This window comes from Panthera onca, chromosome B3 (genome assembly GCF_046562875.1).
Source record: "Panthera onca isolate mPanOnc1 chromosome B3, mPanOnc1 haplotype 2, whole genome shotgun sequence".
NCBI lineage: Eukaryota > Metazoa > Chordata > Mammalia > Carnivora > Felidae > Panthera > Panthera onca.
This window is the reverse complement of record NC_138344.1, coordinates 134,175,156-134,229,873: the sequence shown is the minus strand read 5'-3', so window position 1 is coordinate 134,229,873 and position 54,718 is coordinate 134,175,156. Positions and strand designations below refer to the sequence as shown.

The following is a 54,718-nucleotide window of genomic DNA, read 5'->3' as shown; positions in this document are numbered from 1 at the left end:
TGGAACAAAGGGGGCTAAATAATAGAAAAGGGGCTTGAGCTGGGGCAGATAATGGTGAAGGGACCAGGAAGATCAGGGTTAGTTTCACAAGGTTTGTGCGTATAGACTTCCTTTATCCTCTACTCCCTGGTGATAAGAATGTTTCTTGCCTCCCAGTATAGGGAAGACATCTTTCACTCGGGAGTTTCATCTTCCACTTTCAGGAAGAAAAAGGAGGGTCAGAGTGATCTTCTTGTATCTGCTGTTGTTCAAGTGCCTTTAACTTAAAAGAACCCTTATGTCAAAGTGGCATATTTTGGCCTACCACCCTTCAGGTCAAATAAAGTTGGGAACTACAGGATGATACAAAGCAAAACACAGTTCTTAAGCGTGTTAAGTGCCCGTGACTCTCAAGGAGGGTAATTATACTGTGTCTGTTCCCCAGATTAATTTGATCTTGGGATCTAGCCCCCCCTCCACCTGCACTCCAGCATCTGTAGGGCCTGGAGATGAGCAGAACCCACTTACCCCCTTTGGGACAGACTGCTCCTTGGGAAGAAAAGGCTGACCTTTACTTCAATTCGTACTTCCTCAGCCTTTCAAAAGCTGAGCCATTCATCAACAGGTAATCTAGGAATCCACTCAACAACTTTCCAGGAACGGGGCTGAGACTCCCACCGTGGGAGGCATAAAAGAAAAGGGCGAGCCCACTCCTTGCCAGGGTGCGAGAGTGGATTCTAGCATAATATGGGGGCCCGGGCACTGTAGTAGACACCTTCCGACAGGCCTATTGCTAGCAAGGTGGTGGTAGATGTGAAGCCACAACAGTGAAGAGAAGCGGGCTGATCCTTAAAGAATTTAAAATTAGGGTGTAAAGTCAGGTGACGCTACAAGGCAGCTAAGAAAAGCTTCTTCCGTTTCCAAGGGTGCAGCCACACCTCTGGCAAGAAAGCCTGTTCCTCCGTCCCCTCTACACAAAAGTTCAGGTCCCAAACGTTCCCTCTGTCCCTTGGTTAGTTTTTATCTCCCTTCTGACCCTTCCAGGCACTCCGAAGACCTCTCCGGAGGGGCCCAGGGCGGCGGCTGGGAGAGGCGGGGAGGGAGGGGCCGAGCGCGCAGGCCCGCGCGCTCAGGTACCGGCCGGGCGGCCCCGCCCCGCCCCTCGGCGCGCACCTCCCGAGGGGCGGGGCGGACTTGGAGGGACCGGGGGCGGGGTCTCGGGGCGCGGCCGCACGAGGTGACCCCGGGCCCGGCTCCCGCGGGAGGCCACGGCGGAGCGCCCGCTGGCTGCAGGAGGTAACCGGCCTCGGCCGCGCGGCGCCGTCTCAGCGCGGCGTGGAGCTGGGGGGCGCCCGGGAGCGGCGCGTGGAGACCCCGCGCGGGGCGGCCGGGCGGCACGTCTCGGGCGGGGAGGGGGCCTTGGGCTCAGGTGCGCCGTGGGGCCCCTCCCGGGCGCGCAGCGTGGCGCGGGCCTCGAGCGGCCGCGGTCGGGGGCCTCCGGGGGTGGGGGGCGCGGTGTGAGAGCGGCCCCTGCCCCAGCCGCCCGGGGCTTGCGGATGTGTACGGTTTTTCGTCTCCTTTCACTCTTTAGAAACGTCGCCTTGCTTGGGGGCTGGGGACGCGGGGGGGGGGGTGGTGGGGGGGGGCGGTTTCCCGAGTCTCTCAGTGACACCTGCTCTCCGGAGCCCTCGGGGAGGTCTGAGGTCCCCGGACAGCCGAGCTCACCGTGGCCTGGGCGGGGAGGGGGCTCAGTAACTCGGGGGTGGGGGGCGAGGCCAGGCCCCTGCCCTACCCGGGTCCGCTCACTGGGACGCCCGGACGGGAGGGACTGGGCCGCCCGGACGGGAGGGAAGGGACCCCAGCCCGCACCCTGCACCCCGCACCCCGCTCTCTGCCCGGTACAGGTGGCCTCTGGGCAAAGAGGGAAGCGAACTTCCTTTGCCTGGAGAGTCCGGTAAGAACACATTAGCGGAGTGTCTTTAATCTGTGATGTTTCTGAAACTTGTAGAAGCAGAGAAGGGGTATTAAAATGTCACTTCCCTATGGTTTTTGCAAAACAGGAATTATACACCCAGCTTGATTTTAGATTTGGCTTCTGTCTCTTACAGTTTTTTTTTTTTTTTTTCTTCTTCTTCTTTGCTGTGGTTTCCTTTAAATAAAGGAAAGTAGGATGACTGATTTGTGGGGTATATTGCACACAGGTAGGCGTCCAGGGATAGGCAAGATAGTTGCCAAGCCAAAAACACCGATTCCTTTAGAATACTAAAAAATACAGCATGTAAAAGGATTGCGTTGGTTTTTAGAATATTATTAATTTTCTCACTCCAGGTAGGCATGTAGTAGAATTTTGTCTTCTGATTAATACTGCAAAAAGTAGCCTGGAAAATACGAAGAGTTAACAACACCGTCTATTTACTAATTTGATATTTTGGTACGTAACTTCATTGTGGTGAAAACTGCTTCTTCTGGAAGGACATGTTGATATTGCTTGCCTTTGAGAGCTGGGATTGGAGGAGATTTGCCTTTTATCTCTTGTGTTTTGTACTTTTTGTTACTATGAGTTACCTTCATAACTGGAGGAAAGTCTTTATAAAAATTTGTGTTTCTTTAAACCCTTCAAGAAAAATATTTCAAAAGTATCTCTTGTATTTTATGGCTCCCCTTGAATTATAGTTGTATTCACGCATAAAGCTAACAGACTGAGATTAATTCAGGCTGAGAGAAAAGCAGTGAGATTCTTGGAGACCATCTGGCACACCTGTCTGGTATTGGGATTTTCCGAAGTCAGGATAAGAGTTGTAAATGTTGGAAGCATCATGGATTTGTGTAGTTAGTCCCGTGAGAGTGGAAGAAATCTTCCAGTAAGAACAAGAAAAGAAGACCAAGCACGGGAAACCAACATTGAAGTGCCGTATAGAGACAGCCATGGAGAGTGAGGAGGAGAATTCAGGAGAGAAGGAGGAAAATCTAGCAGATAATGGTGCTTAGAAGGCGGGAGAGGAAAGAGTTTTAATCAGGAGGGAAATCTATCTCAGTCAAATGAGTCAGAAGGATCTGGAAGATAGGCGCTGATTAAATGTCTCTTGGCTTTGGTAGTTAGGATAGGAGGAGGTCATTGACCTCAGCAAACACAATATAAGTAAAATGATAACGATAGAAGCCAAATATGAATGAATTTGAGGAGTAAATAGAGAATGAAGAAATAAAGATAAGGAGTGTAGAGTCCTTATTTTGAGAGACAAAGATTAGAAGTTACAGGTGGTAGAGGGGAGTTTATGGTCCGTTTGGAAAGAATATAAGGACAGTCGAATACCTTTATGTTAAAGTGCATCTCACAGCATTGTTCCCCTCTCGTGGTTAAGTAGCAGAAGCTGAGAGCAAATAGCTGAGCAGACTGAATAGAACTATTGTAAGAAAGATTTTCATCGTCCCTCATTCAAATTATCGCGATCTTAGTGGTATTTTGGTCTCTTGGGGTCTGGTGTTATCCGTATTAAAGTCACACTTTCACAAACTGTGTTGGATTGTATTTCACCTGAGTTCCAGTACTGTGAGACTCCCAGCTTGCATTTAAGTCATGTGATTCCTCTTTAGATATTTCAATGATTCTTCTAAATCTCTTATGTGGAAATCAGACGTCTTTACTAAATCGGAATTCATGAGGCGTGCACCAAGGGCTTTGCTTCAGTTATTACCATGCATTCAAGGGAAAAGGCCCTTAACGTGAAAATTTCTTTACAATGAGTGTCACTTCGGTCATCATTGAAGTTTAATTTTTTTCGTTGCCGTTCAGACAAGTAGTTTTATGTATATTTACCTGGGGAATATGCAAATAATCGCCACAGTGGAAAAGGCCAATAACCAAATGTTGCAAAGGATATGGAGCACCTGGAACGCTCATTCTCTGCTGATGGAAGTGTCAATTGGTAAAGCATTTTGGGAAACCTGTCAGTGTCAAGTAAAGTGTGACATATGCATAAAGTGTGTTCAAACCTGACAAAATCCTAAAAATGCAAAGTAGCCTAAAGTAACAGACAACAGAGGGTGGGTGCAAAGGAAAAGGACTGGAAAGGGGTGTGAGGAAACTTTTGGGAATGGTGAGTGTGTTCATTTTCTTTTTTTTTTTTTTGTTTATTTATTTTGAGAGAGAGAATGGAGATGGGGGTGGAGGGAAGGGCAGAAAGAGAGAATCCCAAGCAGGCCCCGCACAGGGCTCGATCTCATGAACAGTGAGATCATGACCTGAGCCGAAATCAAGAGTTGGGCGCTTAACCGACTGAGCCACCCAGGCACCCCTTCATTTTCTTGGTTGTGAAGATGCTTTCACCAGTGTATACATATGTTTGACTCATGTAATTATACATTTTAAATATGTATAGGGATGCCTGGCTGGCTCAGTCGGTTGAGCGTCCGACTTCGGCTCAGGTCATGATCTCACGGTCTGTGAGTTTGAGCCCCGCGTGGGGCTCTGTGCTGACAGCTCAGAACCTGGAGCCTGTTTCGGATTCTGTGTCTCCCTCTCTCTCTGCCCCTCCCCCTCTCGTGCCCTGTCTCTCTCTGTCAAAAGTAAATAAACATAATAAAAAAAACCCTTTTTAAATGTGTATAATTTACTGTAAGTACCTCAATAAAGCTGTAAACAAATAAATAAAAATAGTGGAAGATGGGGTGCCTGGGTGGTTCAGTAGGTTAAGCATCCAACTTCGGCTCAGATCATGATCTCGCGGTTTGTGGGTTGGAGCCCCGCATCCGGCTCTGTGCTGACATCTCGGAGCCTGGAGCCTGCTTCAGATTCTGTCTGTCTGTCTCTTTCTGCCCCTCCCCTGCTTGTGCTCTGTGTCTCTCTCAAAAATAAATAAACATTAAAAAAATTTTTTTTAAATAGTGGAAAAAGATATGCTAAATATATTTTTTCTTTTAAATACTGTAGTTATCTCAGGGTGATGGGATTATTGATAATTTTTATTTTCTTCATATAGTTTTCTGTAATTTTCATGTTTTCAACCACAGCCATGCATTTACTTAATTTTTAAATGAGAAATTATTTCATATGTACAAAATAGTACTTTTCACACAGCTATAGATTTAGAGAATACAAATAAAATAAATGCCCCTGTACTCATATCATGCTTTAGAAATAATACTTATTGGGGCACCTGGCTGGCTCAGTCGGTTGGGTGTCTGACTCTGGCTCAGGTCATGATCTCACAGTCCATGAGTTCGAGCCCCACGTCAGGCTCTGTGCTGACAGCTCAGAGCCTGGACCCTGCTTTGGATTCTCTGTCTCCCCTCTCTCTGCCCCTTCCCCACTCACACTCTGTCTCTGTCTCTGTCTCTGTCTCTGTCTCTGTCTCTCAAAAATAAACATGAAAAAAAATTTTAAAGAAACAATACTTATGAATATTTTCAAAGCCCTGACTGTGTCTCTCTCTTTCCATGCTGCTACTTTTTTTTGGTATATTATATTTATGAGATTCATTGATGTTGCTATGTTACAGTTCATTTACTTTTTATTGCTCTATATCATTACATTGTATGACTTGACTGCTGTTTATCCGTTTTCCTGTTAATGGATGTTTAGGGATATTTTCCATTTTCTTTTTTTTTTTTTTTAATTTAATTTTCACTCTTTGCCGCTAAGCGCTGTTTTGTTATGGCCATTCTAACGCATGTCTCTTTGCCCAGAAGTAGAGTTGTGGATCTTCAGTTTTGCTAGAACATACTGAATTTTTTTTTTCCTTGACAGAGAATGTGAGCGTGAGTGGGGGAGGGGCAGAGAGAGAGAGAGGGAGAGAGAGAGGGACTCCCAAGCAGGCTCTACTCTGGCAGTGTGGTCTATCTGCACTGCCAGACCCGGGCATCTGTCTCACAAATGGTGAGTTCATGACCTGAGCGGAAACCAAGAGTCAGACGTTTAACCGACTGAGCCACCCAGGTGCCCCCATACTGAATTGTTCTGCAAAGTGGTTATACCAGTTTATACTTCCACAGGCAGTGTGTTCAATGTTCACCTTGTTCCCTTCCTCAACATTTGAGACGTTTGTACAACAACATTTGTAATGATCTGAATTGTTTCTTTTCGACAATCTGGTAGGTGAGAAATGGTCCTCCATTGAACGTTGAATTTACATTTCCTTAATTACTGATGATGTCAGATGTTCCACAATTCTGTTATGTCTGTTTATGTCTTTTGCCTATTTTTTTGACTTAAAAAAATCTCCTTCTAGAAGTTGCATTTATTTATGGTACTGAGTCTTATTGGTTATGCATGTGGGAAATATCTTCTCCCCAGCAAGTGGCTTGTCTTTTACTTTATATGGTTTTTGATAGATGTATTCTATAGTTTAGAGTACTTGAGTGTTTCAGACTTTGTCTTTATGGTGTATGCTTTTGGCATCTTTTTGTTTTTAAGCTTTGGCTTTTTTTTTTTAATGTTTATTTGTTTATTTTGAGAGAGAAAGTGTGTGTGCGCCTGTGAGTGGGAGAGGGGCAGAGAGACAGTGAGCGAGCGAGCGAGAGAGAATATCCCAGGCAGGCTCTACACTCAGTGCAAAGCCCCAAGCAGGGCTCAATCTCACGACTTTGAGATCATGACCTGAGCCGAAATCCAGAGTCAGACACTTAACCAACTGAGTCACCCAGGTGCCCCTTGGCATCTTGCTTAACACATTTTTCTCTTCCTTGAGGTTAGAAAGATGTAGTCTTATATTTTCTTCTGAAAGCTTTAAAATAGTGTTGCCTTTTGTATTTACGTCTTTAATCCATATGTGATTGATATTTGTGTCATGTGAAGTGGGGGTCCAGTTTCATTTATTTTCCAGACGGCTAATCAGTTTTTCCTAGCATCATTTATTGAACATTCTGGTTTTCCTCCTACGGATCTATACGCATCATATGCCAAGTTTCCATATATGTGTGCGTATGTTTTTGGACTAATCTTTCTTTGGTCTCTTTGTGTATTCTTGCTGCAATCATATTTACTTTAATTGTGTAAAGAGCCTTGATACCTAAGAGAAGGAGTCACCTACTTACAATTCTTTTAAAACTAGACTCCCCCTCAAATTAATTTTTTTCTAAAGTAAACTTTCATTGGAATATATTTTAAATCTTAAATATCTACTGTAATCAGCTGAAGTCACAAGGAATACTGAAGCTACTTTAATGTAGACTATATCAGGCTTTTTGTTTTTGCAGATCCTGTCCTAACTCATTAGAGTTCATTCTAACTTGAAAAGTAAATAGAGAATTTTCATTTTGGGAATATAGTTAAGATTTGGAAAAACTTTCACACTGAAAATAGCTAAGAATGCTGCAGTGCAATTTTTAAAAAAGGTACTTATGAATTAATATGCCAAAATCAAAGAGAAAGCTGAAAATCAGAGACTAAAGGAGCCCTTAATTCTTATTTGCTCTGAGTGCATTTGCTAAACTGGGGAGACTTGATTAGGTTTGATTAAGAATTCAGTGGATTTGCAGGACAGGAGGCGTAGTTAGAAGTCAGCCTAGGGCTCGTTCAAGGTAAGCTAACAAGAGAGTCTCTGCCTCTAGTTCTGGAAATCCCAAAGGTCTGTGGCTTCAAGGACTAAAACTCACTCTACCTCTTTTAGGGAACCACAAGGAAAGTTGCCTTGACGCCAAGTGAAACAGGAGAAGAAAACGTGTCCTTGGAAAGTTGTAACCATGGACGGTGGTAGAGAGGTGGTTCACATCACCTTGGTGGTCCCCAAAAAATTCCAAGATGTAATTTTTTTAATATCTTATTTTTCTTTAGATACAGTTCACATACCATAAAATTCACCCTTTTGAAGTGTACAGTTCAGTGGTTTTTCATATATTCACAAAGTTGTGCAACCATCATCACTAATTCTAGACCATTTTTTCCCCCGGAAAGAAACCTGTACTCATTAGCAGTCACTTCTCATTTCCCCGTTTTCCCCCAATCTCTGGAAATCACTAATGTGCTTTCTATTTCTATGGATTTGCTTATTCTGGGAATTTCATGTAAATGAAATTATACGATACGTGGCCTTTTGTGTCTTGCCTTTTTCACTTAGCATGTTTTCAAGGTTTATCTGTTTGGTAACATGAATCTGTACTTGATTCGTTTTATTTTTTTTTATTATTTATTTATTTATTTATTTATTAAAAAAATTTTTTTTAACATTTATTTATTTTTGAGACAGAGAGAGACAGAGCATGAACAGGGGAGGGTCAGAGAGAGGGAGACACAGAATCTGAAACAAGCTTCAGGCTCTGAGCTGTCAGCACAGAGCCTGACGTGGGGCTTGAACTCACGGACCGCGAGATCATGACCTGAGCCGAAGTCGGCCGCTTAACCGACTGAGCCACCCAGGCGCCCCAGTACTTGATTCGTTTTAATGGCTGAATAAGATTCTACCATATTTTGTTTTAGTATTTCTGTTTGTTAGTTGATGGACATTTGGGTTGTATCTGCTTTTTGGCTATTATGAATAATGCTGCCGTGAGCATTTGTGTACAATTTTTGTATGGAAATATAGTTTTCATTCTCATAGCTGTTACCTACGGAGTGGAATTCTTGGGTCATATGGTAATTCCATGGAGGAACTCCCGAACCATTTCCCAAAGCAGCCGCACCAGTTTTTATTCTCCCCAATAATCTTTGAGGGTTCCGGTTTCTCTAGATCTTTGTCAACACTTGTTTTTGTCTGTCTTTTTGGTTATAGCCGTCCTCAATGTATGTGGATTGGTATCTCGTGGCTTTGATTTGCATTTCCCATTACTGCTGATGTTAAGCACCTTTTCATGTTGTTTATTGGTCATTTATCTGTCGTATTTCTTTAGAGAGTCTATTCACATCCTTTGCCCATTTTTAAATTGGGTTATATGTCAATGTGAATTTAAAATAATATGGTAAACAAATGCAGATATTCTCTGTGGCAGTGTATTTTTATCTTTGTCTCTAAAAAGTTCTGCGAATAAAGTTTCAAAGTCACTGAATAATTTGTCAAAGATAACCAAGTGCACAGGAAATAAGACAGCCTGAACAAGAGTCAGCAGAAACAACAGATGATAAGAAGTAAACTTACAAAAGCTTACATATTGGAATTACTACTTATGGACTATTAAAACAACTAGGATGGGCTCAGGGCACCTGGGTGGCTCAATCAGTTAAGCATCCGACTCCTGATTTTTCACTCAGGTCATGATCTCAGTCATGGGATCGAGCCCCGCGTCAGGCTTATGCTGGTAGCACGGAGCCTGCTTGGGATTCTTTCTCTCCTCCCTCTGCCCCTCTCTCTCAAAAAACAAACAAACAAAACTATGATAGGCTATATTTAATGAAGTAAAATACAAGTCCTTTCTTTTTTCCAGCTGCTTTTGAAATTTCCTCTTTATCACTGGCTTTGAGCCATGTTATTGTGATGTGTCTTGGCATAGTTTTCTTCATACTTCCTATGCTTAGTGTTTGTTGAGGTTCTTAGATCTGTGGTTGGTAATTATCAAATGTGAAAATTGTTAGTATTTCTTCAAATATTTTTTCTGCCTCCCCCCATCTCCTTCATGGATTTCAATTACACGTTTATTAGGCTGCTGGAAATTATCTCATGGGTCATAGATGTTCTTTTTATTTTGTCTTTGTTCTTTTTTCTCTTTGTTTCATTTTGGGTAGTTTCTCTACCTGTGCCTTTAAGTTCTTTAGTCTTTTCTTTTGCAATATCTAATCTGCTATTAATCTCATCCAGTGTATCTTCTACCTCAGATACTATAATTTTCATTTTTAGAAGTTGCATCTTTTTTGTATCTATCATGTGACTTCTTAACTTTTTGAACATACAGTGTCAGAAATGTTTTAAAGTCTAATTGTCCATGTATTTCTGTGTGGTTCCAGTTGGTTGATTTTTCTCAATGGTTTTTTTTTTTTTTTTCCTTTTTGCATGTTTGGTCATTTTTTTATTGGATGCCAGATATTGTGAATTTTACCTTGTGTGCTGGATAGTTTTAGATTTTTAGAAGTATTTTTTGCTTTGGGACATATTTGTTTGTTTATCTTGAAAGAGAGAGAGAACCAGTGGGGGTAGGACAGGGAGAGAGGGTGACAGAGGATCTGAAGCGGGCTCTGTGCTGACAGCAGATGCAGGGCTCGAACTCATGAACCATGAGATCATGACCTGAGCCAAAGTCCTCAGGTGTTTAGCCAGCTGAGCCACCCAGGTACCCCAGGACATAGTTTTTTTTGAAAATGGTTTGATCCTTTTGAGTCTTGCTTTTTAAATTTGTTGGTTGGAAAGCAGACTAGCATTTAGTTAGGGCTATTTATTACCCCACAGAGGCAAGACCTTCTAAGTATTCTACCCAATGTCCTGTGAATTATGAGGTTATCCCAGTTTGGTTGGTGGGAACAGACATGAGTCCTGACCTTGGCGAGAGATGGTATGGTTTTTGTAATCTTTTCTGGTGGTCTTTGCCCAGTCTTGTGCAATTTGCTTGTGTGCATGCTCTGAGCAGTGCCCGGCTGAATCCTGGGGGGTAGGGGGAGGCTTTGCTGAGGTCTGTGGTTGTCTCTGTGTGTACCTCTCTACTCTCCAGTAGTCTGTCATGCAAACTCTATCTGCCTTCTTTTTCTTTTTAAGTTTTTATTTACTTTTGAGAGAGAGAGAGAGAGAGAGAGAACGAACAAACACATGAACTGAGGAGGGGCAGAGAGAGATGGAAAGAGAGAATCCCAAGCAGGCTCCGTGCTATCAGCCGAAAACAAGACCTCAGCCGAAAACAAGAATCAGAAGCTTAACTGACTGAGCCACCCAGGTGCCCCATCTATCTGCCTTATTCATATTCACATAAAGTTGTTTTCTTTTCTGCATCCCTCCCCCATAGTCCCCAGTTCATTTTGGATGACTCAAGGCCATCAACTTTGAGGACCTTTGAGAAGCAGTAATGGTTTTTAACCAGTCCTCCCACATTCCTTTCATGATTAATGTAAAGTATTTGCAGTCTGGCCGGGGGTCAGAAATGTGGTTTGATGAGTTCATTAGGAGTTTTTATGTGAGGTAGTTATACTTTGTTCCCTTGTCGATCAACTATATATTTGTTGAGTTCCTCCTATGTTCCCAGTATCATATAGGGTGCTGAGTGATAAGTAGAAAGTAAGTATAATATTGTTTCTGAAAAGTTTATATTTTAGAAGGGGAGAGAGAACAAGTATCATAAATGTCAAGAAAATATATATATATATATATATATATATATTTTTTTTTTTTTTTTTTTTTTTTTTTTTTAAGTTCACTGGATGTTTAGAAATGAGAGAATTCAGTATGACCTGAGTGGTCAAGGAATACATCCTTTAAACTAGGGCTAGGGGCACTTGGGTGGCTCAGTTGGTTAAGCATCTGACTTCAGCTCAGGTCATGATCTCCCAGCTTGTGGGTTTGAGCTCCTAAGCGTCTGACTTCAGCTCAGGTCATGATCTTCCAGCTTGTGGGTTCTAGCTCCGCATTGGGCTCTGTGCTGACAGCTCAGAGCCTGGAGCCTGCTTTGGATTCTCGGTCTGCCCCTCCCCCACTCATACTCTGTCCCTTTCTCTCTCTCTCTCATAAATAAACATTAAAATGTTTTTTTTTTTTTAACTAGAGCTAAAAAAGGGATTTTGAAAATGTATCAATTTTTAAAACAAATCAGTTACAAGATATAATGGAAGAAAAGATGCCGTTGCTGATAGCCAAACAGATCTTAAAAGCATACACTTAACAAGAAAAGTTCTGCATTTACATGAGAAAAACTACAAAAACTCTTCAAAATACAAACACAGGGTGCCTGGGTGGCTCAGTTGGTTAAGCGTCCAACCTTGGCTCAGGTCGTGATCTCACAGTCCGTGAGTTCGAGCCCTGCGTCGGGCTCTGTACTGACAGCTCAGAGCCTGGAGCCCATTTCGGATTCTGTGTCTCCCTCTCTCTCTGACCCTCCCCTGTTCATGCTCTGTCTCTCTCTGTCTCAAAAAAAAAAAAAAAAAATGCTAAAAAAAGTTTTTCAAAATACAAACACAGACTAGAACAAATGTTCTGGGTAGGCATGCACAACATCTTAAGAATGTCAGTTTTTTTTCTAAAATCATTTATAAATATAACAGAATCCCAACAAAAGTACCATTAGATTTTTCCTCCTGGGGCTAGACAGATTATAAAGTTCATTAGTAAGAACAGACAAGCAAGGAAACCTGGGAAAACCTTGAAATTAAAGAACAGTAAGGTTGGGGGGGGCCAGCCCTGCTGCATATGAGAGCATATTACTATAGGCCATTATCATTTTATTTTTTATTAATTTTTTAATGTTTATTTTTGAGAGGGGGGAGGGGCAGAGAGAGAGGAAGACACAGAATCTGAAGCAGGCTCCGGGCACAGAGCCCAACACCGGGCTCAAACTCATGGACCACGAAATCATGAGGTGAGCTGAAGTTGGACATTTAACCACCTGAGCCACCCAGGTGCCCCTGCACTTTAAAATGTGTTACAGGAAAAGACAGTCCAGTTGAAGAGAATAGAAAATATGTAAATATCTCAATTATATGTGGAAGTTCAGTCTATAATAAAGGCAGCATTCTAAAATCATTGGAGAAAATACAGAATTTTAAATAAATGGTGTTTGTGATACTGGAATAGCCAACTGGGAAAGGTGGGATTGAATCTACTTCTCATACTGTATGTACACTGGGGTGTTTAATATAGAAAGTAGCACCATACTAAGTATTAGAAAAGACCATGGGTAAAGTCTTTTATGACCTATGTATGAGGAAAAGTTTCCTGTGAGTCCAAATCCAGAAACAAAGAGGGAAAACTTAGGTAACCATAACTACGTGTATGTGTATTCACACATTCATGTATGTTTTTATGTGTGTATATATATACACACACATCCCCCCCACGCCCCCTCCCCCCCCCCCCCCCCCCAACACACACACACAAGGCAGAAAATACCTCAAAAAGACAATGACAGACTGGAAGAATGCTTGCCACTTATATCATGGACAACGCATTAATCTCTCAACTATATAAAAATCCTCTAAAACTGAGGCAGAAAAGGACCAATAGCTTTATAGAAAGATGGGCAAAAAAGGTAATGAACAGTGAGTTCATAGAAACAAATACAGATTAGCCTTATATGAAAAGGTGCCCAACCTCACGTAAAAGAGATGCTAATTAAAACAACACAAGATATCATTTCTTTCCTATCAGATTGGCATTTTAACAAATACTTTGTTGGTGTCTGTATTTGGAAGCTGGAGCTAGTGTATTGGATTAAGAATTTGCAGATTATGACCTGCTGAATGAGGAGGTACAAGCCACCCGCAGGGGTCTGCAGGTAGTTAGTTCCCTCATCATCCAAGCTCCCACTTTGGGGAAATGAAAACCCCCCGGGGTCGTTTTGATTGAAGGCACAGTGTCAGTACACCCACACGAAGGAAGTAAAGTCAGCAGATTTGTTACTTACAGATCCCAGAAACGGAAGTGGGAAGGTAGAGATGAATTAGGATTTGCTGTGAGTTGATAACTCTTTCATCTGGGCGATAGGGATTTTCTTACATCATTTTATCATCTTTTGTATACATTGGAATTTCCTATGAAAAATGTACAGAGTTTAAGTAGGCATAAATGAAGAGAGTGCATTTGGAATAAAGTCCGTGAGCCCAAGGTGGGCAATTGGACATAAAGTTCTTAATACAAACTTAAGTTCCTGGTAAATTTAAAACAGACTCCCAGGGCGCTTGGCTGGCTCAGTCGATGCAGCACAGTACTCTTGATCTTGGGGTTATAAATTCAAGTCCACACTGGGTGTAGATATTACTTAAAAATAAATCTTAGGGGTGCCTGGGTGGCGCAGTCGGTTAAGCGTCCGACTTCAGCCAGGTCACGATCTTGCGGTCCGTGAGTTCGAGCCCCGCGTCAGGCTCTGGGCTGATGGCTCGGAGCCTGGAGCCTGTTTCCGATTCTGTGTCTCCCTCTCTCTCTGCCCCTCCCCCGTTCATGCTCTGTCTGTCTCTGTCCCAAAAATAAATTAAAAAATGTTGAAAAAATTAAAAAAAAAAAATAAATCTTAAAAAAAATAAGACAGACTCCTTTTATTTCCATCTTATGTTATATGTGACTTAGCTGATAACTGTGTGTGTGTGTGTGTGTGTGTGTGTGTGTAATACAGTGTTTATTTTTATTTTTTTATGGCAATCACCTTTTATTTTTTTTCTTTGCTTCTCTTTATTTTTTTTAATATATGAAATTTATTGTCAAATTGGTTTCCATACAACACCCAGTGCTCATCCCAAAAGGTGCCCTCCTCAATACCCATCACCCATCCTCCCCTCCCTCCCACCCCCATCAACCCTCAGTTTGTTCTCAGTTTTTAAGAGTCTCTTATGCTTTGACTCTCTCCCACTCTAACCTCTTTTTTTTTTTCCTTCCCCTCCCCCATGGGTTTCTGTTAAGTTTCTCAGGATCCACATAAGAGTGAAACCATATGGTATCTGTCTTTCTCTGTATGGCTTATTTCACTTAGCATCACACTCTCCAGTTCCATCCACGTTGCTACAAAGGGCCATATTTCATTCTTTCTCATTGCCATGTAGTACTCCATTGTGTATATAAACCACAATTTCTTTATCCATTCATCAGTTGATGGCCATTTAGGCTTTTTCCACAATTTGGCTATTGTTGAGAGTGCTGCTATAAACATTGGGGTACAAGTGCCCCTATGCATCAGTGCTCCTCTATTCCTTGGGTAAATTCCTAGCAGTGCTACTGCTGGGTCATAGGGTAGGTCTATTTTTAATTTTCTGAGGAACCTCCACACTTTTCCAGAGTGGCTGCACCAGTTTGCGTTTCCACCAACAGTGCAAGAGGGTTCCCGTTTCTCCACATCCTCTCCAGCATCTATAGTCTCCTGATTTGTTTATTTTGGCCACTCTGACTGGTGTGAGGTGATATCTGAGTGTGGTTTTGATTTGTAATACAGTGTTTAAGATATATTTTTCTGTTGGTGTAATTCTAAATGTTAAACCAACTTATAAAGTATGAAGTTGTATATTGGCTCCATTTATAGGACCTTTGGATTACTAAAAGAATTGATTTGGAGGAAGTGAAAATTTTTCTCAAACTTTTTATGAGTGCCATATTTTCTTGCAAATTTTGCTTGGGCATTAATTTGGGTATACCTGGCAAAAAAGAAGACTGAGAGTGGAATTTTCCCTTTTTTTCAGGTTTAACATTGAGATTTTTCATCTAGTGATTTTTGAGTATCTCATTTTAATAACTTATAAGAAGCCTAGCTTATACAAAATTATATATAAGATAAAAAATCTATCTTCCTTGAAACATTTTTGCTTTGTATTCCTCATTACATCTTAGAAAGACAGATAATATGATTTGTTTAGTGATACCTAACGCATTAAGCCTGATCATGTTAACTTGTTTTCTGTTCTGCCAACAGATTGATACTAAAATTGGAAGTTTGTATCAATTGCTGACTGTTAGAAATTGTATGTAATGGCAACAGAATTTCTAAAGAGCTGCTGTAGAGGATGTTTCTATGGTGAAACAGAAAAGCACAATTGTGAGTTTGGCTTCTTTTTACATCAACAAACATTTATTTAATATCTTTTTTATTTGTGGCATTTTGTAATATAAAGATAAATGAGAAATATTTCCTGACATCATGGGGGAAGCAGACATAAATGTAAGGCACACCAGGTAAGTAATAAGGTACCCTGGGGCATAAGAGACAGAAATTCAACCCGGCGGACACCCTGGGACATGACCACTAAGAAGATGGCATTCGGCATGGGAGTCTGAAGAGGACTTCAGCAACTGCGTGGGAAGAAGAAAGTCAGAGAAGGTGAAGATTGGACACGAGGGTTAGTAGTAGGTGGATGAAATTGCACAGGCGAAGGCAGGGAGAGAAGAGAACTGTTGAGTGTGTTTGGGGACACTATACTCCGGCAAATGTTTTAATTTGAATAAAGATAGTTCTAGTTGATGACAATGCATTAAAAAACACCTTTCACAAATGAATGACTAACGGAGAAGAGACCCATTATTTCATGAAGACCCCATACTTATGAAGGACTTCTGGAGATTTCCCTTTCTATTTAATGGTCTCTTCATTTTCTTCAGAGTTATGACTGGAACTTTATTTGTCTTTGGCTTTTTCTTGTGTTTTATTGTCTGGAACATAGCTCCCTAGTATATTTGAATAGGAAGGCTTCTTTTTGCATTAAAACATTTCCCAAATTCCTACACAGTAGTAGTTGTACTTCCATCCAGTCGACAGACAACACCGCTCATACATAAAGATGAACTCTGGGTGTCCCTTACCTACCCAGCCTAAGTCGCCAGCTTAGGAAACACATATAATTTGAGACCAAGGACAAAATAGGTCACAGAAGCTAATACAGGGAGAGTTGCTAGTGTATTAGGGTAAAAATACATTTTATTTTGTGATTCAGTAAAGATTTTTGGAGACTTGGGAGACCTTTAGCTTCTCTTCAGAATTGCTTTATATATTTAAGACCGATACTAACCACTAGTTCTGACAACAAGAATTGCTTCGTTGGCAGTATTTTTAAATGCCTGGCTTTTACTTGAAAGTATTGTGGAATTAACTACAAAATAAACTTATTTTCCATCTGTGAACTCTTTTTGTGGGAATGAGTTTCTTTAAAAACTGCTTTTACCATTATGATAAGTTAATATACTTTGGCAATGGTATGTTAATTTTGCAAATATTGCCTGGACAGAATTAATGTAGATTCCAGAAGTGCTTGATAGGACCTAGAAGTGGTAGTTTTTCTATCAGCAGTTTCTTCTAGAAGATTAAGTAAGTACCAAAGCATGGTAACTTTAGATTATTATATATAGCTCTACATTCATATTTGTGATTTTTCTTTTTCTTTTCTTTTTTTCTTCTTTTATATGTAGTTTCCACAGAAAGAGACTTTAAAGCAGCAGTCCCAGAATGTCAGAATACCACTGTCTGTGTACCTCCATTGACTTCTGTCTCGGTAAAGCCTCAGGTTGGCTGTACTGAGGATTATTTACTTTCCAAATTACCGTCTGATGGCAAAGAGGTACCATTTGTGGTGCCCAAGTTTAAGTTATCTTATATTCAGCCCAGGGTACAAGGAACTCCTTCGCATCTGGAAGAACTGGAAGGTAAACAATAAAATGGCAGGATTTAAAAATCAACATGTAGCGTTTAAATGCTATTGTTTCTGTTATTTTGTTCTTTCATATGTTTAAAGATATAAAATCCTTTTATATATAAATTTTATATTTTGTTTCTTATATGTTTTGCTCTTTCTGTAGAGGAACTTAATGTATAATATTTTTGAAAGATCTCATTATGAAATCTGATCACATTCAACACATCTGTGTATAGATGTGTCCTTTTTGAAAGGAATCATGTAATATCTCAGTTATCTTTAACACGTCTGGAAAGAAAATGAGGAATTTGTTTTTATTTGATCAGTAAATATAGAAAGCGTTCTTAAATTTTTTTTGTTTGAGGATAGTTCTTATTTTCTATCTTCTAAAATTTGGTGTAAAGAGAAGAAAGGAAGCAATGGAGTAGTCTTTCTTCACCACTACACTACATGACCCAGTCTCAATAGCCACTTGAATGAAATAGTCATTGGGTAGATTTTGGTTGATGTTGTTAGAGGCCAAGAGAGTAATGGTAAGAAGAAACAACATGTAACTCTTGTATTTTAAAAATAATTTGCTTCGGTCCATTGAAACACTCTCACAGTGTCCCTCCCCCCCCCCCACCTCAAAGTTTTATTATGAAACATTTCAAACACACAGAAAAGTTGAAAGACTATAATGGTGAATGTCCACCACATAGAATCTGTTGTTAATATTTTACCAAAATTAATCACATGTCTGTCTATTGATCTATCCATTATTAATCCTCTTTGAGTGGGGCATGGGTGAAGAACACATTTCGAAGTAAATTGCAGACATTAATATACTTCTAAATACTTAAGCATATATGTAATTTATTAGAGGTCCGTATCTGTTTATAGTTTTCTTCTTTTGATATAAACGTTATACATAATGAACTACCTAAGTTTTAAGTTTGTATTTGTTGAGTTTGGTTAAACGCATCTAACAGTGTAATCCAGACTCCTGCCAAAATCTAGAATATTTTTCCAAATAGTCTTTTCTGTCCCATCCTTCTTCTCTTCTTTTTAAAAAAATTTTTTGACATCTATCCATTTTTGAGAGACAGAGACAGAGCATGAGCAGAGGACAGGCAGAGAGAGGGAGATACAGAATCTGAATCAGACTCCAGGCTCTGAGTTGTCAGCACAGAGCCCGATGTGGGGCTTGAATCCACAAACCGTGAGATCATGACCTGAGCCAAAGTCAGACACTTAGCTGATTGAGCCACCCAGGCACCTCCCATCCTTTTTCTCTTCTCATTTTGGGATTCCAATTAGACACATGTTGGACCTTTTTATATTCTTTTATGTGCCTCTGAGACTTTTTTTTTTTTTTTTTTTTTTTGCTGTTCAACTTTTTTCCCCCTCTGTCAAGATTGGGTATTATTGACTGTCAAGTTCACTCTTTCCTCTGTCATCTCCATGCAGCTGTTAAGCTCATCCAGTTAATTTTTATTTTAGACATTATATTTTTCAGTTGTTGAATTTACATTTAGTTCTTTTTTTGTAGATTCTATTCTTTGGCTGTGATTTCATTTTCTTTTTTTTTTTCATTATTGTGAGCTTATTTTCTCTTATGTCTTTGGACTCTAGCATCTTTGGTAATTCTAACATCTGAGTCACTTAGGTGTGGATTCTGTGCTTTTCTTTTCTTTTTTGAAAGTGGGTCAACTTTTCATGTTTCATTGTGTATGGAGTAATTTTGGATTATATTCTGGATGTGGGGTGTTTTATTGTAGACACTTTAGAATCATATTATATTACTCTGAGAGGGTTTTTTTTTTTAAATAGGTGATTAACTTAGACTATGCTGCAAATTCTGGGTCTTTGGTGGCAGCTCTTAGCTTAGTTTTTGTATCTTTTCTTAAATTATTAAATTTTTGTTTTTTAATGTTTTATTTTATTTTTTGAGAGACAGAGCCAGAATGAGCAGGGGAAGGGGAGAGAGAGAGAGGGAGACAGAATCAGAAGCAGGCTCCAGGCTCTGAGCTGTCAGCACAGAGCCCGACGTGGGGCTTGAACCCACGAATGCAAGATCATGACTTGAGCCAAAGTCAGATGCTCAACTGACCGAGCCACCCAGGTGCCCCATGTATCCTTAGTTGGGGTCCGTCCCATATATGTGTGGCTCAGGGATCAGCCAGATATTTGAGCAGACTGTGTTCACAGAATTTGGAGCTTTCTCCTTTCCAAGATTCCCACCTTGCTTTCTAGCAGCTGTGGTTGCTCTGAACTCCGCCCTCTGGTTCTTCAGGCCAGAAAGAGTGTGGATTTTTCTGTTGGAGTTTATCCGCCCTGTGCAGCACCAACTTTGGCTTGCCCTCAGGCTAACAGTCATTAAAACAGGCGGCCCTGTTCCCTTTCTTCCAAGAGTCAGTGCTCTCCAGAATCTGCCCTGCTTTTGATCACTGTCCAGTCCCTTCAGGGTTTTTGTTCATTTTGTTTTTGGTCTACAGTGTACTGTTGTTATCTATAGGAGAGTTGGGTTTGGTAGGAGGGATCTTTTTTCCTTCCTTCGTTCCTTCGTTTTTTCCTTCCTTCCTTCCTTCCTTCCTTCCATCCATCCATCCATCCATCCATCCATCCATCCTTTCTTTTTTTCTTTTAGAGAAACAAGGAAAGAGGAACCCTGTGCCTGGCCCACCACCTTGTTTTACACATATCAGTTGTATCTCTCACAAACAGTGTTTAAAAGCTTTGTGTCACAGGATACCTTGATAATTGGTCTTTCTCCTTTTCTTGTGCTTGTTAACAGCATTGAGATTAAGCCATATAAACAGTTTTGTAATCTGTTTTATTCCTATCACACATTGTGAACATGTTTTCATACTCATTGCTTTTTAATGGCCCCATAGTATGAAATCTATAGATGTGCCATAATTTGTTTAATCAATTTTGTCTTCTTAAAACATTTAGGGTATTTTATGTATTATTTTCATAATAAAAATGAGAAATACCTACCTAGCAATATGTGATAATTTTTCTTTTGTCTTTTCATTAAATCACTAGAAAACAGATTGCTTTTTGGTTTGAATGAGTGGGAAATTGGTTTACACTTAAATTATAGGCTCAATGAAGATGTGGTAAAGCCATCTGATTTTTATTATATTGGAGAGAAAATCATCAGAGTCAAGAAAGTATTCTTGGTGCCTAATTATAGAAATCAGACATGCGCAGGTTGTATGTGTATGTGCCTGCGAATGATGGGTTGACAAGGAAATTTTGAGAAGAAGACAGGACAGAGCACTGTCAGTAATGACTAAACTTATGTTTCAAGTATTCGGATTATGTTTTGTTTCATTTCTTACTTACCGATGTGTCTGATGACAGCCATAGATTACTGCTTTGTAACCCAGAGATCCCATCGTTAACATCTTACTGCACTTGCTCTGTCTCTTATCTACCTATCCATTAAGAGAATGTGTTTTGAATAAATACTGAAATTTTAAATAGAGCTTTCGAGAGGTGTAAAGTAAATGTTACTTTGCATTTCGTTTTATATTTATAGCACTGTGGTTCTGTAAATTGAGAAACATGCCTTTTGAGCTTTAAAAATAATATCACTGTATACTGTTTGAGAGGAGAATTGGAATTCTGTAAAGGAAAAATGAAATCAGAATATTCTTTTTTAGGTATAGCCCATAAAGGTAGTGAGTCATTTTTGGTACTACTACTCCTGACAGCATATTCTTGTTACCATAAACAGACTTGTAGCAGTGTTTGTGTGCTGAATGATTTAAGGGTTAGCTTATAAGGTGCACAGGCTCCTTAACAAAGCTCTCTGGCATCAGAACCCCCTCTTGGCGCCCCTCTGCCTATGTATTATGCTTGGATTGCACACATAGCTATTTGAACGGGGGTGAGGATAAGATCTCACCTCATAACCCCATATTTTATTTTTCTTTTCTGAACTCAGTGTGAAGCCACCTGTTTTATTGTTTAGCTCAATTCAGAAAATATTGGTTTATACTCTGGGTTCTATTTGAAATGGGACAAGAAGAATGAAAAGATGGCAATAATTTAAACTCTTAAAAACTTTATGCCTCTGTGTTATTTCCAGTGTGATTCTTAACTTTGAAAGGAACTTGATCTATTGTTTTACCCTTTTTAAATTGTGAAATATGCACATGTAGAAAAAAGGAACAACAGAAATATGTAACTCAGTGATTTACTCCAATGCAGGACACGTGTATGGTCACCACTCGAGTAAACAAATACGCACTGGCAGCAACCCAGATATGGTCTTTTGTTTATGATAGGTCCTTTCATTCAGCATTATTTTTGTGAGCTTCACTCAAAGTGTTGTCAGTAGCTTCAGTTTCAATATCTGTACAGAAAATACATTTATTTTCATTTATTATAAATGGCGTGGTATAGTGTTTCTGCATAGCATACAAAAGGTCTTTTTATATAGTCTATATAGACTACTGTTCATTTTACTGTTAATGGGCATTTGAGTTTTTTCCAGTTTTTGGCCATGGCGGATAATAATGCCTCTGAGCGTTCTTGTACTCGTCTGTTGGTGCACATGTGCGGGCATTTCAGTGGTGTGTATGTCCCCAAATGGCACTGCCATTTCATAGGGCATACGTCTCCCTCAGTCTTGGTGGAAATTGCCAAACTGTTTTCCATAGTGATTGCCTCCGTTTATATTCCCTCCGGCAGGAGTGCCATTTCTTGTCAACGCTTGCTTTTGTCAGGCTTTTTAGTTGTAACCCATGCTGGTGAGTTTGTAGTGGAATCTCACTGGAGTTTTCATTTGTGTGTCTACCTCATGACTAATGAAATCGAGCACTCACTCATGGTTTTGGCTATGTGGATGGCTTCTCTTCTGAAGTGCCCGCTTGAGGCTTACAGCCAATTTCTGTTTGGGGCTTGCTTTTTCTTATTGATTTGTGGGAGTTCCGTATACATTCTGGATATAAGCCCTTTGTTGGTTATATGTGTTGCACATAACTTTTCCCACTCTATGGGTGACCATTTCACTCTCTTCGATGGTCTCAAAAAATGGAAAATTTCAATTTTTAATGTAGTCCAGTTTATTAAAAAATGTTTTTTATAATAATGCTGTGTTGCATTTAAGAAGTTCTTGCCTGGGGCGCCTGGGTGGCGCAGTCGGTTAAGCATCCGACTTCAGCCAGGTCACGATCTTGCGGTCCGTGAGTTCGAGCCCCGCGTCAGGCTCTGGGCTGATGGCTCGGAGCCTGGAGCCTGTTTCCGATTCTGTGTCTCCCTCTCTCTCTGCCCCTCCCCCGTTCATGCTCTGTCTCTCTCTGTCCCAAAAATAAATAAAAAAAAAAAAAAAAAAAAAAAGAAGTTCTTGCCTGCCGTAAGGCTGTGTAAACTTTCTTATAAATTGACTGAAATGTAGACGTTTTATTGGTTTGCCTTTAACATTTAATTTAGATCCGCAATCCACATGCAATTAATATTTTGTGAATTTTTTTTAGTTGGGATGAGGTTGTTGTTTTTTTCTTCTGTATCAATATCCAATTGTCTTAGCACCTTTTAGTGAAAAGACTGTTCTTTCTGCATTCTTATCCAGTGCTGCATTGATTGTAAATCTAATGTCCATAAAAACAGTGTCTCTTTCTGGTCCTCTGTTCTGTTCAGTCTGATTTTATTGTGTACCAGTGTTCTGTTCTTAAAACTCAGTAGCACAGATCTTTCCATCTTGTTTTACTTCTTAAAGTGGATTTCGTTTTTTTGTTTGTTTTTGTTTGGTTATCCTAGGCCCTTTGTGTTTCCATGTAAATATTTTCTAATAATCTTTTTGTTGATTTCTAACTTTATTATATCGTGGTTAGAGAGCACACTGTGATTTCTGCCCTTCCAAAGAATTGCTCTGCATATCTCAGCATGTGGTCAGTTTTTATAAATGTTTTGTGTCTTCATCAAAAAACGATCTTCTTTTTACTTGAAAGATGTTCTTTATGCAAGTAGAAAAACAAAAGGAAACTCAGGGATGCCTGGATGGCTCAGTTGATCGAGTGTCCACCTTAGGCTCAGCTCATGATTTCACGGTTCGTGGGTTCGAGCCCCGCGTCAGGCTCTGTGCTGACAGCTGGGAGCCTGGAGCCTGCTTTGGATTCCGTGTTTCCCTCTCTCTCTGCCCCTCCCCCACTCACGCTCTGTCTCTCAAAAATCAACAAACGTAAAAAAAAAAGAAAAGAAAAGGGAAACTCAGATTAAAAAAATACAGGAAAATACAGGATTGTGTATAGGGCAAAGAGAAATGCCACAGCACAAGAGAGAAATTACCAGACTGTCTTGAGAGCAGGTTTCATGGCTGATCCCTGGCAGGATGCTCCATGCAGAGCACAGTAAATAAACATGTGCGGATTTCTATTTTATATCTCAAGCACGTGTGATTTAGTATTACTTGAGGAAAATTTTTTTCTTCCTCTTGCGTTGGATACACCAGCTGTTAGTTAATAACTTCAAGAAAAGGGTAAAACTGTAGAAACACTTACTTTCAGGATCTGCCAGAGCATCTTTTGGAGATCGAAAGGTAGAACTTTCCAGTTCATCCCAGTACGGAGCCAGCTACGATGTATACAACCCATGCTATAGGTATCAGCACATTTCACCTGATTTGATCCGGCGCCTTCCTCCACGTTCAGAAGCAGCGAGACTGTATGGATCAGGTATGAACATTTTTTGTGTTTTTTCTTTTCGTGTTCCTCTTTAACAAATGTAGAAATCAAATAAAGTCTAAGACCCTGGGAGAGATGATTCTCATGATGAAGAAGAAAAAATAAGATAGAGAAAAGCAAGGCTTCAGAAGTGATATGAAAAACATTATGGCTTCTCTGTGGTATTCTATCTGATGTAAAACTTGAAAGATTAATGAATTATGTGTATTGAGAGTTCCAAGTTCCATTTTCTTTGTCCTTTTCTGAAAAGTTTCATTTTCAGATTATTTCTGTATTTTATACATCATCTGCCTATTCAGAAATTCTACAACAGGTATTTGTTAGCTTTTTCTTTCCTGCTCTGTTCAGTGAAAATGATAAATTTACAAACTCATGATGAGATGACAAATGTAAAGAAAGAAAATAGAAAATGCCCAAATAAGGAGTGCCTGGGTGGCTCAGCCGGTTAAGCATCTGACTTCGGCTCAGGTCATGATCTCATGGTTTGTGAGTTCGAGTCCCACGTCGGTCTTTGTCCTGACAGCTCAGAGCCTGGAGCCTGCTTCAGATTCTGTGTCTCCCTCTCTCTGCTCCTCTCCTGCTCACTCACTCTCTCTCAAAAATAAATAAATGTTAAAAAATTAAAAAAAACAAAGTACCTAAATGATTATAGAATTTTCTCAGTTTAATATTTGAGGACTGTATCAATTTTAGACTGCTATAAATGTACATATCTGATTCATAAAATCCTGTTTTTCAAGATTTTAATGTTATATATAGCTACCTCAACAACTGAATTCAGGGTGAGGTACTGGAAACAAAGCCGAAGTATTTATTTAAATACTTATTTCAGCACTGTGTTAGAATACACAGTATACAGAGTTCCATTCTTTAAGAATCTCCTAATTTAGGAGAGAAGCTAGAAATATAGACTAGAAATACAGGAGCACATGGAATTCAGTATTTTTTTTTTAATGTAATAAGTACTCATTAAATAGTTGAATTGCATTTAGCACAGAGGACCTATGTTCTCTTATATCATTCCTATGGGATATAGAATTGAGTAATGAAGCAAAAAGAATGAATATTTCCTGCTTGATGGTTGATGTGGATGTGAAAATGTATTGTTTGATTTATATTGGTTTCTGTTTGGAACAAAAGTAAAATAATTGTAAAAAGTTTTAAATTTTATTAGAAGAGGTTTTTTGTTTTTTTCCTCATGTTTATTTTGAGAGAGAGAGAGAGAGAGCGCGGGTGTGTGCACGCACATGGGGGAGGGGCAGAGAGAGAGGGAGAGAGAGAATCCCAGCAGGCTCTGTGCTGTCAGTGCAGAGCCCAACTTGGGGCTCCATCTCAGGAACTATGAGATCATGACCTGAGCCAAAATCAAGAATCAGATGCCTAACCGACTGAGCCACCCAGGTGCCCCAAGAAGACTATTATCTCTTAAATCGATTGCATTAATATTCATGATAGATAGAACTAAACAGAGATTTAGTTCATGGTGAATAAGTAAAATTCCAATGTTTCTTCTTTAATGTAAAGACATTTTTCCATGTCCATTCGTAGTTTGTGATTTAAGGACCAGCAAACTTCCCAGTTCCCCTGGGCTAAGCAAGTCTATGTTTGATCTTACAAGTTCATCCCAGCGGTTCATCCAGGTGAATTACTTATATAAATGTATACGATAATTTATTTTCAAGCTAAAAACTCAGAAATGTGTGAATTACATTAGAAACAATAAATCTATGGTAATATTTGAAGAGTTAACACTTGGCATTTCCCATGTATATTATTTCAGGAAGCTCTCAGCTGAATAGTAAAAGGCAGTAGTTTTTTTGTTTTTTTGTTTTCTTTTTAATGAATCTTACGTCTCTTGGTGTACACTCAGGCAGTCTTGAAGGCAGTTGGAATTTAAAACAGTATGGTTAAAAGTGCTTATTGATTTAACCTTCCTTGTTGATCATAACTACCTAGTAAATAAAAAATACTATTTCTATTCAGACATAGGGCCTAATTAACATTAACACAGCATCCTCCTATTTTTTAAATGGAATAACTTTTCGATGTTTAAAAAAGTTTCTTCTAAAAATATAAGTAAATTGTAATCATTAAAAATTGGAAGATAGAGTTAAGCAAAGTGAAACGACAAATCACCTATATTCCTGTAACTGAGAATAAAAGTACTATGAAAATATTGTTGCATATACTTGCGGGCTTTTTTCCCATGTGAATGTATATGCATACATTTTATTCAAATGGAAGTGTATTCTAAATAATCCTTAGCATCCTCAGTAGAGTTAATATTTTACAGAATTAATTCTTCATAGCACCAACTTTTTAATGTGTATCAGAATTGGTTGGAGAACTTGTTAAAATACAGATTGCCAGGCCTCACCCCCAGAGCTTTTGAGTAGCCCTGCACTGGGGCCGGAGTTTGTATTTCTAACAAATTCCTGGATGATGTTGATGTTGGTGGTTCAGAGGGACTGTGCTTTCATAACCGCTACTTTGCAAGTTTTTAAGTAACAGGGCACTGCCAGATATATTCTTATTTTTACTTGTACTTTCAAGTATGAACGTAAACGGTGATCTCTTCCTCCTTATTATAAAACCAAACCCCAGACAGCAAAGGCTTTCCCCGTGTATGATCTAGTAAGCTCTTTAAGACTTTCCTGTTAACACACACAGAAAGCTTTTCTTCCTCTTTACTATCTGACCAGTGACACTGTTGATGGTTAGCATGCAGTTTGATGCTGGGGGCGTGGGGAAGTTGGGGCATAAGTTTCAGATCCTTGAACTTTGCTGTGTGATATCTGACTAGAGACCAATTTTATCTGTAGAGACATGATTCCCTGTCCAGTGTGCCTAGCAGCTCTTCTTCCAGGAAGAACTCCCAGGGGAGTAACAGAAGCCTGGGTAAGGAGTAAAGTACCTTCTTTTTATATTCTGAGGGGAATGAATTCTACCGAGTCGTAATTTGAACATATATTTGATAAGGTAAAAAAGGACAACTCTAGATGGTTATATCCATGTTACCGGCATATGAATACTCAGATTAGATGGCCCACTTCTTGTGTTCGGGCATGAATGCATCTTAAAAAAAGGCATAGCAGTTGCACACCTCTTGTTTGTTTGATATAAAGTATACTAATGAAGGAACTTCCGGCAGCATATAGGATTAAAGCCATATCATTTTTTTTGTGGGAAAGTTTATCTTAGTTTTAACTTAAATCTCTCATGCTATACTTGGGTTAAGTTCTTAAGCCAGGCACTTTTTACAGCATGCCTTCCCCTGCTATAAAACGTTGATGTGTCATTTTTGTCTTATTAAAGTGGCAACTTAAAAGAGTAATTTTGCCATTTTTCAGTTGTACTCTTAAAACTGGATTGTATCGGGGCGCCTGGGTGGCTCAGTCGGTTGAGCGCCCGACTTCAGCTCAGGTCATGATCTCGTAGTCTGTGAGTTTGAGCCCTGTGTCGGGCTCTGTGCTGATAGCTCGGAGCCTGGAGCTTACTTCGGATTCTGTGTCTCCCTCTCTGTCTGCCCTTCCCCTGCTCATGCTCTGCCTCTCTCTGTCTCAATAATAAATTAAAACATTAAAAAAATTGGATTGTATCAAAGCATGATTGGATTAGAAGGATTGCATAACATTTCAAATGTCCCTGTCCTTTTACAATTCAGATACAATTACTCTGTCAGGAGATGAAAGAGATTTTGGGAGATTGAATGTGAAAGTGTTTTATAATTCTTCAGTAGAGCAGATCTGGATCACAGTTTTACAGGTAAGTTAACTTAGTTAATACCAACTTTGCTTACAAAACTGAATATTTTCACTATAAGCATCTACTGTTTCTCTCTCTGGGTAATGGGACAATACTTTCTTTGGAATTTAGGATTCTGTAACATTTTGCATAAAACTGTATTTAATAAAGACTAAAGAAAATAAATCTGTAGGTATGATGGAATTATGGTTTTAACCTCAAGAAGGAGATTAATATGATGTCTAGAACATTAAATGTCAAATTATTTCAATGTAGATGAAATGAGAGCTCAGTAGATTAGTTTACTTTTATAGTTTGTATTTAAGTCATTAACTCAAGAAATACATCAAATATTTGTATTGTCAGAGTCCTTTATAAAATTCAATCTGTATTTTCAATTTTTTTAGTGCAAAGATTTAAGCTGGCCTTCTAGTTGTGGAGACACTCCTACTATTTCTATAAAAGGAATACTAACATTGCCCAAACCAGTGCATTTCAAATCTTCAGCAAAGGAAGGCTCTAATGTAAGTGGCTGTTTTTGTTTGAATTTCTTTTTATGGGTTTTTTTTTTCATATTTGTCACTCTAAACCACTTAAAGAATTGGAATAAGAAAGTGTTTTTTGGGGGGAAATTGCAAATTATATACCTCTTGCTTTTTAAAGACAATTTTGAGCCTTAAAAATATTTGATACATCAGTGTCCAATATTAAGATGTATTTAAAAAGAAAATCTTTTTTTTTAAGTTTATTTAATTTGCGAGAGAGTGAGAGAATGAGCTGGAGAGGGGCAGAGAGAGAGAGAGAGAGAGAGAGAGAGAGAGAGAGAATCCCACACTGCTCCACACTTCCAGTGCAGAGCCAGATGTGGAATTTGAATTCCCAAACCGCATGATCATGACCTGAGCTGAAATCTAGAGTTGGATGCTTAACTGACTAAGCCACCCAGGCACCCCTTAATCACTAAGTATGTACAAGATAAACAATATCTAAGAAGACTGTTTTTCTTGTATGAAAGGAAAACGAATGTCTGTATTTTTATCGTCCCTCCTCCTACCCTGCTTTGGCGTTGTGAAATAATTGCATGATTGCAATAAATTTCTTTTAAATACTTCCAGCTATTATAACTGGAAGACTTATCCTGACTTTGGTTTTATAGATTTCAGATTTCACATTAGTTTAAATACATCTTCATTTTTGTCTCCTGATACATGTTGAGAGGTTAGTGTTTTTCCATGCAAATGAAAGGTGTTTTCTGTAAGTACATATAATTTAAAAATAAGGTTTCTCAAATGACTAATACCATGAAAAAATTTACTCTCACTAGTAATTATAGAAATATGAATTTAAATTGCATATTGCTTTCTCTCTTTTTTTCTTTGCTTATTAAAATGAAGAAAAAAATTCATAAGTACTCTAGAATATAGAACTTTCTGGAAATTATTTTGACAAAACACATCGAAACCTTGAAATATTTATGTGCTTTTACATAGTAATTCTACTTGGAATGTGTTCCATGGAAGGAGTTTAAAAGGCAAATAAAAAATGTGTAAAGTATTCTTGGCAGTTTTGTTCATAGGGGAAAAGTTGGAAACTATCTACATGTCTTAATAGGGGATCGGTTGAGAAAATTTATGGTATATATACCATGTGTATGAGTTTCCTCTGGTTGCTGTAACAAAGTACCACAAACTGGATGGCTTAGAGCAACAGAATTTTCTCTCCCACAGTTTTAGAGTAAGTCTGAAATCAAGATGTCATTAGTGTTGCTTCTTTCCTTCAGCAGTGAGGGAAAATCTGTTCCATGTCACTCTCCAAGCCCCTGGTAATGGTTAGCAGTCTGAGTCATTCCTTGACTTTGTTTCATGCTTCCATCTTCCCATAGCATTTTCCTTCTGTCACTGTGTCTTCATGTGGCCGCCTTCTTACGAGGACTCTAGTCCTAGTAGATTGGCAGTCCACCTACTCCTGGATGACCTCACCTTAACGTCACTAGCTACATCTTCAAAGACCCTATTTCCAAAGAAGGTCACATTCTGAGTTACTGGGGGTTAGAACTTCAGCATATCTTTTGGAGGCCAAATTTAAACCATAACACTGTGTGATAGAATACTGGGCAGCTGTAGAAAATTTTTAGGTAGAATTTTTAAGGACATGGAAAAATGCTCTTAAGTAAAAAGACAGTAATCAAAGTTGGTTTATATGTATTAGTATCTCACACTGAAAATATGCCTTTTAGAAAGTCTAGATGGAAATAAATTTTAATTGGTTATGATGCTGACACTCAAAATGAATCCTTCCTGAATTAAACAATTTCACTTTCTGATTTTCAAATGAAACTGTGAGTTAACTTAGGAAAAGTTAGGAAAAATTGTTCTTATATTAAAATTGCCATGGGATCTTACTTTTAAGATTTATTACTATTTATCAACTTGTTTACCTCTATTATAGCAAAATGTGAAGTCAGCCAACACACTTATTACTTCATGTGTAATCTCATTGCATCTCAATTTAAAAATTAAACATTTTATGTATACTATATTGTTGGTGTGGTCCTGTGGTTGAGACTCTGAGAGAAAAAGATAGCTCTGGTGGTTGGGAGGCTCTCAGAAACAATTTTGATTATACAGACATAAGCAATTACAATAAAAGTGAAAATTTGGGCACCGTATCTAAGATACTGATTTTAGTTACCCAGATCAGATATCTTGTCTTTTCAAAAGGAAAAAAAAAAACAAAACCAAAACTCCTTTTCAAACGAAAGCAGTAAAGATGGGAAGAAGGAAGTGTATAGCAAAAATCAGTCTAGTGTCAAGAAGATGTTAGAATAACAAAATCTTAAAAGTAACAAAAAGAACATTTGGGAAAATATTCTGAGCATGAAAAACACTGACTTGCTGCCTGGACTGGATGCTAATGAGAGAAGATAGGACTTTTTAAGGAGATTGATTTTCAGATTGGAGAGAGTGGAGCAAACATCACTAAAGTGAAATCAAATCCCAAGGTAGGTGGGAAGAACATTAGAAAAAGAATAGAAATAATTTAGGTCTCTTAATGTGAATGGATAGATTTGGGGTACTTCCTGAGAGAGCACATGTGAGATTCTTGAACCACTTACTGTTGAAAAATTGCGGTGGATAGCAGGAATGAGGCCCCAGAACCAAAGATGGAAAACAAACCCAGTTTTCAAAAAGGAGAAAAGCTATATTCTGCTAAAGTTGGTGTTGATATTGACCTGAATCCCTTAGTAATTAAAAGGATAATTTGTGACTTCCGCCCTTTTGGCTCCCTGAGCAGCGCCATCGCGGTAGGCAAGAACAAGTGTCTTATGGAAGGTGGCAAAAAGGGAGCCAAGAAGAAAGTGGTTGATCCATTTTCAAAGAAAGATTGGTATGATGTAAAAGCACCAGCAATGTTTAATATAAGAAATATTGGAAAAACACTAGTCATGAGAACTCAAGGAACCAAAATCACATCTGATGGCCTTAAGGGTCGTGTGTTTGAAGTAAGCCTTGCTGATCTGCAGAATGATGAAGTTCCATTTAGGAAATTCAAGCTAATTACTGAAGATGTTCAGGGAAAAAACTGCCTGACTAATTTCCATGGCATGGATCTTACCTGGGACAAAATGTGCTCCATGGTCAAAAAATGGCAGACCGATGATTGAAGCTCACGTTGATGTCAAGACTCCCAACGGGTATTTGCTTCGTCTCTTTTGTGTCGGTTTTACTAAAAAACATAACAATCAGATTCGGAAGACCTCTTATGCTCAGTACCAACAGGCCCGCCAAATTCGGAAAAAGATGATGGAAATCATGACCTGAGAGTTGCAGACAAGTGACTTGAAACAAGTGGTCAATAAATTGATTCCAGACAGCATCAGAAAAGACATAGAGAAGGCTTGTCAGTCTATTTATCCACTCCCTGATGTCTTTGTTAGAAAAGTAAAAATGCTGAAGAAGCCCAAGCTTGAATTGGGAAAGCTCATGGAGCTTCATGGTGAAGGTAGTGGTTCTGGAAAAGCTACTGGGGATGCTAAAGTTGTGCTAAAGTTGAATGAGCTGATAGATATGAACCACCAGTCCAAGAATCTGTTTAAAATTCAGACATTTAATGGTGACAAATAAAAAATCTTATTTGGGATGTTTTAGATAGATAGATAGATAGATAGATAGATAGATAATTTGTGACATTAAGAAAGGCAGTATCCAGGATAAATTCTGGAAAAACAACTCATGGTCATTGTCATCTTAATTTACACTGAAAGATATTTTTTTGTTGTAAAAAATTAGATCTTCCTTTCCTAGATTATAAAATGTTATTTTCATTTCTTTGGTATTGCCATATCATCTCTTTTTCAGTCCTTTTATTTATATATTTTATATTATTTTCCTGCATTTTTTTTTAGAGTATTGAATTTATGGAAACTTTTGTATTTGCTATTAAACTCCAAAGTCTACAAACTGTAAGGCTTGTATTTAAGATTCAAACCCAGACACCCAGGAAGAAAACCATTGGAGAATGCTCACTGTCACTCAGAGCTCTTAGCACACAGGAGATGGATTACTCTTTGGATATAATGCCACCTTCAAAAATTTCTGTAAGTGATAGTAGTATCACTATAAAAGTGTTTTATACTTTAATAATTATTTTGTGGATGACCTTCTGTTGGAGTATAACTTGAACACTCTAGAATATATTAGAGGATCGGGAAGGCTCTCAAGAAGCAATAATAATAGTAATAATAATGATGTCATTGTTTAATAAGGCTTTTTACATAAGTGATAAAAGGTTAACAGAGACCCTTTGCTTTCTCCATTGAAAAATAACCTTAGGGTTACCTTCTCCTGGGACATTTTTATTAATGTTTGATATTTTATACTTCAGGAAAATAATCCTGAAGTTAGGAATCATTTTATTAAGTTTTTAAAAATTTCTTTTATAGCTGATAATTTAGGAAGAGCAAGAAAGAAAGTTGGGAATCATAAATTCCAAATTCAAACAAGATTGCCTTAAAAAAAAAAATTCTGTTGGGTCACCTGGGTGGCTCAGTTGGTTAAGCATCTGACTCTTGATCTCAACTCAGGTCTTGATCTCAGGTCATGAGTTTGAGCCCAGCACTGGACTCCAGCCTGGGTGTGAAGCCTACTTAAAAAAAAAAAAAAAAAAAAAAAAAGAGTGCCTTAAAAGAGATTAGGAAAGTGATTTTAATCATGAGCAAGCTCAATATCTATCCATAAATTGGGTAGAATGGAGGTTCTTAACAGCTAGTTTGTCTGTTTTTGTAAAGAACTTGATTATCTGTAGTGCTGATTGATTTTTGAGACCTGATAATTTGTTTCTCTCAACTAGCCAGCTGAACACTATCTTAAAATTGTTTAGAAATCCCTAATAATTTACTTATTATATAGTTTCTATGTCAGGATAACAGTTATAGAAATTTTTTAATCTTTAAATCTTTATAAGCTTTTATAAGGCCAAGCCTGTATGTAATTTTAAATTTATATAGGATTTATATTTTACCTGCCTTCAAAAATATTTAATGTGACTTAAAGTGGTTCTTATCCTGGCTACACATTAAATCAGAATTTGGTGGGGGGTGGAGAGGGTGGGGGGAGATGGGAGGTGGGAGGCCAGAATCATCTATAGTTGTTTTTTTTTTTCTATAATTTATTTATTTTTTATAATTTACATCCCAGTTAGCATAGAGTGCAACAGTGTGTTCATGAGTAGATTCCTTAATGCCTCTTACCCATTTAGCCCATCCCCCCTCCCATAACCCCTCTAGCAACCCTCTGTTTGTTCTCTGTATTTAAGAGTCTCTTATGTTTTGTCCCCCTCCCTGTGTTTATGTTATTTTTGCTTCCCTATGTTCATCTGTTTTATATCTTAAAGTCCTCATATGAGTGAAGTCATATGATATTTGTCTTTCTCTGAATAATTTCGCTTAGCATAATACCCTCTAGTTCCATCCACATAGTTGCAAAGGGAAAGATTTCATTCTTCTTGATTGCCGAGTAATACTCCATTGTATTTGTATCCCACATCTTCCTTATCCATTCATCCATCGATGGACATTTAGACTCTTTTCATACTTTGGCTATTGTTGATGGTGCTGCTATAAACATTGGGGTGCGTGTGTCCCTTCAAAACACATACCTGTATCCCTTGGATAAATACCTAGTAGTGCAATTGCTGGGTCATAGGGTAGTTCTATTTTTAATTTTTTGAGGAACCTCCATACTGTTTTCTAGAGTGGCTGCACCAGTTTGCATTCCCACCAGCAGTGCAAAAGAGATCCTCTTTCTCCGCATCCTTGCCAACATCTGTTGTTGCCTGAGTTGTTAATGTTAGCCATTCTGACAAGTGTGAGGTAGTATCTTGTTGTGGTTTTGATTTGTATTTCCCTGATGATGAGTGATGTTGAGCGTTTTTTCATGTGTCGGTTGGCCATCTGGATGTCTTCTATGGAGAAGTGTCTATTCATGTCTTTTGCCCATTTCTTCACTGGATTATTTTTTTTTGGGGGGGGGTGTTGAGTTTGGTGAGTTCTGTATAAATTTTGGATACTAACTCTTTATCTGATAACGTCATTTGCAAGTATCTTCTCCCATTCTGTCAGTTGCCTTTTAATTTTGGTTATTGTTTCCTTCACTGTGCAGAAGCTTTTTATTTTGATGAAGAAGCATCTGTAGTTTTTAGAAACTTCCCAGGTGATTCTACTCTGCACTCTGGCTTGAGAACCAGCGAATTAGAAGGGAATTAAAGTAGAGATTAAAAAATAAAAAAGGATTTCTATAACTGATCAAGAAGTGAAATTTTTAGATAGTTCTTTCTTGTCTATTATTTTCTGTCTCCATCTCCAATGTGTTCTCTGTACGGTATTTATTACAACTTAGAATTCAGTTACTTGGTTTAAACAAAACAAGGCTCAAGCTTCCATCCGTTTTCTTTATGTTTTACTGTGTTCTTAGCAAGGGCCTAATTATATTCTTGGCATTGACCGTTGGTACGTAGGTAGGAATGAAAGAATAAATGATTAAACGGAAGCATGCTATATTAGATTATTTTTATATTCTGTTTAAATGTAGGAAATTTGCTTTGTAACTGTGACAAGGAGTTTGTCACTTGCATCTTTGAAACTAGGTTTGGTAGACCTTAAGCTGCAACCATAGTTTACAGAAGGCACAAAATATATTATTCAAATGGATAATTCATTTACTAAAACTTTAAAGACGAGTAGAGTATATCAGAAGATAACTCAGCAAAGGTATTTTCTGGAGAATTGAGTTGTTATAATCTTATCTGCCTTGGAGAATCTGAATGAATGATTTTGGCTAAGTTTCTACCAAATTACTTCATGTTTTAGAGGTCTTGCGACAACTGTGTATCTGTTGTGTGTTAGGTCCTAGGGGTACAAAAAGATTGATGGCCTGAAAGAAGAACTTAGGGGCTATATTGGACCAGTGGGTTTATATTAGTGTGAATGTTTCATATTATTGGCCGGTGCAAAAATAGTATGCTTTGTTTCCTGTGTCGAGGAGGAAAATTGATATTCTAGTTGACAGAGCCGGACTTTCACACCCATCCTCCACGGTGACAATTATGCCACCACACACAGCAGAACTTTCATGTAGAGCTAACGTCTTAGTAGAGAGTTCTTGACCCTGACAAATAGTAACGTAAGTATTTATTTGAGAACCCAAGTCTCTGTGTTGAATAATGCGGAAAAGATGAGATTTTTATTTACAGAGCCTTACATACAACTGATGTGGTGTTAGGTGATTTAATGCTCACACTCAAATCTATGAGCTTTCTGCTCTCGGTATCCCTACTGAGGGCACCGACACACCAAAGCACTTGCATGATTTCCTCCAGCCAGTAGTTGGCGAGCCAGGATTTGAACAGAAGCATCGATTTCAGGACCAGCTCTACCATATGTCACTTCCCCTCAAGAAGATATTCTCAGAGATCACCAGATCATGGTTTTCTCTAACTATGCTTTTCACTTTCAACAACGATTCAAGGAAGGCTTGGAAAGTTTTCTTTTCTTTAAAAAAGGATACATGTTGCAGGATTAGAGATCATGTATCTTCCATAGTTTTGTGGCCATTAAAAATGCACTTTAGGGGCGCCTGGGTGGCTCAGTCGGTTGAGCATCCGACTTCAGCTCAGGTCACGATCTCGCGGTCCGCGAGTTCGAGCCCCGCATCAGGCTCTGGGCTGATGGTTTGGAGCCTGGAGCCTGCTTCCGATTCTGTGTCTCCCACTCTCTCTGCCCCTCCCCCGTTCATGCTCTGTCTCTCTCTGTCTCAAAATTAAATAAACATTAAAAAAAAATGCACTTTATACGTGCTAATTGATTGGAATTTTATTTTATTTTATTATTTTTTAAAAGTTTATTTATTTTGGGAGAGAGAGAGCATGCACAGTGTGCACGAGCTGGGGAGAGGCGCAGAGAGAGAGCGACAGAGAGAATCCTAAGCAAGTCCTGTGCTGTCAGCTCAGAGCCTGACGCCACCCTCAATCCCACAAACTGAGATCATGACCTGAGCCGAAGTCAAGAGTTGGACACTTAACTGACTGAGCCACCCAGGTGCCCTGATTGGAATTTTAATTTTTCGGTTATAGGGACATTGAAAACCACTTTGAATAGTTTTTCACAATCTGAATTAATATCCTGGAACATAATAAATAAGTTGAATTCAGAAATGACACTGGCAAATTAGAAATAGCAAACCTTTGCCAAGCGCGGCTTTGTTTTGTGAGAGTGAGCTCTACAAGTGTGTAACACTGAGGGAAGTTTTGCCACCTTTAGGTGTTTTCATAAGTGTTGTTACATTGTGGACACACAACCATAATAACAAAAAAATTTTACCCATAGTTTCCTTGGTGTTTTGTAAATAATAAATAGCTGTCGTTGTTTTTTAATGTTTATTTATTTATTTTGAGAGAGCGCCAGCAGGGGAGGGGCAGCGAGAGAGGGAGAGGGAGAGTCCCAAGCAGGCTCTGCACTGTCAGCACAGAGTCTCACAGTTGGAAGATCACGCCCCGGGCCAAACTCCGGAGCCGTGCTCTCAACCGACCGAGCCACCGAGCACCCCAAGCAACTGTATTTAATCTATTTTTTTAAACGCCAAGAACAGCAGCATTTTTTTAAATAAGAAAGAGCTCCGTTTTATATATGGCTACCAAAAAAGATTTATTAATCCATTCTTAAACTCTGATTATAAAAGCAAAAATAGTACTTTCACTTTTTTATTAGAATTCAGCATTTGTTGCCAAAATAGACAAGTTTGATCATCATTTTAGACTTTTCAAGGGGGAGTCTAACCTTGACAGTTGAGTCTATACTTTAAAGTGGTTCACTTTTCACTGCCTCGCTCTCGATTTATGTCATGACCAATTTAATTTTAAAATTTTTATTTATTTATTTATTAAATATAATTTATTGTCAAATTGGTTCCCTACCACACCCAGCACTCATCCCAACAGGTACCCTCCTCAATGCCCATTACCCACTTTCCCCTCTCCCCCACCCCCAGAAACCCTCTTAAATCCAGGTATAATTGGCATACAGTGTTACATTAGCTTCAGGTATACACCATAATGATTCAGTGATTCTGTACATTACTCTGTTTACCACAGTAGGCGTAGTTACCATCTGTCACATGTAGTGCTATTATAGTATTCCTGACTATATTCCCTATGCTGTACTTTTCATCTCCATGACTTCTTTATTTTATAACTGGAAGTTTGCACCTCTTAATCCCCTTTATCTACTTCACCCATCCCCTCACTCACCTCCCTCCTGGCAACCACCAGTTGGTTCTCTGTATGTGAAAGTCTGTTTGTTTGTTTTGTTTTTTAGGTTCCACATATGAGTATCATCATACAATATTTGTCTGTATCTTATTTCACTAAGCATGATACCCTCTGGGTCCATCCACGTTGTAGCACATGGCAAGATCTCATTCTTTTTTATCGCTAATATTCCACTGTGTGTGTGTGTGTGTGTGTGTGTGTGTGTGTGTGTGTGTGTAGACACATGTACACATCTTTTTAATCCTGGCATGAGCAATTTTAAAATGCCAAATCCTGTCTTGAAGGAAATGTCCATGATTCAGTCGATGGCAGATACATGGAAAGGTTCTTTTTCAGTGAGTTATGTGCCAATGGTTGGGGAATACTCGGTAATTATCAAATACAAATCTCTTCATCAAGTGTCATTCAGCCATTCTGTAGCTTTGTTGGAATCCATACTCACAAAGATTTTTGTGCCTGTCTGTGCTGGGCCCCAGGGAGGTCTGTTAACCTGATGTTCTTTCTTCTCAACATGTGAACAGTAGTATTTTTCTGTTTGGATGACTTTGTGTTTCTCTCCTTGATTTTTTACTCCAAGGACCTTGAAATCCACATAAGTAGGCTGGCTTGTGTTCCATCTCACGGATTACTAACTTTCTTCTTTAGTCAGTGCTACAGAAGAGCACATTTTAACTTTTTCCCCTCTGAATCTCCTTCATTTCATTGTTTGCCTCAGGTTTTCTTTGACATTTTCCTTATTATTTACTGCCTCCGTTGCTTTCATTAGCTTCCTTTTTGCCACCTTTCTTGGCTGGCTCTCATTCAGCATAGTAATTCAGCTCTTAACCTACACATTTATTCCTTGTAATAATCCTTTGTCTTCAAATCTTTTAATCTGGGTAGCATCTACTGCTGTGTCGATAGTCAGAAAAAATGAGGGTGGTTCTTATATATGAAGCTTTTCATTATAGTTTATGTATTCTTAAAAACAATTCAAATGACTAAGTGTTTTGAAAGTGGCCTTTTTTGGTGTTTATTTCATGGACATTGTCTTTACAAAAACTGCTGAAGAATTTCATTTGTTTTCAATTTGAAATATCTTTTGACCTCCCTGGTTTTGAAGGATCAAGTATGTAGGTTTAACTTGGCTTTTCAGAATCCGTGAAAGTGAGTACCTCATATTTACAGAATCCATGCATTTATCCTAACCATATTTTCTATCATAATTTTGTGTGTCAATAAAAGGCATCGCTTTCAAAACTTAAAATTGTAGCTCTTTGCTTTTGAATTTTTGAAATATCTCCAAAACTTTATTCTTAATTGTCAAATGGTACTTTTTTGATACCTAGGTTTGCCATGCAGAACTTGAATTGGGGACTTGTTTTCAAGCAGTAAATAGCAGAATTCAGTTACAGATTCTCGAGGCACAATACCTTCCAAGCTGTTCATCACCTCTCACTTTGAGTAAGTATATCTGTGGTTCAAAGTGAAATCTTCGGAAAATATTAGTCAAAGCTAGTTTTTCCTATATTTCTTAACAATGGAAATTAAAATCATACTTTTGTTATTTAACTTAAATACTTACCTTTTAACTTAAAATTACTTTATTGGATTTCAGATTTTAGCCATGTGTCTACTGCATAGTCTCTTGGATTTTTATCCATTTGATGCTATTCCTTATTTGGGTCATTAGTTTATATAGGTTGAGTGTCCAGAGGACTGTCAGATATATTTCACCAGCCTAGATAATTTGTCTTTTCTCTAGGTCTATGCCCATTGTTGAGTATTCTGCTAACTAGAAACTTAATTCAAAAAGCCCCAGAAAATGTCACACATAAACCTTGAAACACTTTTCCTTCCCTGTGCCTTTGGGCACCAGAAGGGGCTCTGATGTTTTGGTTGCATAGGCCTGGTTTATATGGCTGTTCCTAGAGCTGGAGGTGTGAAGTCAGTCCTCCCTAAGGGCTAAGAGTGGCGTAAGAGTGCTCCTTTATTCGGCTACAAGAAGAGAAGATCCCTGCAGGTGGGCAAAAAGCAGTAGATGTCTGAAAATAAACGCAAGCGACCATTCAGCTCAGGAAGTTAGGAAAAAAACAGCAAACACAAAGGAAAGTAGAGGTAAGGAATTAAAGGTAAAGCCAAAGTTGATAGATACGGAGACAACAGCAAAAGACATAATCAATAAAGCCAAAAACTGTTTCTTCGAAAAGATCAGTAAAATAGACAAACCTACAGTAAATTGGATCGAGCAAAAAATAAAGAAAACAGGCACAAGGAAGAAGATAACATTTCAAATTTGAAGGTGGTTCAATAATAAATAAGACAACCCCATTTATAACTATATCAATTCATTTGAACATCTCTGTAAAATAATTGATTTTTGGAGAAGAAAATTGTTGAAATTCACTGCAAAAGAGGGAGAGCATCTGAATAAAATGATAACCATGTGTAGGTAGTTAAAGAATTTCCTCTAATAAAAGCACCAGGCCAAGATGATTTTACTGGTGGATTCCACCGAACTTTCAGGGAACATTTAATTCCTATTTTATATAAGCTGTTCCAAAACATGAAAAACGATGGAAAAAGTAACTTTATGATGTTAGCATATTCTCGATATCAAAACCGAAAGGATAGTGCACACAAAAAATAGCTCTAGACTGTTACCACTTATGTAGATAGATGGAAAAATCATAAAATAAAAATAAGCAAATAAAATCTAACGTGGTATTAAAAGAATAAATTACCAGGGCTACATAGGGTTAATATTCTAGGAAATAAGGACATCAGTAGAAATCCACAGATGGAATTTATTTATGACATTAATAGGGTCTTTCTTTGATCAAAACTGCTATCAGGATTATCATAATCTCCATGTTGGAAATCTGATGGTCCGTCTAGGTCCTCACTTGGCAGCTCCCTTTTTTCTGGAAGTTCCCTCCTCACTCTCTTGCTGCCCTGGCCACCTCAGCTGTATCCCATGACTACTCAAACTAGTCAGACTGCCCTCTCTGCCTGAGCTGTAGGGACCACGTGTCAGTGAGACGGGGCAGACGGGGGAGTATGCTTAGGGGAAAAGTTATATAAACCTGAATTTTACCCAGTGCAGTTCCCATCTGTAAAAGCTGACTCTCCTCCAATTTCTTCCTGCTTTTGGTCAATCTTTAATGGCTTGTGCACTTGTTTTTTATATTTTTTTCCCCCAGAATTTATAATTTTAATCTATGGGAAGGTTAGTTTCTACAACTATTCTGCCATTACTGGAAGCTCTCAGGAGTCTCGAGCAAAGAATTTTATCTGTGTAAAACCGTGAACTAAATTCCTCCAGCTGTCCAAAGAGTTGGCCCCTCTCTTTTGTATAATACTTTTCAGTGTGTGCTGCCCTATTGCTGACTGTCCTGTATGCCTCCAGTTTCCAGTCTTTAATGGCATTCAGGTTAGAGAAAGATTAGATTCATTAGAGGTTGCTGTAGTTTTTTGTAAAGCGTGATGAGAACTATAAAGTTTACTAGAGATGTTTTCCGTTATGCCAAGAGCTCGTCAGATCTTTTTTTTTTTTCGTCAGATCTTGAGAAGCGGCTTATCTGTATTTTCACACCAAATATAACATATAGATATGTATCTTTTATGACATTTAAAATAAAATTTTACATATCAAAATTTCTTATTGTTTAGGTTTTTTTGTGAAGGTGGCAATGTTTAGTTCAGGAGAGTTGATTTATAAGAAGAAGACACGCTTACTGAAGGCCTCCAGTGGCAGAGTAAAGTGGGGAGAAACTATGATTTTTCCACTCAGACAGAATGAAAAAGAAATTATTTTTCTCATTAAGCTTTACAGTCGGAGCTCTGTAAGAAGACGACACTTTGTGGGGCAGGTTAGTAGGGATTTTTTATCTTGAATTCTTTGCTTGCACTTCTGTATGCTCAAAGCAGTTAGTCATCAAAGGGAATACGGGATAAAATTGAAGTTGAATAGAGTAAAATTCTTCAGCATCATAAAATTTAATGTTGCCACAAAAATGAAATCTTGTCACACTTTGCTTTAATACAAATAGTTGGAATTTCTGAGCAATCAGGCTGCTTATCTTGAAATAAGTCTATTTCTGAGCTTCTCAGCTGTAAACACTATAAGAAAGGTCAGGTTTTCAGTACTGTTGAGTTTGACGCTAAGTATTTAAATCAGATTTTGTAAGGCTGGAGATATCCAACTTTCTTCTTTCTGTGTCCTGTTCGATTTAATGTTTAACTCTGTATGCTATTAACTGAATAATGTTAGATTTGAATTTGAAATTTGAATGTTAGATTTGAATTTGAAAACATTAGTGGTAGCAGTGGTTGTGGTGGTATTTAGATAGTATTGGTGTCTAGATTAATCTATTTAAAAATTTTTAGTCATCTGTGTAAGACAACAGAACACTTGCTTACTTGCCAATCCTATAGGGACTTGTTTCCTTTGTAGTTTCCAAAAGTAGCTCATTATCTTTTATCTTAATTGTGATTGTTTGGCTTGAATTTAAGTTCCAAAATCTACATTACTGGTTTAAAGGCTTCTGTCTGCTCGATAACAAGATGTTATTAGCAGCCTATGTGAAATCCTTAAATTACATGTGAATTTTCAAAGATTGATAATAACTTTTTGACCGACTTCTTCATGTGTTTTACCTAAAACATGTATATAAAAAATTACAGTTTTGTCGTTCTTCATTTATTCCTACTTGGGAAAGAGTTTGGACTCAAAAACTCATATAGGTAGCATACTTTTCAAAGCCGTGAGGCCTATGAAGTGGGTTCAGTTAAGGCTTCCTATCTCACTAAGCCTCAGCGATCATGTAGGAATGGAATGGGAGATTTCAGGTGATTTTCGGCATAACGTTTTTGGTGATTCCATTTTCTTGGTTGACAGTCCAGTTAAGAATAATAATTCTGGAAGGGTTCTGGCTGTTCGTCTGTTCCCTCTGGCTTCTCTGGTGTCCTTAGTAGCCATCATGATGGGGTAGCCAAATGTGGACTCAAGGTCTCCCCACCCTTACATCAGCCAGAGCATGCTGGCGTTATCTGATTCATATCATATACTAAGGTTCTTTGTAAGATTTTATATGAAGTAAAGTTCTTCAGATCAGGAAATTAAGGGGGGAAAGGTTGAAAATCAGTGACCTGCGCCAGTTTCTTTATTTAAAAGAATTAGAAACTCCGTCTCACAGAAGTTAATTCCGAAGTAGCGGCACTTGGCAGGGCTAAAGCTGAGGTGAGAATTCAGGCTTTGGGTTCCTTGCCCACCTTGCCTCTGTGGTGTGTAACCAGTGTGATGTCTTACATTTGCATAATGCTTTGCAATTTTCTCAAATTCATTCATGTCTGTTACCTAAAGTTAGTTTAGATTTCAATTAAAGTCACAGCTTTATCTAATGTAAAAGGTGCTTAAAATGGACATTTCTTACCAATCTAACTTAAATCATGATTAGTCTCCATTAATCCTCACAGAAGTGTTTCAGATGATTAGGATCCATTGTAAGTTGAGCTCCTAGGCTTATTGAATAACGAAAGATACTAACTACTGTTTTGGGAGAAATGATTTTTATAATCTTTCATGTTGAATTTTTAAACTGGATTGATTCATCTAAACCAGTCTGCAGGGTGACTAGGTTAAGTATTTTAACATTTACGTTTCAAATAGAAATCAAACAAAATTTTGGAAAAATGGAAAGATGTTTAATTGAAAATACGTGAACCAAACTTCCACTCGTCTTTCATCCATAAGAGTTATTAGCAGTTTGAATTCAGACTCTGTTAAATGGTTGTACTGTTCCTTTCTAGATTTGGATAAGCGAAGACAGTAATAACACTGAAGCAGTGAATCAGTGGAAAGAAACCATTACAAATCCAGAAAAGGTTGTTATCAAGTGGCACAGATTAAATCCATCTTGAAGACATCACATATTAATTTGATGAAGAATTTGACATTCTTTTAGAAGACTTAGGATTTCAATTTGCTACCAATGAAAAGAGACAAATCGATACATTTGTCAATTTATTTATGGAGGTCATCATTGTGATGTGTAATGGATCTTATAGAAAATTAAATTTGATGAAAGAAAATGGGATGACTTCTATCTGATATCCAACATAAAGGGGATGTTTTAAAACTATGCCAAAATAGTGAAATAAAGAGTAGTATTTCTGGGGCAACTAAATAAATTATAAAATTAATGAGAATTTCAACCATAGGTGGTGATTGCTATCTTACATTTATGGGTTTTTTTGAAAGCTTTCCCTAGATATTTAAAATCTAGTATATCAAGTCTCTGTTAGTACTGTTAGACATGTAGAAGAACTTTACTACTGACTGTTTCAGTGCCAGTCATTCTTGATTAGATCTTGACTCCACTGTTTACCTCTTGCTACCTCTCTTCTCTCAGAAAACAAATATGAATCATCGAACCACTTCGGCTCTTAGGTATTCGGGGAAGAGTTGTGCCCTAGGTTTCTTACTTCTTACCCATAAGGCGTCACATTGCCACTGTATAAATTATTTACCTCCGAGAAACTTCAAATATAGAACGCTATGTTTTGGCAAGAATAAACGAAAACACCAGAAGGTTGAAGTTTAATTGGAAACCTTGTGTGTACACATTTTGCTGTGTTTTCCTCCCTCAAATATTTTACCCTTTGTTTTAATTGGAGTTGGAATAAGATTATCCTCCATGTAGCTCCTCCTAATTAGCAGAACTAAATGAGCTTAATTAGCAAGTTCAATATTTTATGATAATTATTTCCCTTTTTTTAGTGTTTATATATATCTCTATAGATATGTAGATATAGATATATATATATATATATATATATACTACTTGTTCTATAATCCACAATGCTATTTTCCCATGTTTTTTAAGAAACTGTACGTGATAGCATTATATAGCACATATTTTCTGTTGCAGTTTCTCTCAGGAACTCACTAGAAGTCAGTATGTGGGCCTGATTTCAGGTTAGTCAGCTATGCAAACTATGCCCCAAAAGAATAGCTGCTTGGAGAAACAGATAACGCCTTCCTTGATCTTGGCAAGTCTGACTTTAGTTTTGCTAATGAGTAGACCAACTGCTCTGTGGTCATGGTCTTCCATTTTTCTTTCTCTCTTACCTTGCCCACACATGCCAGGAGGTAGGTGGTGATATTTTAGACCAGAAGATACTTTGGTATAGCTGTAGAATACCCTCTTCATTCTAGTTCTTATGTTCTGTATGTCTCATTAAGATTTTCTCAAGTAAACCCTTAATTCCTTTTTTCCTAGGTATCATCTCCACAAGCTACAAAATATGCCTAATTTACACGTTCTTTGCTTCTGTTCCCTAGAGTTTATGTTATACTGGTGGTGTTGACAGTGTGCATTTGGAAATAATTTTCTGAGATTTGTGAACAATGAAATATTGGTCAGTACTCACGTGAACTTTCAAGGGAAATCACCTTGACTGTAGTGTTTTACATCTTTGAGACAAATGACTTTATTTTTTTAGAGCAGTTTTAGGTTCACAGCAAAATTGACAGGAAGGTACAGAGAGTTCCCAGGTACCCCTGACCCCCACATACACACACCTTGCTCATCATCAACATAGCCCACCAGAATGATACATTTGCTAAGATCAGTGAACCTACATTGGCATAGTGTTATCACCCAGATTTAGGGTTCGCTCCTGGTATTGTCCATTCTGTGAGTTTTGACAAGTGCAGGAGGTCGTATAGTCACCACTGTAGTCTCATACAGAGTAGCCTCACTGCCTTAAAAATCCTCTGCAAATACACCTGTTTTAATAGCCACCAAATAGGTATTTTGGCTTTTGGACAATAAATAACAGACTTTATTGTTGTTTTTTTTTAAATCTAGAATTTAATTTGAGCAGTTTTTTGTGTTCTATTAATGCTTCCAATTCCTAAATTTATTATATGTAGTCATGTATTTAACTCAATTTAAATTATTTAATGTTTAATGTTTTTGCAATATGTATACAATGTATAATTTCAGAGAAAGTGTGATTTTTTGGTTTCTTGCATGTCTTAGAATCACAGGTAAATAAAAAAATTTTTAAAAAAATCTTTTCACTTAAAAGACCTTTCAGTTAGAGTAGTATTGACACAACTAAATTCCCAAATATTTTAATTAGTTTTACTTAAGCCTTTTTCTGGTGCAAGAGGTACCGAATACAGATGATATTCTGGTTGTCTTTGAAGCTTTACATGAAATATGAAAAGAAACACACTTTTTTGTTAATAGCTACTCAAATTATGAGAAAAAACATTAGCTGGTAATAAAAACATGAGATAGTAAGCAAAAATCACTTGTCTTTGTTTTTACTCGGGTATTTCTTGACCTTTACCCACTTATCACAAGGACAAGGGAATCAAAATGGTGCTAGATGACCAGAGAAAGCCATGGAAGGGTTCACACTGATAGCTGGTAGTTTATACAATGCTAATCCCTAACACTGTGCTTACTTATGTATAAGCTTTCAGATTGATACAATTAGGTAGCTGCAGCCCATGTCAAAATACAACATCACTCTTCAGCTTTCATTTGGTTTTGCATGACTTTTTCTTTTAGCAGACCTCCTAGGGAAATTATCATTGAAGTGTATCAGTTCCAGCATTTACCAGACCTTTAAGAAGAAACCAATGGCATTTTGAACATATGTAATTATGAGCTGAAAATAAGCTAAAGTGAACTTCTGCTTAAATATAGTTATGTGAATTTCTGTGATACTATTGTACTGAAACCATATTTCCCAAAATTTCCCCCCAAATTGTTACTGTTTGTTTAATAAAATAATTGTTTATTTTTGAAGGATTTTAGAAATTTTCGGTAAATTTCACTATTTTATATCATGACAGCACTATTTCAAAGGATACGTTATTTCCTTTTGGTATTTGATGGGGTATATTGAGGGAAGTACCAGATAAAATATCTCTATGTATACTGTATTAGGGTTTTTTCAGAGAAACAGAACCAACAAGGTGTATATATACATTTTTAAACATAGATATTTTTTTAATTATGAGACGTTGGCTCATGTATTATGGAAGCTAAGAAATCCCACGATCTGTCATACAGGCTGGAGACCCAAAAAGGCCAACAGCATACATAATTCAGTCTGAACCTGAAGGCTTGAGAACCAGTGGAATCAATGGTATGAATCCCAGTATGAGGGCAGGAGAATATGAGATGCTCAGCAGTGAGGCAGGAAAAAAGGGATCAATTCCTTCTTCATCTCCCTTTATTTTATTCAGGTTCTCAGCAGACCAAAAGATGCCCACCCACATCGGGGAGGGAAATTTTCCCAGCCCAGTGATGCAAATGCTAATCCTGTCCAGAAGCATCCTCTCAGACACACCTAGATATAACATGTAATCTGGGCACCCCTGGCCAGTCAGGTTGACACATAAAATTAACAGACATCTACTTGTGTTCTCTTGGTGGGTCAGCTGAAATGACTGTTCAACAATTTCAAATGCTTGAAGTTTTGGCTGAAACATTGAGTTGAGGAAAGAATTATGAAAAGTGAGTGTATATGAAGTACCATGTCCATTTTGAAATAGAGGTTTAATATTTTAAAAGATATTAAAAGAGTTAGTGTTACCCTCCAGAACTGGGTATTTTTTGGGTAAATTGTCTGAAGATGAATGCTGCCCGCATTTTTAGTCCTTTCCTGGTGGGATTTCTTTAACTTGGCAATTACTGATTTTTAAATTTTTTTCATGTATGGAAGATCTGATGTCTAAAATGACTATTTTATTAGTTAAAACTGGTAAGTAAATTAAATTATATAATGATAACTATATTAACTATCTAACTATATTAAGCCATAGGACTCTGATAACAGCAGCAGATGTCCAGAAAGTTCCGTATGTCTTCTCGGATGACTAAAAGGTATCTGATTCCATACTGAGCTAAATCACTGAGTAAGATAGATGATGATGTTTATTTAGTATTGATTTTCATATTGTCGTGCCATGGAATTTGTTTTCTGAGTCACCATTCTTTAGTTTCTGAGGCAGGAGGATGATAAAAAAATATCTGCCCTTCATGATAGGACTAGATTTATTTAAAAAAATTTTTTTCTTAACGTTTATTTATTTTTGAGACAGAGAGAGACAGAGCATGAACGGGGGAGGGGCAGAGAGAGAGGGAGACACAGAATCGGAAGCAGGCTCCAGGCTCTGAGCCATCAGCCCAGAGCCCGACGCGGGGCTCGAACTCACAGACCGCGAGATCGTGACCTGAGCTGAAGTCGGACCCTTAACCGACTGAGCCACCCAGGCGTCCCAGGACTAGATTTATTTTAACAGATTTTGTTGACTGTGGCTCTTGCTGTCTTTTAGTTTAATTTCTCAGTCTTTAGTATTTCTTGATCATACAGTATATGGAGACTTGATCTTGAAACAACTAAATTTTTAAATGAGCCATTTTGTGTACTTCATAATCGTAAAAATGTCTATATGTTACCTTTTGCAAAGAACTGTTGTAGGTGCTTTTAGGGGTAGAGGTGGCCAAGCCATCACTCTTTACTCTGGGGTTTTATATTTTAGTAGGGGAATAAAACAGCATAAAGCAGAATTGTAGTAAAAAGCAGGATTAGAGGTATGGTCAAAATGCTTTAGAGGCTCAAATAAAGAAAATCAAGTCAGCTGAAGGAATTAGGAGCATCTCTGATGTTTTTTTCTTTTTTTTTAACATACGTAGCCCCCACACACAACATGGGGCTTGAACTCACAACCCTGAGATCAAGTGTCACATGCTCCACATGCTAAGCCAGCCAGGTGCCCTTCTCCCTCCTGGAAACCATGTCTTCCCTTAGTTTTCATGTTCTTATGCTCTGTTTGCTGTCTTATTAGCCTTCTAGCCTTTTCTTTCTTCTCCGTTGGCTCGTCTTTGTGCACTTTAAACACTGGGACTTCTTTAGGACTCAGTCCTAGACCATTTTCTCTTCTCACTCCACTTTGCCCCTCAGGGCAGTCTCTTCTATTTTCATGGCTTCAACTGCTGTTTACTGGCCAAAGGCTGCCAAATATAAATTTAAAAAAATTTTTGAACGAGAGAGAGAGAGAATCCCAAGCAGTCTTTATGCTCAATGTGCGCTCCATCCCACAACCCTGGGATCGTGACCTGAGCCGAAATCCATAGTCGAGCACTTAACTGACTGCACCCCAAGGCTGCCAAATTTATATCTCTACCCTAGTTTGCTAATGAGCTCCACTATCATTTGGCTGACACGGACATCCTGTCTCGAACATATCCCAAGCGAAACTTTGGGTTTCCCATTCTCCCACAATCTGGCCTGCACTGTTCCCTATCTTAATAAAAGGAGCCTGGAGCCACCTTGGAGCTTCTCTGTCTTTCATTTCCCGCACTCAAATCAGTCACCCTAGTCGGTAGCATACGTGCTACGGAGATCTTGAATCCACCCGCTTTTCCATCCCGACTGTAAATTCCCTAGTCAAAGCCAGCATCGCCTCCCACCTGTAAGTTCTATTCTTGCCCCCTAATTGGTTTCCTGCCTCCCTCTGTTTTCCCTCCAAACCATTCTCCACGCAGTGGCCAGGGTGATAATTTTTTAAATACAGATGTGATTGTCACTCCTTAGTTCCTATTGCTTTTGGTGTGAAGTCCAAAATGTTTAAGTCTACAAGGCCCTGCATTATCTGAGCTCTGCCTTTGACTGCAGCCCCATCTTTCCCACTGATCTGCTTTCAGTTCTTGGAAGGCAATACGCCCCTCGCTTCTACAGCATCTTCACACATGCCATTTCATCTAAGTGTAGTAGTCGTCCTTTTCACCCTTCCCTTTGCTAAATCCCTTGTTTAGGTGCTCACTTAAATATCTGCTCCTCAGAAGTCTTTGCCTTCACATCTTAGGCAATGTTAGAGGCTGTTTTCAGATGTGATTTTCCTTTATTGATTTTATCATAATTGTCATTAAATAATTACACGCTTTTTGTTCAATGTATCTTCTATTCTGCAGTTTTCATGAAAGTGGGGTCATGTTTACTGCTGCATTCCTGAGGCCAGCATCGTACCTGGCACATAGGAAGTACATATCTGTTTACTCATCCACTTAACTGATAGGCAGTGGTCTGAGTGTTTGGGATACAGCAGTGGACAAACAGAAGAAAAATGAATGAACACATTGAGTCATGTCTTATTGCACAATAGAGTGGGCTTAAAGACTAATATCATCTTGTGGAGAGAGATAATGCTGGATTATTTAGCAAATTTACTTTTAAAATTCATTGACGCATTTCTTAATTATAGAAAAGAAGAACATGATAGCCTCACACTATGAGTTCTGGCCTAGGAAAAAAAATTCTGAAATTCTCAGCAGTGTTTAAAACCTATGATTCTATTCAGTAACACTTAATTCTAAATTTTGTAGATTGCTGAGATAGTAATCACATTTTACTTTATTATTGCATGACAACAGCTTCATGTATATCATTACCAAGCACAAAAAGTATATTAATTTATCTAAAACATTTGTTTTTTTGCAGTTAAGTTTGCTTCCTGTATAAAATAAGAAGGTTACTTAGATTGTATCCAGCTTTGAACATTTCCTGTAAGATGTAAATAACCTCTTTAAATTAGCAGCCCAAACAGGATCCATATGACTTCCGTAGAATAGGTGAGTAGAAGATTGGTTTGTTGACAGTTCTAGTCCTGGAGGATAGAATGAGAGATTTGGAGGCCTACTGTGATAGAATCTAGGGAAGAGACTCAAGCAAGATGCTGTCTGAGAAGCAAGCCTAACCCCGTGTATGTCTCAGTGGTAAGGACGTGTCCTTAACAGGTAATGAGTCTGGAGATGAGGAAGGTGGGGAGGATTGCTGAGGAATGTTTTCTTATTCATAATGGAAAAGGAGCCCCAGGAAGGAGGACTGACAGTCACCAGAAGGAAGAGAGGCCTCAAGGAGGAAGAAAAGCCTGTGGAGAGCAGTTAAGGATAGAGGTGGGAAGGTAAGGATGTGGTTATATGAGGTGCCTATATGCTTCCTGATACTGTATCTTCTTTCTTTTTATAGAAGACACTTGTAATTCAGATTCCCTTCAGTGTACAAAATTCTTAGACTGTCCCTTCCTCTCCTCCTTTCCTCCATCCTGTTCCTGCCCCTCATTCCTCCCTCTCTTCCCCTCCCTGCCGTTTACCAAAACCCGTGCTCAGTTTTCACTTTCTTTCTAGAAAATCTGAAAATGAGTTTGGCCTAAGATAGTAAAGTCATTGACTCTGACTTCTAGTAAAGTCTTCCAGGGTAAATGCCCATCATCCTGGAAGACAGGGATATTTATTCAACAAATAACTATTGAGTAACTACATTGTGCCACTCATTTTAGGTGCTGGGAATACACCCAATACACAACACCTCCACTCCCACCACCGAGCTTATATTCAAGCAGATGTATCAGAACATACAGAATATTTCCATATAGAATTTGATGGATTTCATACAACGGGCAAGCAAATAGAAGATCAGAAAATCTGTTCCTGGTCTTTCCTTCTGTATGACTGCTTCATATACTAATCGTCCTAATTTAAATTCCTTCTGTCTTAGTTTATTTCAAATACTCATGTTCATAATATATTGATGAGTTACTATGTAGGGTTTTTTACAAAAATACATTTTTTAAAATATTTATTTTTGAGACAACGCAAGCGGGGGAGGGACAGAAAGAGGGGGAGAGAGGATCTGAAGCAGGTTTTGCCCTGACAGGCTGACCGCAGCAAGCTCGATGTGGGCGCTCAAACTCACAAACTGCGAGATCATGACCTGAGCCAAAGTCGGACGCTCAACCAACTTGAGTCACCCAGGTACCCCTAAAAAAATACATTTTAAAATGCTATTTTCCTTAAGTTACTCTGAGCTAAAGCAGGACATACAGAGATGTCAAGTGACCGTCTGAAGAGAAGAAACTCAGAATTCTTAACCCAGGCAAGTATTGTGATTATTTTAAGAAAAAACCACTTGTAAATAAATTTTTATCTGTGTTGCTTGTGTGTTTGGGTTTTCTTGGCTTTAAAAGACAGCAGAGATGAAGTTTATTTTCTAAATGTGATTTTGTTTTTATTGAGTTTAGACAAAAAGAGGCAACAGACATCTTTGTATTTTCTGCATTTACTTCCTGTGTGTGTGTGTGTATTCATATTTATAAACCTCACTGTAGTCCCATGTCAATCCTTTTCTGTGTTGTAAGGCTGGGGGTAAAAGGAAAAAAGGCAAAAGGTATCAAAAACATTTTCTTAAAACTAGCTTGTTTATTAACTAAGTATAGTTTCTTCTCTGGGACACTGAAAAAAGGACTTGAGTCTTTTCTAAAAACATTTCATTTCTTTTTTTCTTAAAGAAATTTTTATTGTTTTGAAGCCTATGGGCAAGGCAGCAGGAAGGGTGGACTGAGATAGTGGGCTTTTGCAGGGAAACGGTGACATCAGGGGTCCAGAAAACTGCATCAGGTGGTGGGATTTGGCTTATGGGGTGCATGTGTGTCTGTCTGTCCGTGCACTCTACACATGTGTCCATTATCTTGTAGAATTAGAAAAACGACATCTGTTTTCTTGAAAGGAATGGGAATAGATGATTCCAACAGGACTGGGAGAGTGAGGGAAACATTATGACAGATTTGATCTACGGTCCAGTTTGTTTCTTTTCCCAGTCCAGAAAAAAATAAACTTGAGAAATAACAAAGGGAAAAGTTTTCCCTTTCCTAGTCCAGAAGAAAGTAAGTTGCAGAAACAACAAAACAGGAAAATGTTTGGAATGATGCCTCTGTTTATTTGGCTTAGAGAGTGTGGTTCCGAGAGGCAGGAGTTGCTCATTGAGTCTAGCGTTCTAGTTCTGCTGTGTGGGTAATAAATAGTACATCCTACTCCTGGCTCCTTCTTGAAAGCTGAAAGAGTTAAAACAGTCTTATTTTTTTTCCCCTAATGATATTACCTGGGTATATGAAACAAGATAATGGTTTTTGGCTTTTTTTTTCCTTCCCCCACGTGCCTGAGGGTGTGACACACTTCCGTCACTAACAATGAGTCACAGTGGTAATAATTTGCACCAGCTTGTGAATCTTGAAGGAAGTCCTCTGGGTGATTTATTGAGTTACTGAAGTCAATAGACCATGGTGAAATTCATACACATACCTAGACTTTGTAGTTTTCTGATTTTTCTCTTTTAGTGTGTGTGTGTGTGTGTGTATGGTAAAATAGACATAATATTTACCATCTTAACCATTTGTAAGTGTATAGTTCATTAGTATGAAATATATTCATATGTTCTGCAGCCAGCATCACCATCCATCTCCATAACCCTTTCCATCTTGTAAAACCCATACTCTGTACCCTTTAAATTACTCCCCATTTCTCTACCTCTCCCCCAGCGCCTGGCAACCACCTTCTACTTTCTCCCTTTAGGATTTTGACTGTTCTAGGTCTCTCCTGTAAGTGGAATCCTATAGTATGTATCCTTTTGTGACTGGATTATTTTACTTAGCATAATATCCTTAAGGTTCGTCCATGTTGTAGCACGTCAGTATTTTCTTTCTTTTTTTTTTTTAAAATATGAAATTTATTGTCAAATTGGTTTCCATATAATACCCAGTGCTCATCCCAACAGGTTCCCACCTCAATACCCATCACCCACCTTCATCAGGGGCACATGTCAGTATTTTCTTCCTTATTATGGCTGAATAATATTCTATTACATGTATATACCATATTTTGCTTATTCATTCATCCCATAGGGTATTTTTGGGTTGGTTATGTATTTCAGCTATTGTGCATCATGCTGATATAAACATGGGTGTGCAAATATTTCTTTGAGATTCTACTTTCAATTCTTTTGTGTATGTATTGGCAAGTGGAATTGCTGGATCCTATGGTAATTCCGTTTTTGATTTTTTGAGGAACCACCATACTATTTCCATAGTTGCTGAACCATTTTACGTTCCTATCAATAGGGTGGGAACAATAAAGCTTCTGATTTCTCCACATCCTTACCAACACTTGTTATTTTCTGTTTTGTTTTGTTGATCATAGCTGTCCTAATGGGTATAAGGTGATATCTCTTGTAATTTTGATTTGCATTTCCCTGATGATCAGTGATATTGAGCATCTTTTCATGTGCTTATTGGCCATTCGTATTTCTTTTTGGAGAAATGCCTATTCAAGTCTTTTGCCCATTTTTGAATTGGGCTTTGTTTGTTTGTTTGTTTTTTATTCAGTTTTAGGAGTTTTCTATATGTTCTGGTTATTAATCCCCTACCAGATATATGGTTTGCAAATATATTCTTTCATTTTGTGGACTGCCTTTTACTATGCTGATACTGTCTTTACTGTCTTTTGATACACAAAATTTTTAAATTTTTATTAAGTCCTATTTCTCTGTTTTTACTTCTGTTGCCTGGGCCTCTGGTGTCATATCCAAGAAACATTGACAAATCCCAAGTTATGTAATTTTATCTTTAGGCAGTTCAGATATTAAAATGTAATTTATCCTTTTGAATGTTTCAAAGTCCTTATTCCTTATTAATATTATTATGCAGATATTTTTTAAGTCCTATGGCTTAATGAGGAATGTGGAAAATAAACAAGTTCATATATTTTATTTTTAAAATCAAGATGTTGGAAGGTTAATCTTTTGGACTTTGGGCCACATTTGAGAAAAATTGATTTAATTACTCAATTTTTTCCTTTATAAAGTAGAAAAACTTTTTTCAAGACCTTGTGTCATTGAAGTAGATAAAGACAGTAGATAAATGTGGTTGTTGCTGAAGAAGGGAGGTGGAAATAAGGGGAGACCAGCACTGCTCAGGACAGCTTCACCTGAGTGAAGTCTGGTGGAGCGTCTGGGCCCTCAGTTTTACAAGGCTTGAATTTTCATTCCGTCAGAACACTAATAAATTTGGGCGGTTGGCTAATGAGACTTTCCAAAGGCCAATGTACGAAGTACAATACCAGTTTACTAATTTACAAAGGAAACCTAGTCCCTTCTGTTAACAGAAATATCTACATCTGCCTTCACAATCAATGACGAGTTGAATTTTGGAAGCTAGATGATTGGGCGGAGAGCATGAAGTCAAAGCAAAGGGACATGGATTGTAGACAGAAGCTATTACCCAGGCTCTGGCGTGGCCGATCTAGCATCGTGCCCCTAACAGGAGACTGCTGAAGAGCCTTAACTTCTGATGTCTGTGTTTAACGCCTTTCTCCTGGAGGGCACAGGACTCGCACAGTTCGTTCTGCCTCTTCGGCGTGCTGTTGCGATATATCATTCTGATCATCCGTACCTATTCAGAGTCTTTGGCTAGGCAAGTTTTCACTCACTTGGTGAG

The 54,718-nt window shown here is 38.3% G+C and overlaps 1 protein-coding gene and 1 pseudogene across 5 annotated transcripts; both read left to right on the top strand.

The window, feature by feature from the left end:
- The first annotated feature begins 1,148 nt into the window (after nucleotides 1-1,148).
- Nucleotides 1,149-46,193, top strand: TC2N (tandem C2 domains, nuclear). 5 transcript variants are annotated; one of them, XM_081795981.1, is made up of 12 exons: nucleotides 1,181-1,275; nucleotides 7,587-7,719; nucleotides 15,433-15,555; nucleotides 16,920-17,153; nucleotides 23,644-23,811; nucleotides 25,369-25,460; nucleotides 26,643-26,718; nucleotides 27,485-27,585; nucleotides 27,972-28,088; nucleotides 38,715-38,829; nucleotides 41,038-41,237; nucleotides 43,177-46,193. In XM_081795981.1, the coding sequence occupies exons 3-12, from the start codon at nucleotides 15,489-15,491 to the stop codon at nucleotides 43,285-43,287; spliced, it is 1,281 nt and encodes a 426-aa protein (XP_081652107.1). In that variant the 5' UTR covers nucleotides 1,181-1,275; nucleotides 7,587-7,719; nucleotides 15,433-15,488; the 3' UTR covers nucleotides 43,288-46,193. The 5 variants fall into 5 exon arrangements, with proteins under 5 accessions (XP_081652106.1, XP_081652107.1, XP_060476553.1 ...); XM_060620570.3 differs by lacking the exons at nucleotides 1,181-1,275; nucleotides 7,587-7,719 and adding exons at nucleotides 1,748-3,905; nucleotides 31,970-32,161; XM_081795980.1 differs by lacking the exon at nucleotides 7,587-7,719 and having other exon boundaries at nucleotides 1,149-1,275.
- Nucleotides 30,713-31,675, top strand: LOC132670223 (small ribosomal subunit protein eS1 pseudogene; annotated as a pseudogene).
- Nucleotides 46,194-54,718: the final 8,525 nt, after the last annotated feature.

Bases quoted from the DNA above. Each gene is read 5' to 3' on its own strand.
- TC2N (XM_060620570.3), top strand. From the start codon at position 15,489: ATGGCAACAGAATTTCTAAAGAGCTGCTGTAGAGGATGTTTCTATGGT. The intron at 27,586-27,971 runs GTAAGTTAACTT...CAATTTTTTTAG, and splicing joins TCTGGATCACAGTTTTACAG to TGCAAAGATTTAAGCTGGCC. The intron at 28,089-31,969 runs GTAAGTGGCTGT...ATTTTTTTTTAG, and splicing joins CAGCAAAGGAAGGCTCTAAT to AGTATTGAATTTATGGAAAC.